This window comes from Anoplopoma fimbria, chromosome 16, assembly GCF_027596085.1.
Source record: "Anoplopoma fimbria isolate UVic2021 breed Golden Eagle Sablefish chromosome 16, Afim_UVic_2022, whole genome shotgun sequence".
Classification (NCBI taxonomy): domain Eukaryota; kingdom Metazoa; phylum Chordata; class Actinopteri; order Perciformes; family Anoplopomatidae; genus Anoplopoma; species Anoplopoma fimbria.
In genome coordinates, this window is record NC_072464.1 from 149032 (window position 1) to 221120 (window position 72089).

Below are 72089 nucleotides of genomic sequence, written 5' to 3' on the forward strand. Positions count from 1 at the left end.
GGTTTTTCATCTTCAGCTTGGCCGACCTTTGCAACCAGATGTTTGGATGTAAATAGCATGTTAAATAGTCTGTAAAATGGATCGTAAAGCTCTGGGTAGCCCTGCACTAAAATGATTAACTTCTCCATATATTTACTACAGTAAAGATATCTGCCGGCTCTGATTGGTTATTCCTCATCACATGATGCGCAGTGTTCCAAAAGTTGGAATATCCAAAAAAGAAATCTGTATATCTGGGCGCAGCCATTGCAGCATGAAAAAAATAGACTATCTGGAACACTCTGGATCCACATTGACAACAACGGATTTGAGGGCCGAAAAAAAATGTTGTATGTGAAAGACCCCTTATCCATCCACGCCTTCAGTCAAGCTTGTTTTTATCTTTGGCATTCTCTTCATTTTCCAATCACAACAGGTGACAGGACGAACAAAGACTGAAGGAAACTTTCAAATGAAATTATATTACACACTAGGCGCAGTGATGTATTAACTTATTGTTATCATGGAGGAACTTTTTTATACTGTTTGTTCACAATGGTGGTCCTGGATTGCACATGTGACTAACATCCTCTCACGACCGATTCTGAGCTTTTGTGATCACTGCCAAACAATGTGACTGCTGCAATGACCCGCATTTACAGACCAACCAATCAGAACATGACAGGAAATAACACAGCATCCATTGTTGCATTGTTGTGTACAGCTAAGGGGGAATATTCCACATGTGCACGCCAACAAGCCAAAACAATTGATGCGAAATTAAGTATGTATGAAAAAAAAGAAAGCCTTGTTGGTGGATGACCTGAGTTGATGACATCCTTCTGCTCTCAAATAGGCTTCTCTTTTCTTTAGATTTTCTTCGTATCGCTACAATTGATCGCACAGTAATGCCACCACCTGCATTGTCTGAAGTTTACATCCAACAGTTGGACACAAGTTTTGACCAAGATAGACCCATCTCACACAGTGTAAACTTCCATGATTGTCTTTGTCGCACCGTCTAAAGGCTCCTTCCTGTACAACTAGTTTGTGTCTATATATATTAAATTATTTATCAGTAAAACAAGACACTAGAACACCTACTTAATGGACCTCGGGATGAGGTTGTTTTGTTGACCGTTTCCCAGGTCAAGAATAAACTTTTGGACACCAACATGGATAAAAGGTTCTTTAAGACAAATGGAAGTTTGTACATTTCCATCACAATTGGCCAACTCGATCAAGAAGATCAACTGATAAAGTTGAAAGCTCCAGAACAGCTGCTAAATGGGCCACGCTGGTCAGGTCTCATTACTTTAGATGGTATAAATACCACATAATATTAACCAGAAGATTTAGAGCAGGAAGGCCTTTTGATGATGTTACAAAAAGCAGACAGCATTTTGAACTATCAAAGGACATCTTTCTTGCGCCTCTTTTGTCTTCGGGCCACTTTCATGTCATGAGGGTTGTAGAGTACATCTCCACAGAGGAGCTTCCGTTTACTTCCTCTGCCCTGATGTAAACAGACCTGCTCTTATAATTCACAGTGGAGACCAACTTTACAGCAGCAACAGAGCGACTGTGAGAGGGAGAGACACATGCGTTAAGGAGGTGAGTGATCTTTGTATTACTCTTCAAAGACAAGAAGCAGTTAATCCACATGATGAAAGCACAGCCGCACAATATAAAGCCCTCTGTGTGTAGTTTCAGTGTGGTATCTGGTACAGGCCCCAAGCTTTCTGTCTGCAGAAAGCTGTGTAAACTAAACATGTCTGTAGAAGGACGTTAATACGTTGATTTCATTCATTTGTCTTCTTGCTTCATCTCGCATGCACCACCCTGCAGCGGAATCACTCTGCATGCCAATTTATCATTATTATTTTAAATTGTGCCACCTGTGGCAAAGGGTTTAAAGTTTTTTTTCAGCATGTGGTGGTTGGCTACATTAACTCTAATAACATCTATAGGTTTGCCCATAATGTATGTACACTGGAAAGTGGGGGGACATTCACGCATAATTGTCACTTTAGTTTTCAGCTTAGAAATCTGCGATTTAGCTAATAAAGAAATTAAGGGATAGAATGCGAAGATGTAGAGATACATTTTACGTGTGCATGACCTAAATAGACAGGGTTGATAAGTTTTGAGCCTTCCTGTGTGGTAAAATGGGTCAGCTCTGGAGTTTTCCGATGCTTTGAAAAACGGTGAGATCTAATCTTGGGATGTCAGAATTCTCTCAAGCGTTCTTTGGATGTAAATAAATACTTTAACAGTCAGAATAAAGAACTTATTTACATGGAAAATTGTAAATTTGTATCCCCCTCTTGCTGCAGCACACAGGTTAGTGACTGCTGAGAATGATCATATAAAATAAACTGCAGTTAATGGGGTGCAGCTATTTTTAGCCTCTTCCTGATAAGGATTACCATACATCACCTTTCCAGATAACCTTAGAAATATGAAAGGGTTGAAGAAATTGCTGTAAAAACGTTAGTCGCCCAACTGTAAGAATTTAGGATGATGATTATGTGTTTCATAACATGAATGAACAAAATTAAGATAAAAAGCTAAATTATTCTAAACCAATTCTTATAAAATGTAAATGTTTCATTCATGTGGTGTTTTGCATATTTCTTTTTAATCTGTGCTATTGGTTTATTTATTTTTCTTCTGTCAGTCTTGTTTTTAATTTTTGAACAAACCAAGCAGACTTTGGGGCAGATATTTTGGACTTTTTGTATTTTTGAGCCTGCTCTGTCTCTGACCTCAACCCACTCAATGTCCTTGGTCATTAAACAATAATTGACCGTTTGGTGCACCATTGCTGCTGTCCCAATGGCTGCTGCCCTTGCAGTCATGTGTGGCTTCAGCATCTGTATCTCCTCAGGTTGCCTTTCTCCTCCATAAATAATTCACCAGGGAGAGTCCAGTCTTTAATAAGATGAGATAGCGTGGGCTGAAAAAGGTCATGGCTGACAGCAAACCCTCTTAAACAAGTTGTATTAAGTATTTTTATTATTGTAGAATCTTTCTGTAGCATGGTGTTTAGCATCACATTTTATACTTGTTGTTAACAGACATCTTGTGCTAATGAAAAGTTGCGACAGTCAGGAAATGTCAGTACCCAGAGCCATGTAGCGACAGTACAGTCAGACTGCAAATTGATTTTCAATTTGTTATTTATTAATTTTGGTTTCCAATTCTTTTTAATAAATTACCTCAATGTTTACTGCACAAGGCTAACTGAAACAGGAAAACCTGACAGACAGGCTTTTAAATGGAAGGCGGACTGTTCAAAGGATGGCAAAACATGCTACAAAGAGCATTGACTTAATAGAATTGTAATGGCAGGGATTAATATGGACAAGCTAGCAAGCTAGCCTGCCACAGTTTGTGGGCCTTATTAACCAAACATAAAGAGCAGGATTCTCCTGTTGAAACTCAAAACCGATAGCTAACCAATAAGCTTGTAAGCCGTTTTCAACAAGATATACGTTTTCTAACATAATCTTAACTAGTGCCTCCATTAAATGACAACAAAAGCTATGCTAGATGCGTAGCAAATATTATGTTAGCAGTAGTTTTACGTCTGTGGCATTCTAATGACCATTTATATTTTGTGTTCAGTTTGATTCAAGTCAGCTCTGTGCGAAGTTTGTGATTCTTTAGAACAAAAGGTTAAGGACGTGGTTGACTCCTGTCAATCTCATAATTTAACATGCTGTGTACACCGTGATATCAAAATGTGCTGTGGGACAGCTGGGGATTAAGCTAAACCATTAACATTGACGTGTCTTCACAAACAGATGCCGTATCTAGAAACGCACACTCTCAATTCTTTTACGACGTTAACACAACGTTAACGAATTACTTGAGTTGAACTTGTTGTAAATTACTTGACACTTAACTTGGAATTATTTCAAATGACTTGACACTTGACTTGCAGTTGTCTCAAATGTCTTGGGCCTTGACATGAATTTTCCCCAAAAACCCTGAAGACTCTGACTTTGAGAGGACAAGTGAGCCCTTTCATCTAATAAATATAAATTAAGAACAAGCTGTTTGCTCTAATTGACATCTGAGCTGCTTTGTGATTCATGCTGACTTGTCTTCTGAGAGCACCAATACAAATGCAACATTTAGTGCAAGACATAATGCTGTGTGACTGCACCTTCATTTATTCTTTCTCTGTTCAGGCAACACTGCTATTCCCCAATGCATTTGTGTGAAAAGGGTAAAGTGATAAGACTTAAGATAATTCTTCAGGTCACGAAGCTTGCTGAGGCATAAACAGGAGGCGCTTGTTTTCTGTACACTTAACTAAATATAGTTTTGCCTTTGTCATATTTTTCACACTTCAGCGAATGACACGGCTGCCTGAACCCAGTGCATTCATGATGATTGAATGTTGCGCACTAAGCCACGCATACATTATTGCAGGATACGTCATTCATATTTAACACATAGTTACCAAAAGCCCTTTGTACTATCCCACCCAACCCCTAAGAAACATAAGTGCCAATCCCCATTGTATCAGACACATTAATCAGACGTTTTATTCAACTTTTCTTCATGATCATAGATTTTACAATTCAGCCATTAGAAGTCACTCCAACAGAAAATTTGACGTTTCACAGCAAACATTACCCTCTGTTTTACAAGAGCTTTCTGGCACAAAGTACAAATGGTGTTGGGGAAGTGTGGGTGTGCTTTCTGGTGTGTTTTGCTGACAGGCAGGTTACAGGTCAATGAATCTATAAAGGAAAGAGAGTGTTCAAAAATATCAATGAGGAAACAGTTCACACAGCGCACTCTACCACACTGGGAGATCATAAATCAATATAAACCTAAGGTCCATGATACACAAACTGTGCTTCAGGCAACGTTCAGCAGAGATGTGCGTTGGCTAATCCATCGCTTTATGTTCTATCTGTAGTTAGATTTGTGATTCATCCACAGCGAATATCCTACTCTTTGTTCTCTTTTTTTTCCTTCTTGGAACATTTTCACATAACTGCCTCAATTGGATGCAATCAATTTGGTAATTATTGGGATAGTGCCTTTCTATACTGTGATATTCTCATTCTAATGGATAAAAGAGATGTTTGAGGGAGCAAAATCAGAAAGAATGTGAGAATTTTTGGTTAATTAACTGTCTACAGTACCCACACTTCTGTTCTCCTGTGGCCTTCAAAGTCTTTACTCAGCCTCGTCCACCTGTGTGTCCACTGGCATTTCTTGATTTTAGTTTCCTTGGTGACGGAGGATGGAAGCCAGAGAATACAACATCATCACAGTCTGTCCAAATTGGGGCCTCAACCCCTGCGTAGTGTCCGTCCTCTCTGTGCTGTGCAGCTTTTCACCTTTACTACACATCTGCCAATCTTCAGTGTGTAACATTGTTATCTCCGGAATTCTTTCAGCTGGTTCAGTTCGTATTATGCTATGGAAACACGTCTTTGTTTCCCATTCAGAGGAAATATTTTACTGCAGGTATGCCAATAGATTGAGGACATGAGGCCAGGCTGTCTGATATGAGCAGAGGAAAAGAAAAAGGAAACTATTGGCATACAGATTCCACTCCCACTATAGCTTGACAGTGTGACCATTAGCCATCTGCATGACTGAAAGTATATTTCAAATATAATGCACATCTGTTAAAAATCGTGTCTCTTTGCTTGACATGAAAACACAAAATTTGCATCTGAGAAAAAAATAATTTAGTGTACTATGATTTTAAGCTTGATTTAGTTACAAAGACATTCTGAAAGTCCATTGACAGATACTTTTCATATTGTAAATATTGTGTATATTTACAGTATATATATATATACACATCAAATCTGATATACCTGGGTTCCCCTAACAGATGTTGGGAGTTTCCTTTTGTAGCCTGGCAAATATTGTAAAGCAGGCCTTCTGGGAAAGTTCAGCACTTCCTTTTCCTGTGTTTCTGTATAAGGTCAGTTATGTTCATGGACACAACAAATATTTATGTCTGAGGTGAAGCATTTTAACCACATCCAACATTCTTTAAAGCAGTTTCTCTCAAGAAAGTCATTTTTTAAAATCTTTATATAGTTAATATATGTAGTATAATTTATATATTTTATATTAATAATTTTCCGCCAGTCACTATCCTGATCCACATCCGATTCAGGTGCGCAGTTCAGCGCTTTGTAAACCAAATCAATGATTTTAATCCATGTCAGACTATTGGTGTTACAACAGATGGGCGTTGTAAAGGCTTCATATTGGTGTATTCAGGCATCACTGAAGTAGGATCTGGTTTTAACGTTTATCTCGTACAGCTCCTCTTCCAGGTCCGTAGTAAAGTGTTTCTGGTCCAAATTGTCGCTGAGGGTTCATATGATGCAACCTAAGGGACAAAAAAGTAACTCTTGATTTTTCTCTTGAAATTTGCGACCCCGGCCACCTCCTCCCTTTCACTACACCATCCCCTCGCTGCGTTTGCTCCTCCATACCACCAGGGCCGTCATGAGGAGGGTGACCAGGATGGGAACCACAATGAAGGGACCCAGGATTCGATTGGGTGGGTCCTTGAGAAGCCGTCCAGACATCGAGCAGTCGTGGAAGTAGTGCTTGTGGACTCCAATGAAGAACTCATCCACCAGCCTGTTGGGCCAGAAGCAGTCCATCTTCAGCGCCACCTGGAACGTGCAGTTTGTCAGCTCGCCGTAGAGTCTGCATGTTGGTGACACAATAGAAGAAGATAAACAGTTACACGGTGAAGACGGTAGAGATCAACAAACCATTTGCTAACACTACCCACTTCCCCTCATGTAACTGTGGTCAGACCTCTCCATCTCTTTGTTCTCACTCGGCACATATGCAGGTACCACTCTAAACTCTTGGTAATTCTTTAAAAAGTGGGTCTTTGATCTCAGCTTCCTATTTATTGTCAGTGACCGCTGATTTTGCCAGCTTAAATTTTTATTTTCACAAGAATTGATAAATTGATAAATTGAATTAAAAAAATCTAAAGCTAATGTTACACGTACACTTGGGCTCAGAAGCAAAGTTAGTGTACTTGACTACTGTAGGGAGTAAACATTTGATGCTTACATCAGAGAAAATAAACACACAGTTCGCTCCGTATACTTTTTTTTAATTGTTCTTGGTTTATGTGGGCTGAACAAAGGCATTACCCTCCAAAGTCTTTCAGTGTTGAGTATCTCTCCCATACATGGCCATTTACACTGCTTTCGCATGCGGAGGAAGCCTTGATTTTATAAAAATAACCTTTCAGGCCCTATTGGATGTTCTTCAAAATGCATAATGATCAATGCAATGAATAAGCCTGTTTCCTTTCTAATTAAAAATGACAATGTAGAGATTTATTCGGATCACCTTGTATAAAATTATGAAAATGAATTGCCTTTTAAAAATATTTTATAGGATAAATCATGTATAGCAACAGAATTACATCTCCTTGGGATGGACAGAAGACAGGACAAACACATTACCAGATTGTCCAGGTGGCTCAAAAACAAAACACTTGTCCTTCACTGTTGGAGACACTCATGGAAAAAAAACAGTGTGAGGGAGGGGTCGTACTCATAGTCTATTGTTTAGACCTAGCGTGTGTGTGTGTGTGTTGCTTCTCCATGATGAGATGATCCCCATCATAATTGAGGTAATGACCCATGATTATGACGGTGAGCACAGAGGGTACTGTGAATGCTCAGAAAAAGGTCATAACACATATAGGTCTATAAGGGTTAGGCAGCAATTCACACTTACAGAGAACACACACATGCGCACACTTTCACTGTGACACTCCCATGCTATATATCAGTCACACTATGTTAAGTGTTTGTGCTAGAGATTTTAAGATTTTAATTCATAATCGGACATTTTACTTATTGATCTTTTGGGTAATGAGAGCAGTGAGAATGAATCAAAACAGTAAAGTTGCAGTCGATAAAACCGAAAATATGCTAAAATGCACAGTTAACCCGAAGGGGGCTACAGAGTCCATTGATATTCTCTAATGGATGTATCCCTGTGAGTGACTCCTTTCACATTACATGTAGTAATCTGACCCAGTGTTAACATAAAAGTATCAATTAGTGTGATATATAATGCACCGCAACATATTTAATATCCAAACTTCTCTAGTGTAGAATAGCTGCTTTACTCCTCCTCTCTGATCTGCACAGCTCAGATTTAATATTTTAGTTTAATATTCCAACAGTTTTTTATGATGCATCACAACATGGAGTCTTTTCTTTGTAGGAGTTTTGTAGATGTAAACTGCTCAGGGCTGGTTGGCATGGGACCAGCGCTGCAGAGCACTCAGGTTGCTTCTGGTGGCAACTTCATACTGTCTGGATGCTTCCTGCCTCTGTTTTTTCCTTTAAGATTTTACAGATCAGTGGTGGAAGAGAAAAAAAGAATTCTGGTCCTGCTGCCACTCTAATGAGCACCCAGGTACGGGGATGTTTATGAGTCAGCGACTGAAAGAAGTCGCAGCAGAGTCAGGGCAGGGACGGTTGATGTAATCGGTTACTACTTCACCCCAGCTAGCGTTAGATTAAACCTGATGGTGTGCAGTTTTGCGAGTGTGTATGTATGTGTGTGCTCAATGTAGTCTATATGTAATTTCTATTAGAAGCCATTTTATTTTTCAGAAAGTCATGGCAGTTGTTCAGTGTTAAACTAATGACATTTTTATATATGCTGAAGTTTCAGCTCGATCTACAATTGGAAACCATGTCGCCAACCAAAAAGGTTGGCATTGTACGTTTCTGCCAACCAGGAGAACGTTAAACTTTAAAGTTTTTGAATGTAGTCAGAGCATGTGAGGTGGTCCAAAAAGTGACGCGCAGAACAAGTGATAGTATATCAAGTGCACATTATTGAGCCTTTCACCCAGGAGACAGCTGTTCAAGTCCCAAGCGAAACCAAAAGTAAATGTTGGCTTGTTACTAACATTGTTACACTTGTTATGTAAGAAATTCTACTAAGGGCATTTGCTATTTATTAGTTATTAGTTACTGTTTTTATGTTACGTTGTTATTTTTAAACAGACCATTATGTTTATTTTCTAACATTTGCCAAGTTTAGTTGCCCAATCTAACCTATCTTGTTGTTAATATGTATTAATATAATACATATTATTAATATATATATATTATATTATTATATATTAACATATTCATGACCGATTTGTTGTACAAAAACATCAACATTCGACGTATCCTGTAGTTTTTCAGAAATATATGATGCCAACATTTTTTTCTGTTGACTGGCTTGAACTTGGCCTTTGTGCTGTGACTGAAACAGTGACTGTCTCACTATTCATCCACTATGACATTACCCAACATTATCTCTCTCTGATGCCACAGGGTAAGTGTGCATGCAAGTAATTTACAGGCGGGAGGGACATGCCTGCATGTTTTATGTATGTATTGACTGTGACGTATTTGTACATGTTCTTCCAGTTAATAAGAAAGAAAGACAGGGGTAAGACACAGAAACAAAAATAAGTCAGTCAGAAGGAGTGTGTTAAATTCAATTTCCATCGTATTTCTTTTTTCTTAACATTTCCATCTGAAGTGCTGGCATCCGGAGCTGATCTCCATCCTAACATTAAGCGCCATGAACTATTGTATTACCACGGATAGTCTGGCTTTAACAGTATACTAAAGGAGTGCAACCTGAGGATTAGAGGTGTCAGCAGTGTTGGTACTGAACAGAACAAAACAAATTTAAAATGAAACAGGTTTCAATCAGCTCAGTGATGGAGGCTCTATAAAAAAGTATTTTTTCTCTGTTGTGTTCTCCGTGGGAATCAATAAACAGCACCAACTGAATACATATATAAAATCCAAGACTCCAATTCAGTCTGTGCTACATGACTAACCTGCTAACAGAGCAGGTTAATTTATGAATTTCAGAACGAAACCTGCCAACCGCCTGACCAATCACTGGAAAATCTGAATCATCATTCCTATCGGATCTCGGTGTGGAAAAAGTACTCAGTTTACTATATACTGACAAGTAAGACAGAGCAAAAGACTTATTTTAAGGTCAGTAGAATCGCTCTGCTGTTGCTCTGATGCATGGGTAACCATGGTGATTGCACCGGATTAAAAATGAGCCAGCTTCATGATACTGAAATCAAGCCCTCAATCACCTACAATCTTGTGTAATGTCAATAAGCAAGCATGTCCCAAGTGTGGTAATAAGATTACTGCTGGCTGCTGGTGCAGTAACATTCCAGATGTACAGTTGCAGAAATTTATTGAAATACTCCAATTTGAAAGTCCAAAAAATGTAATTAAAATAAAAGCTGCATTTGCGACTGAGGACATCTGATTACATCACTGGGCTTAAGCATAAACTGTATAAAATAAATTGATGACACCCGTTGGTTTGTGGACTGCGGTTGTGAAGCCTTGAGTTTGGCGTTTTTGCCGTCGCCATCTTGGATACGGCCGTCAAACATCTTGGGTATTTACAACCAGTGAAAAGAACTGATAATATGTGGACTGCGGAGGAATGACATAGAGACGCCGTATACGGCTCTGGTAGTGGTAGCGGCATGTCCATCCAAAATCAAACCCAGCCCTAAAGCATACTCTGCTTTAAGGCCTATTTGGGTCTAAATGGACCATAATTTACTAAATGAACATCATGCTGTATTGAAAAATACTCTAGATCTCACTTTCAAGAGAGCGCCTATAGGCTTAATCACCATTGTGTTACCTCATTCAACAATATTGTGACTTAACAGAAATTTAGTTGAAGGAAAATCTTCTAAATTATTACTTTAACACACTGAGAGCCAGACATATTCATCTAGTTGCACTGTGAAAGCTTATGCTACTGGATGCTTATGTTAGCACTGTTTGAGATCATTTTCTAACTATTCTGTTCAGCTTGAGCTGCATGGCCTCACTTGTCTATTCCTGGTCGGATTTGCTCAGTTTAAACCTCTGGACGAAGAAGAGAAAGTTTACATAAAATGGCTCGTCTTATTTAGACAAAGACACTAGGGAGCTTCACGCAGGCTTTGCTATAGTAAACAGTAACATAGTGTCACGCTCTGGCTCCCATTTAAAATCACTTTAGATCTCCTGATAATCATATGCTGGTCCTTCACAGTACATTTCTGTTTAAAGGTTAGAGCATTCTCGAAAGTCATAAGCAGGGAGGTGAATCGGAGAGGAAATGGAGAACTTGTGAAGTTCACTGCAACAAAACGGAGAGAGAGAGAAAGTGGCCATATTTTGTTTGGTTTATTGGAGAGAAGGTATGTTTACTCTTGCGCCAAAGGCCTCAACATAGATGACATTTCTGTGGGACAACATTCAAAACACGGTTGCAAGATGACGGTCCTCAGGGGTTGGGGATCAGCAGTGAGTCAGTGTTTATCAGGGACTTTAAGTTCTCTGTGATCCCTTAAACATATGCAGCTTCCATTGCCTGCCACGAGCAGAATCCTCCAAATGTGACACTGCATCCTTTGCCAAGTGTTATGAAACTTTTATATACTTTTATTTTATACTCCTTTGTAAAAGCCTGGTGCACACTTGAGCATTCTATTGACAGGACTGCACATACTCAAGAGGGTTTACAAGAAACAGAATAAGAATATAGCCAGCCGTTCTCACTCCCAATGCATCAAAATACGGTAGTTTTGCCAGCTCCCCTCTGCCTCTGATAACGACGACCAGACCAACTCCAATGTAAATACGCCAGCGTCATTATTAGATGCTAAGACCAACGGACTAAGGATAAAGTGCAAGATAGGCCACAGAGGTTTGACGGGTGTTTGTGCCACGTGTGAAAATATAAATAAATGCAGAGTCTTCAGTCATTTGGCAAAAATGCTGATGTCAAACACACACTTTTCCTAAACCTAACTAAGTGGTTTTGTCGCCTAAACCTAACTTCCTGTGAAGACTGAAGTTAATCTCGAAAAGACACTATGCAGGTAACGAGTGGAAACTGACACGCCGTCCTTTACATTTCCAAAACTGACACTAGAGGGGTCCGTAGAGCGTCATAATATAAAATATATGAGCACTGACCAAGCGTCGGTACTAGACGCATTGGGGTGAGAATGTGTTGTTATAGCTGTCTGTTTCAGTAGTGACCTACAGTTGTGAGTGCAGATTTGTTCAGTTCATCGCTTTGCAAGCAGAGTTGTCAGATTTCATGCATGGTAAAGGCTGTGTTCGTGACTCTGCGCCCACTCTTACGTCAAGTGTTTTTTTTCTTTTTTTAAGTCCCAACAAGTGTGTGGGAGATGAAGTACGCCGTATGGGTGCTGGAAAGGGAATGTTCAAGAGTGTGAGCCTGTGAAATGATGTTCGGAAATGATTTCACGGCCTGTGCTCATGTATCACCTGAGAGCATATGGAAAAAAATAATCTTCAGATGCAATTTTCAGGTTAGTACCTTTACCTAAGGTGTAAGAAATGATATGTGTGTAAGCAGAAGTTCCATATATAGTCAGCTCATAATGTATAGGCAGGGAGAGATGGAAAACAAAGACAAAGGTATAGAAATAGATGCAGACCTGCATGATAAATGCAGAGTGAGAGACAGGCAGCCTAATTGACTATAGAGTTTATGAAAGTATCCCATGTGGAGAAGAAGAAGCGCAGGGGAGCTGAATTAGGCAGGGGCATGCTGTTTTAGTTAGTCTGATCTGTTGTCTGGAGAGCGCAGTGTGAATAAATAAAACCTGGATAATGAATAAATAAAAGCAACACGGAAACAAAGCTGCTCCAGTGACTTGAGAAATGAGTCAGCACAGCTCCTTTATTTCCACTGACGGACACTCACAGAGCCAGGTGTGTGAGGTGGACAGGTATGAAGCTAGATAGACGGGGGTTACTTATTCAGCTGTTCCTGCAAAATACATGATACAAGTAATGATTTTTATGTTGCATGAAATAAATAACATTGTGCTATCAAAATAACAATATTTACACGCACGCACGCACACACACACACACACACACACACACACACACACACACACACACACACACACACACACACACACACACACACACACACACATACACACATTACTGACAAAACCTCCTTCCAGCCTCAAAGCCTGAGCTAAAGTGGAGTGATATTTCCTGCATAAAGTTTTCACTCAGTTTGAAATAATGTTTTTTAAAATATATCCCCTGCTGGCTTTTAACATGTCATATTTGTCTGAAAAAAAGATCTGAAAGAGGAAAATGTCCTTTGGGAAACCCACTTAAAGTGTAACATTGATGTTATGTTTGCTATTGCCCTTCTGACAACCTCTGAGTCATATTATATTCAGGAGCAGTGCATATCTAGCCGCGTTAAACCTCGCTTTGAGTGGCAAACATCTCTGAGGTGATGCCGTGCTGTTCAGGTCGAGTGGCGGGGGGGCAACAGAGGGGTTACGAAAAAAAATAAAAAAAATAATACAGTTGGCAAATAGAGTTGTAACTTGCAACTTTTGCTGCAAAAGTAAAAAAATACCTGCAAGGTCACATTCCTGGTGAATTACTTACTTTATAACACCAACAGCATATTTCTACACGTCATTATACCCATAATAATAATGAGAAAATAAACACCTGTTAACCTTTCTGTCAGTTAGAAGTAAATCCAGTTCTCCATGGTATCCAGACATCTCTCCAGCTACATCTGGAATACATAACCGAGTGGAGAGATGGCCTCTTCACTCTCTTCACTCAGAGAACCAAGGTTACAATACTGACAGAAACAATAAACAGAAAACAATGTTTCTCAGGTAAAGGCCTTAGCTGAATTATTATTCCAGTCTGGCCCTGCTGGAGTCTATTTTTTTAAATTAAGCATATGATGATAATGAAGCCTGATGCTGACCAATATTTATTCAGGTTTTAATGAGAACAATTTGTTTCATTACACACTCGAGTCACCAACTTATCTCTCTTCAGTTTTATTTAGCTGTATTCATGAATTTGTTGATAGGTCATTTTCGTTTTTAATCTGGCAGTATTAGTAATTTACCTTTCCTCTTTATTTTATAACTTGTATGTAGAACAGACTGCTTGTTTACCATGGACCAATGTTGCCCAAACTTTCTTTTCCAGGGGTACCACTATTTCATATTCACAATGGGTCCTATCTATAAATTGTGAGACAAAAAGAATTTGTGCCTAAATAAACGCTCCTGACCATTTTTACCGCTATTTCCACATCACCTTATATTATCCTGGATTTCGAAGAGATATTTGAGAAATCACAACTTTGGTCTATGCCACCTCGTTGTCATCTTATTTTAAGCCCAAACCATGATGTTTTTCCTAAACCTAACTAAGTGTTTTTGTTGCCTAGATCTAAGCAAGTGTTTTTGTTTGAATTCCTAACGTTAACCCAGGGTCTGACCAAGCGCCAGCATATGAAGAGTTCGGATGGGAACGTGTTGAAAATGAACATCATGCTTTATTGAAGAAGACCTGAGACCATGAAGTCATGTTAACAATGTTTACTAAGGTTATAAATCTAGTGAGAAGTAGAGTCATTTTCTCAAAGACTTTTATACAATCAGACTTCTGTTTGCCACCAGAGGAGTCGCCCCCTGCTGGTCAGTAAAGAGAATGCAGGTTTAAGTCACTTCAGCATTGGCTTCACTATTCAGAACGGGAGGATGCTGCAACATTGAATACTGAGTCCTGAACTAAAAACTACAGTATTAAACCAGAAGAGCAGTTTTCAAAGTTCACATGAAAAAATTCTGCATCCTTTGTCATGAGGAAACTAGATGTCAGCTTGTGTCCATTTCATTAACCAATTCATCCAGTGCAGATACAACACAGAACACTGCAGATAGTCTCGATCAACAGAGATGCTGTCATTATGCTTTTGTTCACTATAACTGAGGAGAACATCTGATAAGATAATATAGAGTTCCCTGAGAAAATGGGTCATGAAGCATCAAAGAACCGCAGCCGAAATGGAGAACAGGAAAAACCCCACAGAGATAAAAATATTGAGGATCAAAGATTATTGTCATATTACACAAATATTCATATCTATTGGGATTCTGGTCCAGTTCTAAATTTCTAAACATGACCTAAAGTGTCATCTCCTGTGTCCTGTTATGTGCAACCACGCGTCATCACCTTATTCTCACTTCCTTACTTTGGGCCAGAAAAACCCTTCTATATTGCTTGCATTTACAGTTGTGAAAGTTTCTGTCATGCTGCTGGGAGAGATCACCTCAGAGCAGAGAGGGAGAGAATCCTCCCTTGAAGACAAAAAAAACATGCCAAACTGTCACTACTGAGCTCAGACAAAATGTTATTTTTCTCTCCACTTTGTTATTCTGCTAACCTCCTGCTCCTCTTTTCTACTGGGGGAGATTGAACATCTGTGTGTGTGTGTGTGTGTGTGTGTGTGTGTGTGTGTGTGTGTGTGTGTGTGTGTGTGTGTGTGTGTGTGTGTGTGTGTGTGTGTGTGTGTGTGTGTGTGTGTGCGCAACTGTTTCTCTTACATGAGAGAAAAAGTGATAAAATATTTTACAGTTTGAAAAATTTCTGGCCCCCAAAATACACACACATACACAGTGTCAATAACAGGATGAAAACAGATGGAGCTTGGCGTGTGTTTATGTTTGTCTTTGACATGTGTGTGCTTGGGTTTGTGTGAATACCTGCATGTATGTGTATATGTGTTTTGAGTGCTTTGTGTGGGCTTTTACCGGGGTATAAATTAGCTTCTGAGACTGTTTATATGTTTGTGTGTGGAATTTTGTTTCTGTCCGTCCTTAAGTATCCCTGATACACCTGGACACTTGACCTTCAGTAACTCAGATGCTCCAGCACAGCTGTTTAAAACCAAGAGAACTACTAGTCACCAGAAGTGCATCTCCTTTAAGAAAGGAGATGCACTTACACTGACTTCTGGTGACTAGTAGTTCTCTTGAATACCTATGTTGAATACACTTCCTGTAAGTCGCTTTGGATAAAAGCGTCTGCTAAATGACTGTAATGTAATGTAATGTAATGTAAGTATGTACTGACCTGCTGGGGCTGCTGTCCAAAACACAGAAAGAACAACAAGTCAAGCAGGGTGATGATAATTAACATATTCTGCAATGCAGGATCAAAAGACAGCAGAATAGTTTGCCCATTAAATCCAAAGAGATATCATGTTTCTGATTAATCCTAATTACAGTCTAATTCTCTCCCTTTGCCCTTGCCTCTGTTTTTTCATACCACAGGCTCTTAGTTTAAAAATAGCTCTGTTTCTTGGTTTTCCATTGGCTTTTTCTTTTCTTTTTTTTTCGTGTGTGATTGTTGGAGGGTATTTCGGTCAGTCAGTCATGCATGCCTGTCAGCCGTCTGTAATAATTTAAAAACCCTTTTGTGAGTGAGCTCACATCGGAGTTACAGGCGAGCCCAGGCCAGGAAAGATCCATTGAGCTCGACAGTGTGGAAAGCTAATTAAAGTCTCCTTTCTGTGGACGGCTGTGATTAAACGGCTGATTAGTCTCTGATTAGGAACGGATTGCCGTATGTTTTTACAGCTATAATGACTGGATAGCATCCAGCATCGCCGAAACTGTTATGCAATACAGCTTAAAAGAATTTAGACCATGATTTGCATATATGCCTTAGAAAGGTTTTTCATTTGTATTAAAGTTTAATAAAAAAATAAATAAAAAAAGGATCATCAAACTGGCTGGCATAAATACTTCCACATCCCTGCTCCTCTTCTGCTGCTATAGAGAGGAGAATCCTCTGCATTTGTTTTTGTTGCTTCAAGGGAATAATCTACTTCTCTCTTGCTTTGTTGCTGTAAAAAAGCCCAATCCTTTATGATCCTCCACCTCCTGTATTATTAACTTTTAGAATATTGGCGTTGGCACATTGCGTCCTCTTTGAAAATACCTCACATTTGATGTGGATGCGAGGTCTTATATTCTGGAGCCCTTAGAAGAGCACACAACAAAAGGTGTTTCCCTGCTCTAATTGAGCCATCTCCTTGTTCTGAGCCTTTGCATCAATACTGCAAACATGCACTTTGACAACTCATCGGTCCCGCTGGGTTTCACCAGAAGCAGGAGAGGAATTCAGGAGGACTTTTCTTCCCATCATTATGCACAGTTGCACCAAACAGAAGTGTTCACGGGTTTCAATTGTAGAGTTTTTTAAATTTATTTTTTATGTCTTGTAACAGTTCCCTTCCACTTCAAGATACATTCATCGTGGACTTCAACAGTTTTTGACTGCAAATTATGATCAATATGTTCTAAAGTGACAGTGTTTTTATGAATATAAATACATTCCCCCCCCAAACATTTTCTATTATATATGTTCCAAAAAGGATGGTAGAATTAAACTCAAAGCTTACTGAGTCAAAATGGATGCAGCTGTTAACACAATATTGTTCATAAATTAAAATAAGTCATAGGAAAGGAAGATCCAAATCAACATCTGCTTCTGCGCTGTGGTGACAAACTAATTTTGTTCCACATAAAATATTTACAAACCAGAATAAAAAGTATTTTAGATCGAGCTTTGATTCCATCCATGTTTACTTTCAGGCAGTCTTCTTACTGGTCAAAACTCCACAGGGAACCGTTAATATGCAGCAAACAGTCTTCTGTCATACCCTCAGCTCCATCCTAGTCAGGAGCTTCTCTCTCTGTTCGTCTGTGTGTGGGTGTGCTTGATTACAGGAAAATGGCATCAGGTGTGTCGATGTCATAAAAAGCTGCTAATCCTTTTCAATCTATTCTGTTTCAAAGGCTGAGCTTCAATTCCACCTTTGTGAGATACTTGGTCAGTTCAGTTCCAGCCTCTAAAGGCTTTTGTTTGTTTATGGCATGCCTTTGCTCATTTTTGTCTCTTGTGCCAGCAGCCTTCTTGACCCCACTCCTGCCTCCGTCCCACTCCTGTGTTCTCCCAGATAACATTCTGGGATTTTGGACTCAATCTACCTGGCTTCCCTGCTTGCTTTCCCTGCCTTCAGTGAGACTCGGGTTTGGCAATTTTTCAGTTGCCATCTTGATTTTTGGCAGTCTCAATCTTGGTTTGCAAGTGACCCGAGAGTGTGGAGCTAATACAACCAGGCTGTGAATAAGACATTTTTGGGCTACCAAAATGTTAAACTTTCATGAACTGTTAACAAACTGTGAAACGGTTAAAGCTCTAAGTCAAAAACATGGACAACTCCTAGTCCAAACAACTCCGTGGTAGCAACCTGTCACTCACAAGGTAGCCCCGCCCTAAAGCATACCCCGCTTTAAGGTCTATTTTGCTCTAAATGGGACCATTATTTTATTAAAAAACATCATGCTGTATTGAAGAAGACTTGAAACTAGAGATTGAGACCATAAACTCATGTTTACAATGTTTACTGGGGTAATAGATCAAGTGAGAAGTAGGGTCATTTTCTCATAGGCTTCTATACAATCTGACTTCTTTTTGCAATCAGAGAGTTGCCCCCTGATCCCCAGCATAAATCATGTCGTTTTTTGGTTCCTAGTGTAGGTTCCTGAGCTTCAAGATGTTCTAATGCTTGCACGCCAGGCATTCATGAGGAGATTGTGGCTCAGAAGGTAGAGCGGATGATCCTTTAATTAGAAGATCGGCGGTTAAATTTTTCAGGGGGTACACGGACGCTCTCGGAAAGCTCTGCAAACCATCTCTTAGAGGAGCCTGGATGCCATTGTTTACTCAGAACTCTGAATTAGGCATTAGTTCTCATCTGTTCATCTTCAACTTTTATGCTTTTGAGAAGCAACTTTTTCAGCTTAGGATGGATTTTTACGATCATCTTAAACTCAATGTTTTTGGGTCTCTGGACAGTGCTGCTTTTTAAAGCTGGAAACAAACCAGTTACAACATTTTACTGGCACCTCAGCTAGGTGTTGAGAAAAAGAGATGATATTGAAGAATTACTTGATTTGCAGAAATATAAAAGTAGCTCCTTTTCTTAACATGAAGACAGTATTTGAATATAGCAGAGCATTTCATGTTGTGAAAGTGAAAAAATAAATACATTTATAATTTCAGTATCTAAAACACAGGGATTAATAAAGAGAATAAAAAAGATATTTTTGGAGCAAGTGTTTATGCTAAAAATGATCTTCTTGGAGAATTTGCATATATGCTGGAGGAGGTGTGTGTGTGTGTGTGTGTGTGTGTGTGTGTTTGTGTTGGAGGCTACGCTAGTCACACCGAACACAGTAAAGTGCCACAACTACCCAACTAACCCACAGACAGAGCGGATGGATGAGTGTATATATACAGCCTACAGGGCCTTGTGCTGGTGAGGTTGGCAGATGGATTGACTAAAGCTTACTTAATAGACCCCATCCATATTTATACGCAGCGGATTATCTCAAGTTGTTGATTTTTAAGTTTTGAAAAAGAGATGAAGGGCATTTAAACTTTTTATTCCCCATTAAATTCAGATTAATGTTGTTGTGGAGCTCTACATTTCCATATTCATTTTTCCTCATATATCAAACAGAGAACACAATTTAAGGAATTATTCTATTGAGTAAGGTCATATTTATAGTATAATTTTGTTCTATTTGCTGACTGTTCCCGGAATTTTACAAAGGGGCAACATTTGTAAAACATCCATCTTAATGCTTTATAAAATTCTCAGTAGTTTCATTGTACATGACAGGGAAAATTCAGCTCAAATAATATTGTACCACATAGAAAATGTCCCTATTTGTAAACTCTTATGAATTATATAAAACATGTTTTCAGAGGCTTGTTGAAATATTCAATGTAGTCCTCTTCAGTATGACACTGACCACAACCATGTTAAATATCAGGACATTTCAATGTACAGTTTTCGAGAAAATTAGAGGGGAAGTTTTTATTGAATTAGATTTTGTATTTGCAAAAGGAAGAATGTGTTATGTCATCTTTTAAAAGTTACATAGTAGTTTATTTCTTTTAAAGAGGTTTAAAAGCATATAATAGCTTTAAAAGCTTAAGGCTAGCATATAAATGCTAAAAAGAATATGTTTGTTGAATACACAGAGTAAATCTCAAGCAAGTGGATATAGACTGCATATAAGAAGTTGACGTTGTCATCATGAAGTCACCCATTGGTTTGTGGACAGCAGTTTGAGGCCTCTAGTTCGGTGATTTGTCCGTCGCCATCTTTGCTCTCTGCAACCCGTGAACGGAGGTGACCATATTTGGACTGCAGAGGAGTGACGTAGAGACTCCGTATACAACTTTGGTAGCAGCAGCAATCTGTCAATCCAATGGTAGCCACACCCTCTAAGTAAGACCATCATTTACGAAATGAACATCATTCTGTATTGAAGAAGACCTTAAACTAGCAATTTGGTCATATTGGCCAAACTGTATTATGTCATGTAATGCCAAAAATACGTACATATGTAGTATCAGTATTTTTTTTTAAGGGGAATCAAATTCCCAATATGCACACTAAATAGCCCTTATTTAAATCATTAGGTTCTACAAGTCTTAAAATCCAGTGGAGCTGAATCCTCTGTTCTTATGAATGAGCCTGGGACCGAGGCTGGAACGCTGAAGGGCTGGGATGGGGGGGGGTCAAAGGAAACGCTCATTGCTCATTTGGCCCATTGATACAGAAGCTTTGAGGAAGATCCGAGTAATTTATACTCGGATTTGCTTCATGCTTTACTGAGCAACTTTCATAGGAATAAAAAGTGCCCCGCTTCCAAAGCTGTATCCATATCCATCTATCCTTGTAAGCTACAATTATCTGCAAACTTTTGGAACACTCTGTCCCGATGTCCCTTCCTGCTTAGCTGTCAATCAAACACATACGTCTGCCTGTTCACTCAGAGGATTATATAGAGAGGAGAATTTCAATTTGTCTCCCTTTAAAAAGGCCCTATAAAACCTGAAAATTCGACAAGGAAATAACTACTAGCGATATTGACTGGATGTTAATATCTATTTGATGTTCTGCTAATGTTCATACGAGGGTGAACAACCACGATCGAGTTGTGTATTATAATCACTGTGGTCAGTGGATTAAAACAAAGATTTTCGCCCCAGTTGTTAGCCGGAACACATTTTCTGTTATGATGGCTGCAGAAAACACAATAATCAGAGTTGTGCCCATCGGCTTCAAGCAATTAAACTGTTACATTTTCTTTGTTCAGAGATGCCGTCGGCACTGAGTAATTGGACACGATATCTGAGTATCAAATCCTTTAATCATTCTCTATTTCTCTCGCCAGTTGTTTTATAATAATTTTCTGTTATCCATTTCACTGTTTCTAAAATAAAATGCAACTTATACACTTTCTTTAGCCAAAACGGAGCCTTTACAAACCATCAGCTTTACAAACGCAGACTAAATCTCTGCAATGTAGGCAGTGACCGTGGTGGCCCGTGTATTACTGAGGAGTCTGTGGTACACTGACCTCATATAAAGCGGCTCCAAGACACCAAACGCTATGAAAACTTTAGTTAGAGATTTCATGGCAATGAATGAGAGAAATAGCATGAGGGAAGGGAAAGATGGAAAGTGAAATAAAGATTTGGGGAAACTAATTATGGTTAAGGCTGTGATGAAGGCTGTTGGCTGGTTGACACTTGTGTAGTTGGGCACTGTGTGTCAAAGCTAAATAAATGGCAAAACAACAGTTAACTGAGCAAACGGTTCAAACGGTTTCATAGCTGCCTCTTCGCCACAACTCAGCTTCTTCTGTCAATTTATCTGATAGGAAAGGTTTGTGCTTAAGGTGATTAATTAATCATCTAACCTCATGTTAGGTAGAATAAGTAAGTGCGTGGTTTGAAAATCATAGTTGGAATAAAAGGAAATATATCTATTTGTTTCTGTGATCTGGAGACAAGTGGCAAATGAGAATTCTAAAATGTAGACCCTGATAGCCTCAATTCTTACAGCGTGCTGGAAAAAGTGGAAATTGAACCTAGATGGTGACATGTTATCATTCCTGTCTCCAGCTGGACGTCTACGTCCTTCCATCTGCCTTCCTTCTGCATTAGCCGACTCGTCGTTTTTTCCATCTGTTAAGTGTCTCGTACATAGTTACAGAGTGTTTGCAGACACTGTTCTCCTTCAAATGATCATATGACTAAACTCACCATCGAATGCATCCACCCAGCGGGATTATTAGCAAAGCCCCCCTTTTTTTTGTCGGCAGATCAGTATCAAAATAATTAGATTAGTCTCAATTAAAGATCATCTTGTCAACAGATTGATTGAGCCCCAGACATTTCCTGTACCCAAATATTGTTGTGAAATTCTTAAATATGCACTATTGTGTCTTTTCCGGCTGCCATGATGCATGTCAGGATACATGTCACATATGGTGTCAATAAGGAACCATTTTCTTTTTTTCCCAATTATTGCTAATTCATCCCTCTGATAGTACGCACTTACATTAATCACCTAGAGTCCCTGGCCGAATAGAGACTAACACTGCAAGGTACAGTAGATAAAGATTATAATGTGCAGTAAAATTCCATATTCAAGTTCCAAAATTGTGATATTATTGTACAACACTAAAAAAGAGAAAACTTCACTGCACTCTTTGATGTCCCAGCTGTGAATGATCTTCTAATACGCCAAGTAACGCTATATTTCAGTGTACGGTTCATCTTCTTCATATGCGCTTTGAGTTACAAGTTTTGGCCGTCATTTGTAGTGGTTGGGACTCTGGATATTTGCTGGGATCTGGGATGGTTAGTTCAGACAGAGCACAGAAGTCAGGCTTGTATTAGCTGATTGGGATCAGTTGTTTAATTCATGCCTCAAAATCATGGACAGCAAGTAACGTCCAATCATATTCATGCAGGTGTGCCAATTATAACCTGACACTTCTCCTTTACTCTGCGAACACCAGCTCCCTCAACCGCCCCACCTCCATATGTGCTATATTTTTGTATATCTGATGTAACTGAAATGTAATGTTTGATTATGTTTTAAATATAGCTATAAAACCATTTGCTATAAATGGTCAATGGCTTGCTAAATTAGTGTAGTGATATTGCTGAGATGCGAGATCTCAGGAATCAATTTATTGTTGTCATTTATCAGAATTAGGATTAAAATAAGTAGAACACTGTAAAAGCATGTTTTATCTTTATAATTTTGTCCAATCACAAAAATATTTGGACAGACCTTTTGTTTATGTTCAATAATAACCTGTCACTTATGTGTTTATGACTGTGTCATCTGCATACATTAGGATTATGACATAGATGGAAGATGTACACATTGAATAACAGAGACCCAAAATACAGCATTGTGGCACTCTTAATTCAATATATATGGAAACACAAAGGATTCAGTGTGTCAGGTAAGATTTGATACTACGATTTCTTAAAATTGAGACTAATTAGTGCAAAGTGAAGGCTGAATGACGACCAAAGGCCTTAAATAGATCAAGAAACACTGCTCCTTTACCAAAATTAACCTTGCACCTTTTTATTTTTCTTCCCAAACCTACTGTGACATAGTTGGCTCTGGCCCGAGGCTGTATGAAAGGACTTTACTAGCATCAGTTCTCATGAGAACAGAAACAATGCTGCGCATGAGATGAGGTCAATGGTCAGGCTGATTGGAGACTTCCTTAATTGGGTTCCCCTTCCAAGGTTGCTGATGGTTGGCAGGAGCTATGATCTGACAGAGGGCCCTCAGGGAGGCAGCATGATATCATACCAAGGTAATTCAGAATAGGGTTTTTAGTGTTTGAATACAAACAGTGTGACGCACATTTTGCAAATTGACAGTCAAGTGGGCGGCATGTTATTGTTTAATTGTACCAAATGACTCCAATAACTGGCACTCAAAACCTGAAAGCAACTGTGAAAACATGTGGCGCCAGACGTCTCGTACAGTGAGTGCAAAGATAATATTTGTACATGAACAAAAGGTCTCTTTACATGCCACTATCTTACAGCTTTGGTTCCCTGCACTGACAGTCTCAGCATATCCCTCTCGCCCCCCTCCAGTTTTTCCCACTCTCTTTCTCTGTTGTCTCTCACCCAGTATCTAATCAGCTGTTGGAAGGTGATCAAAACCCTCGACAATTGCAAAGATCTCCATCCAGGAACGTACACACTTTTCTCCTTTTTTCTTTGTATTGAAAATAACGCGTCCTAGTGTAGAGTCTTCCGTTTCATCGACTTAGAGCAGATTAGGGACAATGAATAAAGATAATATTTGAGATGTGCAAAGATCATTGTGCCTTTTCAGGGAACACATGCTACAATCGCATTAAGGCGTTTTAATGCTCTTACTGCATTTATAAATAACAAATACAATGAAACTGCTGATTCAATGCCTTATGTAAATTTAAAATTGAAAGCTCATTATGTTGTTTGCATCAGTGTGGAAAGTTAATCTGTTTGCATTTGTGTTTGGACATGTCGCTCTCTGTCTCTCTCTTTGTGTGTGTGTGTGTGTGTGTGTGTGTGTGTGTGTGTGTGTGTTTATTCTACTCACTCGACTGTGTCCTCCCAGCTACACCAGTGTCCCTGGTCCAGCTCTTGCATGTCCAGTCTGAACTTGGCCAAGCAGAACTCCTCAATGGCGAATTCATAGTGGGGTCTACACCCCAGTGCAGACACACACTGAGACACTGTTGAGAGAAGGGGGGGAGATGGAGAAATGTGAATGAGTGAAGAGAAATGTGAAAACTGAAAGATATTCTGATCGTCTCAAAAATGTAAACAAGCGGGATGTGAGTAGTTTAGTACTTGCACATTTTATTTGTTCCATTGTTAATCTGTGTACAGTAAGTGTTTTTGTGTGTGTGTTTCAATGCATGCAGCCTTTATACGGCTTGGTTAAAGGCCGTAGCGGGGTGAAAGCACACGACTGTACTGATTACTGAAAGCAGCTAGGACCTTAAATGTTGTTGTCTCTTTTTGGGTCAGTGCAAACTGTTTCCACATCTGTTGGACATGACACTGAAACACCATCTGCTGTCACAGTGATAGGTACCATTGCCAAGACCCCCAAAACAGCACACACACAGACACACTAAAAATGAAGTGCTGAACAATACGGTAGAGTGAATTCTTGCTGGAATTTTTCCACGTTTTGTCAATGAGCAGGATAATGCTTTAGATGTTGAAAAGGAACGCTTTGGACTGATAACTCTGGGACTGTGTGTGCTGGTTAAGAGAAGAGAAGAGAGACCAGGTGAAAAAATCTACATGCAGCTTAGACCGACTGTGATGCCTCATGGATGTTCAAACACAATGATAAACTAATCAACTAATCCCTGATTAACCACTGATATCTGATGGAAAGTTCTTATTAAAAATGTTGTATCAGATAATGGCTGTTTGTTATTTAGTGAGCTAAAATGTGCTTCTTACTGAGAGTTAGATAATAATATACACCAATTGAATGCCTTTGAGCAATTTATGAAGTTAAAACAAGTAGCCAATTAGCTTAGCTTAGCATAAAGACTCCTCCAAGTTTAAAGAATCCACATACCAGCTTCTTTATAGCTTTTATTTTTCAAAATGCTAATTACACAATATTAATAAATCATAACCCTGAAAGGCCTCGCTTGTTTGGTCAGAAAGGAGTTTTTGCGTTCAGGATACTTTATTGCTTTTAATGGAAGTTAGTTTCTAATTACAGCCTGCTCGAAAACATTCATTTTGACGATACACATTTACAAAACAAAAACATAACATCATGATGTGATATGATTTTGCTGGAAGTACAAAAACAACGTTGAAATATTTTTTGACACAGCTGTCACATTAATATACTTCACTAGCCTGTCACATCTTAACCTCCCTCGTCATCATTCTTTTATGGCTTCTTCCTAATTCTCCACCTCCTGTTTCCCTGCAGCCTCCACCCATCTTCAATGCCTCGCCTTGTTTTTCTCCCTTACTCCCACAACACTCCTCTCTTGCTCACTCTCTCTCGTTTCCTTTATAACCTGCTGTGTCTCGTGTGTCTCAGTGAATCTGCATACGTTTATTTACATCTCCATTCATCCCTCCTTTGGCAGCTTCCTTCTTGATCTCTTGCAACTTTTCTGTCTCTCTCTCTTTCTCTTTCTTTCTTTATCTCTTTCTCTCTCTCTCTCTCTTTGTTTCATGCTAGTGCCCTGAGAGTTTTGCAGAGAAGTGGATGGATCAGTTTGTGTCTTTGAGCATCTCTTGCTCGTTCGGAATCATAAAGTCAATAGTCCCGGTGCAAATTGGTTAATGCATGCATGTTATGGCGCAGAGCAGAAAAGAGATGGAAACAGATATATGACGGAAGTTCCAGGCGGTGACTTTTTGAAGATAAGAAAATAATTGTATAAAATGGAGGTTAAAAAATATAAATAAATAACTTGTTTACATTCCTACAGAGAACTAGACTCATGCTGCGAGGAGTGCGGATGAAAAGGTTCATCTACACAACTCCGATCAAACACTGCGATCAGAGATCGCGATCCGGTGTTTATGTTTGTGAAAAACACTGACATAAGGGAAGAGCAGAAGTTTCCTGCAGATCAGATTTATCTCTCTTTCTTATAAATTGCCCAAACTAAATGACAAAATGTTTGATTTCTTTTGAAGTTCTCTGATTTAGTGCCACTATCTTAAAGATGAAGTCTTATAAAACTTTTCATAAACTGATCACGGTCATAGTTAGGAAAAACAGGGAACAAGGTGTGAACAGCGGTCTCCTGTGTCAAAGTTGGCCACTGTGTACACCCAGAAACCGCCTCCCCACAAGACTTTGCAGCGGTGTAACAAGTTCAAGCCAAGTCTGCCTTTGCTTCTCAGACTGTTTTAAAATTCAGCTCATGACTGTTGCTCTGATTTGATGTCATCAAACTCATGCATACATAAACTGCTTGCTGTAGCAGTATGCTGCCCACACAAGAGAGAGAGAGAGAGAGAGAGAGAGAGAGAGAAAGAGACTTTCTGCAAAATGTATCACTTCTACTAAAATTAAAACAAAAAATGTAACAAACATCTACAGCATGTAGTAGATCCATAAGGAACTATAATATGCATGTTATCTGATATCTGAGACCTTTGATAAGTAAATTAACAACGATGACCAATCAATTATTCCTGACAATGCAAACGTTTTTGAAAAGCAAAGATGGAACGACGCATTTTATCTTGAGTCTGCAGACTTAAAGATGACGACATGCTAGGTGTTGCTTAACCACATACATGATTTACTCTTGTACAGTTTAACAATACAAATAGAGTGAATGTGCAGAAGAACGATTATTATAAACAATCAATGAAAGAAAAAAATGCAGTTACCATTCTGCACCAAAACAAAAAGTTGTGTTGTGTTCAGGGATAATGTAATCCTAAGAGTTAAACATATTTTACTTGATGGGAAAACGCCTGACTAAAACCACAATATAAATCAATTTATAGTTTGGAATTAAATCAGAAAATGATGAGATATTCGTGTCACATATTACTGATAAGTTGTATTCCTTGTTTAATATTCTAGACAAGCCAAAGATAACGTTTCCATTAAAATGCAAACAGTTGACATATTGGAAAATTGACATATTAGACATGTTTATAGATCAACAATCTGCAGGATAGACACAAAGAAAAACCTGCCTTTTAAGCTGAACATTTTCTTACAAAATATGGAGCAGTGGTGCCAAAAATCTAAACAGTTTAACTTTACTTTGCCAGTTATCTTGTCACACGTGTAAATAAAGGCATCGCTACACGACATGCAGGCAGCAGCGCCAAAACCCAAAACTTTCCATTAGGGTGTCTTCAAATAATCAAAGTGGTTCATTAAGTGATGATGTCTGTGGCTCCCGGTTGTGTGGAAACTGCACATCCATCAGTTGTTCAATGGAAAAACACAATTTGTGTTACGAAGAAAAACACCTGTCCAACTAATCTCTTTTCCCATAACTTGACAAAAAAGGTTAAAATGAAATATGGCAGCCTGTAACAAAATGTTTTTTTTTTTCCTCCTCACCTTTTCCCATCTGTTCAACACGTGTCATTGCTTGTCAAATCGATGTCATGTACCAGACTCCCCTTCACACTCACGATGAGGCAGTACATGATGAATCCGGGAGAAAAGGTCATGATTGACAGAAGATTTTCTCATTTCCTCCTGCAATATATCGATTTGGAGCTGGAACTAAAAATAATACAGTGAGGCCGCCTTTCAACTTGACATTAACTCAGGGAGCAAGTGCCGTCTGGGCTGTACTCCCATTTAACCTTGTCTCTGTAAAACATTATTATTTGTCACACAGGTGGTAGGTTTAGGCAATAAAAGCTGATTTTTTTTATTTCGGTTTTGGTAAATTGTTAATCAAGGGAAGTTATCTTGTGTGTGTGTCGTGAGTCACCTCAAGAGCATTGTCCTGATATTGTCAAAGCCAAAATTACTGAACATTCCTTCTTATTTATAGACTAATCGTCACTTTAATTTTCAGTTTGTAGCTACAGTTAGTGAACATGAATAAGGCTAGTTTAATGTTTATGTTAATCAATTTAGTAGCTCCCACTGTAAACTGCAGTATTTCAAGGTTTCTCAGCCGACAATAGGTGATCACAGATCCAAACTGAATGTTTGAGTTTTACTTATTTATAATTTCTAAAAAGAATGAAAACTTTATATCAATAAAAAAAATGACGTAATTTTGTTGATATAAAATGTAATTTGGGTGGCATTATATGTCACCAGAATTACTGCCCTAACCCAATTGGGCTCAACATGACATGCGTTCCTTTTTTTGGCACAAACTCGGTCAAGGTTCCAAGCGATCTGAGCGATACTGGAAGGCGGAGTTAAAACACTGTAGACCCCTGATTGATCAGACAGAATTGACACTATGCTGCTGTAAATCCTTTTAAATTTCCCCGCTGCGGGACTAATAAAGGATTATCTTATTCTATCTTACCCTGCACAGTTGCAGTCGAGTTTTGGAGGGAATCCCACACTGTATGTAATACTTTGCTACATAAACTTGACTTAACCCCGACCCATGTATGAAGTCCGCTCCTGTAAATGCAAAAATGCTCTTACTCAACTTGTCTGGTTAAATATTCTTTAAGATCAAGAAAATGTACTTGACGTCCCCGGCATGCTTGTTCTTGTCAGTAGACAGTGGATGACCTTTGACCTCTCGCATGCTGCCTCCTCTCTCCTCTCTGTGGGGTGTCTCCCAGAATCCACTGCTCTCTGTGTACAAGCCCATCCAGCAGCTAGCTTCAGGGGGCTCTGTGTACTTTATCTGTGTTTATGTGTTGTATACATATGTGTGATAATGTGTTTGTGAGATGGAACTGGACAATCTATCTATTTATAGTATGTTTTGTTCTCTCATCATCGTCATCATCCAGGAAACTAAACTCAGAGAGAAACCAAACTAAGAGCCTCACAGCAAGATAAACAGAGCTGCATAACACACACTTAAATCCTCTCTCACGTCGCCCTGTTGAACGCCTGATAGCTCATATTTGCATATTCAACATATTGGCGCAACCACGCCCATACACGCACTCCTATCTGAGCGTCTAGTTTGACAGCTTCTGATCTGCTGCTGTTCCATCACACTGCGAGCAGTTACTCTCGATCATATCTGGAGCTTTTCCAAGCAACAGCGCCCGAGGTTATGCGTGACTTAAAACATGTTGAGATGCTCTGAAATAAACAGAAACAAGCACAAGATGTTAAAGACTCCAGTTGCTGCTGCAGGGAATTAGTATGAAATGAAAGCAAACAGGGTAAGATTGAACACAGATGAAAGATTCAGCTACTACGTATTAAAAGTGAGTACAGAGAGAGCGATGCAGCAGATGACGAGAAATGAAGATGTAAATATGGATGAGGCGGCTGAAACAGATGACACTTGCGGAGCACGTTTCCACTCTGTAGAATTGGTATCCCTTTTTTTGTGTGTTCTTGAACGCTGACTTACAATGACTAAATGCAAATGTCGTCACGTGAGTGTTTTGAGTGCTCTTTTCAAAATGTTTTAGTTTTTTTCATGACAGCTGGGAAGTATTTCAACGGGACAGGATAACTTTCTATGGAGCTCAATCTGTTTGAGGAACTTTAAGACTTCAAGTGTAAACGTGACACATAGCACAAGATGGCAGACCACTTTAATGTAATGTAATGGAAGGCGTCTCTTTCTGTCTTTCTTTCAATTTTCCTGACAGCCATTCATCTGATCCACTTCACACTTTGAGTCCAAGATCTTGAGATCTACTTTACATTTTTATTAGTAGTGTGTTATGTACTAACTGTGAAGTGTATTGAGAAACAGGAAGACCCACGACCGGCCAATGTGTGTGTGTGTGTGTTGGGGAATGTGTGTGTAAGAGAGAGAGAATTAAAACGGATAGCCGTAAGTGAATAAATAAAAAATAGTATGTTTTCCAAAGCCAGACACACACACAAAATGTTAGTTGGACACAAAACAACACTGCTACAATATAAACTGTTATGCTGCCAATTGGCATGCTGGGTACAGATCGCTCTCCGTTGAAGGAATATAACTATATCATGACAGATATTCTGCTCAGGACCCAATGAAGTGAGAAACTTGCAAGCAGCAATACCGGAAGCAAAGCAATTGGCACTTTTTTTTTTATATAGTTATTGTCAAAATATGGAAGTTACAGACACAGCTGGGAATAGGCTACTCACCAACTGTTTTTAATCTCCCACAAATCACAAATTAGGACAGAGAGAATGATTTGATTGTAGTTGCAGCCTGTATTTGCAAAGGAAATGGTTTAATTACCAACCAGAGTTGAACCCTGAACGGAAATCAACAGCAATGACAAATATGCATGAATAAAAACGTATCCTTTTTCAGCGAGGTCAGAAGTTGTTTTTCTCATGAATCTCTAACATGTTTCTCTGCAGCGTCCCACAGTAATACGCACAGCCAGCAAGCTCCTAAGAGAAAAAAATGCTAATTTCAGTGCACTGCTTGATGATACCTTGATGAAGCAGATTGTCATCGACAAGCCTTTCACTTTCACCCCAAATCCCATTCCAATCTTGAGTAATTATTTCCCCTGCCAACTATTACTCAGATTCTACGCAAAGAGCTTAAGAGATAGGCCTCAATTTCAATATTTTGAAGCTTCCTAACTGAACCTCACCCACTTGAGATACTTTAGCTCCACTTTGTAAAACATATGTCAATTAATAACAGCATATATAATAACAATCAGATGATAAATGACATCTAATCCCCTCTTACTGATTTCCATGCAACAGAGCTTGTTCATCTGTACTGGGAATACCTTATGTTATCACGTGAATAAATTATTAAAGAAATATGTCCATGTGTTTTCTCTTCTTGAGTTTCATTCTGGTGTTTTCACCAGTTAAGAAATCAGGATCTGAATATGTGTATCAGCTCAGACTGTAATTTCATGTTTAGACATTCCAACCACCAGCTATATATCAACATCAGTTTTCATCTAACAAATTCATCTAATATATTCTGTTTTAAGGTGGTGTTATCCCTGGCCCCATGCCAATCTGTCCTTGGGAAAGACACTAAACTCCATTTTTCTCCTGAAGGTGTGGTGTGAATGGCGGCGTTAGTCCTTATGGACATGTGGCACCTTGCATAGTAGCGACTTCTAGCGGTGTATGAATGGGTGTGAATGGGTTAATGAAATGTATTGTGAAAGCACTTTGAGTGGTTGCAAGAATAGAAAGGTGCCATAAAAGTCCATTTACCATTCCATTTCCAACTTGAACTCATTACATGTAATTGTCATATTTATTACAACCGTTTACTACCAAACTTTTGATCGATCATGTTAACATTCTAATCAGCAATATAATGGCTGAAATCTAGGAAGCATTGCTAACACTGCACTGATAAACAGACAAACCCGGGGTTAGCCAAACTAATTTGAAGAGCAAAGGTGAATAGTACCATTTTTATCCAAACTGTGTCCAATGTAAAAAGACTCTTGATGTAAAGCTACCACCAGCAGCATTGCTAGCTTTACAGACATAATTCACGCAAACCCATTTAGTAACTCCTTCAGTATCAATTAAGCAGTGAATGCTTTGCAAATCAACTGAACTGCCTCATGAATGATGAACTCTCCCTGTGTACTGGCAGCAGCAGCTGTTCTGGCATCAGATTCAGACATTCGACTCAATCTCAAAGTCGTTGCAGACTGTTGAGTCATGGATGATCCAGCCTTCTTAAATTGTTCACACGTTTTCATCCTGCGACTTCGTCCAATTTGAAAGTGACAAACAGACGGCGGAGGCTAGCAGATGCTTTTCTGTCAAAGGCTAAGGCTAATTAGTCCGCCAGATCAGATGCTCACCAATGATCCATCATCCCACTCCGCCGGCGGTCTCTCTCGCTGTCGTCATCTTTTCACAGATGATTCATAGAGAAGGAAGTCTTCATCTTTTGGCTTTTGATCTGAGTTATTTTTGACCAGCGCTGCCCCATCGCCCAATATCACATCAAAACGCCCACTTCCTTGACTTTTAAACGCGTTTTAGTCATGAATCATCTCATTTCATGGAGTAATAGAGGAGAAAGAGAGATCTGCTTCCCTTCCTACCCAATCTGACAGCTCGATTTAGATTCTGCAAAGTTACACAGGTTTTATGCATATTTATAAAAACCCACACATTTCAGCTCTTCCTGTGCAAACTTTGTCTATTTGATGTTCACACATCCGAAAGTTTGTGTGAGTCTTTCCGAGTGGTACACAAGAAAATCAGGGCATGTTTGCTTTTTATGCATTGTTAATTCTGTGTGGTGGAACCACCGGCAACTTAAGTCCAGAGTTTCTCTTTTTTCTCTCAGACTAAAAATTTCATCTAGAAAGTTGAGCTTCCCTCCTGTATCAAGTGTACTTCATGTTAAGCAGAAGAATGCTACTTGTGTTTTGTATTTGTCGAGAACAGCAGCGTTCTCCTTGCAGATAAAACTGGAAGCAGTCAAACTCCATGAAAATAAAACTTGACATAGGGGTATTCGGGGCACCACAGTAAATCAGATTGCTGTTGGTCTTATAGCTAAAGCATCTCTGTTAACAAGTTGCCTATTTAAGCACTGCTTGCCAAATGTTAAATGTTCTGATTTTGCAGCCTAACTAGAAAATTAAAGTTGGTATATGTAGCAATTGATTTGCTTTGATTGCCAAAGTATGAACGGATAAGTCAAAACCAAAGGATGGGACGTTTATGCTGGGGGTCTGATTCCAGATTGCTCTGACGTTGGGTGTTACACGGGTTACTTGAAAACACACCACAGCAGTGTTGAACTGTGGCCTGCAGCGAGCTGACATGCAATGGCAAAGCAGCAAAGTGCAGCCAAACTAAAACTTTGGGCTGGTTTAAGTTTAAGAGGTGAAGTGCAGCCAGAGTTTACCATACTAATTTTTTTTAAATTGTGTGTAATCCTAATATCTATCTCCGAGCTGGTAGATTAAGACGCCCTGTTGTAATATAATATAAACGTAAATGGTTCAAAGGCTAAATCTACGTCAAAACATTTTAATACCAAGTCAAGTTGCTGACCATAGAGTCTCTGATTGCAGTTCTAATTGAACAGATATCATACCTAAAGTATGCTAATCTTTAATTAATAAGCCAATTGCTGCAGAACTCTTACTGCTGTAGAATAAGTCAGGTCACAAATATCAATAAACCCTGACCCCGTTTGATCCCTTGTATCTCCTGTTTGGTCTCTAGAAACACATTTTCTCTCTGCTACTATCTCATGTCTTTTTATTCTCTCATGGTTTCCATCTCTCCTCCCAAAATGAGCTTAATAAATCAGCAGAATGTAATGTTCTGATGAATGTCATCATTGTGCACTTAGAGACCACTAAAAATACCACTAAGTGCAAGCAATCAAAAGAGAATGACTTCATAAACACACATGCTTTGATGCCTTTTTGTGTCAGAGTCTGCGCAGTAGTGATCGGGGGTTGCACCTACGGTATCAAGGTCCCTCCCACACACCTGTCAATCACGAGGCGGAGCACAGCCACATCTGGTTAGCGTCAGCCACCTAGCTGCTACGTGGCTGTTTGGCAAGTAAGACACAACAAATAACGATAATATATCTAGAAATACATGGCTGATCAAATTGACACATTTTCAAATGCACAGATTCTTAACGGTTATGGAGTCAAAGTCACATCAGCTCTCTCGTTCAATTCCTGAGCCTCAGGGTCTGCAGCTGTCTATCACAGCTGTAAATTATGATGTCACATCCCCTTTTAATAGCATCGAAATTCCAAACTAAAACCAAAATGAACACTTGAACATACATCAGCATAATAAGACCGACCTAAGATGAGGGCGGGTTTTATGACCTATACTGCTGCAAGCCGTCAGGGGGAGATCAGGATGTTTTGGCTTCACTTTTGGGAGGTATGTTGTCATCCATCCTTACCTATTGTCTATGATTCATATTAAAGTATTTTGCCTTTGGATAAATGTCTTAATAGTTTCATCGGGTTGATGGCCATGCAACTGCATCTAATACAGAATGATGTATTGCAAGCAAATAAAATTATTTTTTGGTCTCAATGCTCACTCAACAGGTACGATGATCGATAAACCAATTTCCTGAGAACGTGCTGTGCTGTATTTCCTTAATATTAATAAATTATGGGTCAATGCAAGCAACAAAAAAATGTAAAAGTCATTTTTCAATCCAATCGGCCACAGTAATGTGGAAATTCAAAATGTCAACAACTGAAGGCATTAATTTAACCTACCAATTCTTACCAACCAATTGATTACCAAGAGATAAAAGAAAGGACAACAATCCTAGCAAACTATACTGATATGTACAGTGTATTTATCACAGTTGGTTTGAAATGAGCTGGACAAAAATGAGTCACTCTTACGCTTCCTCGGTCTGGCTAGCTGTCCATGTCTGATGAATTAGCGGAGAGGAGCGCCGGCGGTAGCGGTGCATCAGCTGCCGTCATTATATCGTATTACAGTTTTACCTCTAGCGCTGTCACTCACATACACACAAATGAATGCTTTCCTCCACCTCTGCTGTCTGTCCTAATCAGACAGCTGGAGACCCAGGGGGTGAACTTCACTTAGAGCTATAAAAACATCCCTGAAAGTATTCACATAATTAAATAGACAGACTGAGAGAGCAATAGAGGAAAGATTTTCCCCAAAGAAACCTTAAAATGAGCAATTTATCCCCTTAATCTCTCTGACGTTATTGCAACCCTCCACAGCACACACACACACACACACACACACTCGATCCTCTCTCCATGTCCCAGCGACTTGTGATGGCCGTGAAGCTTAACAAGCCACTCTCTCCCTCCCAGGTGCTGTTAGTGTTGTTATTAAAGCCCAGAGCGTGCTTCACCCCAATGTGTCATTGGCCCTTGAATGGCAGCATAAATAAGCCACTGAATTTAAATATAGCTTGGAGCTATACCTGGTTGGGCTCAAGATCGCTATGGAGACAAAAAAACACCAAGAGAGGGGCTACAAAAAATGGATGCATTAGTCGGTGCACTGACAGCGTTTTTGGCTAAATGTGACACCAGACAATTGGTCTAATCACCGATACATCAATATGTCTGTGCTGAATTGTGTCTGTCTGCTGTCAGCTGTCTGTCTTGATTTGCCCGTCGACACTCCTCTACCTGCATGCGTCTTTTGTTGTTGTTTAGCCCTGTCAGACTGAAATTACACTATTTTACATACTCTGCATGCTTTATGATGTATTCTGCTTCTGATATATATGTTTTTAGTGTCTAACAATGCAAGATAATCTTTTTAGTCCATGTTCTATTAAACATCATTTTGTAATGTTATATTCTGTTTTTAGGGTGACTTTGAAACTGTCTGTCTAGGGACTACAGATGTAAAATAGCCTCTTGGCTAACTCTGTCGCATTTACAGAAATGTTTTATTAATGTGCACTGTCCCTACCAAATAAACCAATAAAATAAAATAAATACATCAGACCCCTCTGACATCATTTTCAATCAGCGTCATAGACTGTATATAAGAAGTGGACGTCGTTTTTGAAACTAATTTAAACCATAGATGCTGAACTTTGAGTATTTATTTCCAAATGGATTTCCAAGTGAAATAACATGACTGTCAAGATAAATGTAGTTGTAGGTTACTTTAAGCAAATCAACAAAGAGACGAGGAAGGAGTCTTTCTGCTAAGATAATATAAACGGCTGCTGGTTTCATGTCTGTATCAATCTTCTCATCCAAATCTCTGAAGGGAGCCAGTAAGAGTGTTTCCCTACAGCGTTCGGTGTTGTGAGACGGATGTAGAATTTTCGTAAATGCTTCACTCAAATAGTAGTCTTTAACAAGAAGCCACATCATGTATCACATCACTGCCTGAGGCACTCAAAGAAGAGAAACGCTTAGGTTAAGCTTCTCACTAAAACTCACTACCAGCCATTTAGGCACATTAACATCATGAGAATGTTGAGTTACATTCTGAATCACAACCATGGAGCTTTAAGCAGGGACAATGAAGAGAATTGGAGAGACAGAGAAAAATAGGGAGAAGCCTTTACACTATACAAAATTCTATATGAGAGGAGATTACAATTATATCATCCATAAAACACGTAAAGGGCAGCTTGAACTGTGCGAGATATAGCGAGGCAATTAAGATAATAGGGGTTGACTCTGAGGAAGAGATACTGCATGTAGAAATGTCACTTTATTTGTATCTCCACAGATTATCTTTTTGTAGTCGGAAGTTTGTGCAAGCTGCCGAAACGCTTGTTTTTATTACTTATTCAATATCATGTATATTTGCATATACATATTGTAAACTCACTTAAAATAAAGTTGGTGTCAGGGGAAATGATGCGAACAAGATGAGCAGTGACAAGATTGTCTTCTTCTGTATAGTTATTCTGATGCTTGTCATCGGTGCCAATGGGAGAGATTCCACACAATATCAGATAAAATCATGCAGGTTCACCATAAAGTCCTTCAACTCAGACTCCAGCGGGGCCTCCAGCAGCGACCAGACCACCACAGACAGACCCAGATGCCCATGGACACCCAGGCCGGTTTGCTGGGCCCGCTGGAGGGAAGGGAGGCGTGGGAGAACCTGACCCAAGACTGTGCATAGCACAGAGCCCTGCTGCAGTAAAATTAGATGTTTTCTAAAAGGGACTCTGGAGCTCTTAAACATCAGCGCTTTTGTCCACAGGGACCGCCAAAATCAACAAAAAAATGAAATATTGCAGTTAAATGTTATTGCACTGTACAAAAATACTCTGAGCCCTAAGTCCCAGTATGACCTTATTTGTCTCTGTGACTATTGTGTGGAGTCTGGCTGGGATTTCTTGGTGGACTAAAAAAATAAAGAGTGCAAATATGGTAATGCATAGCCTGAATTAATTTACTCTTATCCGTGTCTGTAAATGTTTTTCAAAGGCTGAGCTAAGTTGAAACACATGCACACACAGGGGGGAAAACTGTAGAAATAAATGGACCTTGCATGCCCAAAATAGTCACAAAACTGTGTTGATGTTGATGGTACTTGATGTGATTAGATAATCCCTCCCCTGAAGACTGTAGTGGCGGTACGAGTGGCATGATAACCATAAGAGGTTTCAGTCCGTAGGCTGAGAGCTTTGCATTTCTGTTTTTGTGTGTATTCATTCTAATTCATATCTGGCTATATTCGTTACTGTATATCAGACCATACTAAATGCCCTGCATTAGACCAAGCAACAAGGCACTATAATAAATAACTGCAGGGTTTTCTTAATATCAATAAGATCTGAGAGTAGATGAGATTTTTATCACAGGGATTAGGCTGTCGGGATTGTTTTCTTATCCGATGTAAGCACACTTTAATTGCATATATAATTGATTTGGTTTTAAGTGAAGACTGAAAAGAGAGAGACAGATAGAGAGAGAGTGATGCAGTGTAGGCTAATTGGTCTGGCAAATATCTCTGTAGAGCGACGCGTCTCTCTAGAACAGTGTATGTCTCAGAAAAATTCAAAATGAAAAAAAAGAAGTTGTCCGTTTTCCTAAATAGCACCGAAAAGAATTCAGACTCACAAAGATAACAGTGACAAAGCTTCAAACAGTCATTACCACTGGGGACGTTGGAGACCCCCACTCACATGTCAAAGTCCTATTTTTGCCCTCGTTACTTTTATGACTTCATATGGATTTTCTCGTTAAAGTCTCTCTGAACATTGTCGCTTTACTGTTCTGCCACTGTTTTCCAACACAAGTATAAGAATCAGAGTGGATAATAAGGTTGATACATATAATAAGCTGTTTCCAGTTACTAACGTGCGATCAAAGAAGTTGAAGCTGTAGCAAGCAAACAGTGCCTTGAATATATTTCTGCCAGGCTACATACTGGCTGCCCTGCCCATAGACTGTACCAGATGCAGTCACCTTGATGTCACCTTTTGTTTTTTTGGCCTTGAGTTTGGCTTTTTGGTGACCATCATCTTGGTTTTTAGCCATTACCATATCGATATTTTGGAACCAGTAGTGGGACATGAGCAACCTGACAGACCTGTAGCCACGCCCCAAAGCATACTCTGCTTTATGATCTATTTTACTGTAAATGGGACGGTCATTTTACAAATGAACATCATGCTGTCTTGGAAAAGACTTGAAACTAGAGATTGAGAATATAAACTCAGGTTTACAATGTTTACTGAGTTAATAAATCAAGTGAGAAGTAGGGTAATCTTCTCATAGACTTCTATACAATCAGATTTTTTTTTTTTTTAAACCAAAGGAGTCGCCCCCTACCGGCCATTGAAAAATAATGCAAGTTTGCAAGCACATCCACAAAGGGTTCCCTTTTCAGACATTGAAGTTGCGTCCTGGCCCAGCCTAAAATAAATACCTAGAGACAGTACTATGGACTCTAATATACGGCAAATATAACTTACTTCTTTGCAGCTGACGCTCATTTGTAATTCTTTCAACACACCAGTTTGACACACACACACAAACACACACACTGTGATAAAGGTGTTTATATACACTCTGCATGGGTTCGGTGTCCATTCCCTCCCTTTGACAGGAACCTCATGCACACACACACAGGTTTGAAAACGTTTCCCACACATTGTTTAATGATATAATGACGAGTGAAGACAGTGTGTGTTTCCTCTTTGTAAGACATCTCACATTTATTTCACAATGCAAATAGACACACCTATGCAAACCCACACCCACCCAAACAGACACATATACTGCATATGTCTTTCCACCCACATACACTCCATGCATTGTGACAAACACTGAAAAGGCGGTGCGTTTGTGTGCCTGCAATATCTATCTCTGCTGAGTCCCATCCACACCACTTCCAGCACAGATAGAGGTCTGCCCTGACCTGGTCTCTCTGTTATCTCCAGAGACCAGAGGGAAGATAACTGTGATACGCAAGTTCATTTCATCAAGAAAGGAAAATACATTTTCCTTCTTTGCAGCTGTCAATTGTACTCTATTTATACTACACTTAAGCAACTTTACTTTACAGAGCAGGTAAACAGAGTGTTGCAACTGTACAGGCATATGCAACTGATGAGATATAAAATTAGATGAAAAATAAGAACTAAGGGGAAACAAGGAAATCAAGACAGACTTTTAAATTCATCATGAGACACTAAAATCTAATAAGAAAGATTTTTTTTTGTCTGAGACTTGTGAAACAAACAAAACATATGCTGTTGTTTTTTTAAAGAAATTATGAGAAATGATGGAGAAACACATCAGCCCCCAGCTGATAGACACCTCCTTAAGCTGTTCATTATGTTAATGATAGTAGAAGTTTCCTGGAATCTGGCACAAAAGCATCATAACACCAAAACACCACTTGAACTCTGGGGTCTTGTAGCTTTCTAGGAAAAGTGTTTAGTTGCATCCTAATTATCAGAAAAACATATCTTTCTAAATAACTGTTGGTAGTGATAGGGAGATCAGATTTCTCCTCAAAGACACAACAGATAGGACAAATAAAAGGAAAAAACACCATGACCTCAACCCAACTGAACACCTATACAGTGGAAAATGTTTGACCGACATGTTCTCTCCATCACCATCATCAAAACACCAACGGAGGGAATATATTTTTTGTGAGTGGTGTCCAGCTCTCCAGTAGAGCTTGAGAGACGTTACGGTAATTATTCTGAGGCTTGTGGTAACAGACTTGATCCTGTTTTTGTATAGCCACACTAACGTAGCGGGACTCGACGGATGGAAACACTGGTCTGTCTGTTGATGGACTATTGATGGATTGCCATAACATTTTGTACCGACATGATGACAGGATGAGCAAAGGTAAGATTTATGGATTTGGTCACTTCTTGTCATTTTTTTTCTTACTTCCATATGGAGGATAATCATCAAGTTTTAAAACCACACTTCCCATGATGCTTTTTGGAACGTTAACAGGAAATGAGATGTTGCCATGGATTCAGTTAGCTATGTTGTGAGCTGCCTTCTTTGAGAAAAAAAGGCAATGCTTAAGGTATGCTTAATCATATTTAATCTTAAAAACATTTTTACTCAAACTGGTAGCCTTATCTGTATTATTTGCGAACCTGGCTGGCTTTATACTATTTCACATGTATTGTATGAATTTTCATTGTTTAATGCTCTTGCCTATGAGATGTAATCATTGGAAACCTACAAACCCACTAGAAACAGATGAGACTGAGACATGTTTTGAATGTTATTGAATTTATTTTCTATTTTATTACATTTTTTTTTTTCTTTAATTTGATTTTTTTCTGTTTCATTGAGACTTAATCAACGTCAATCCTCGAACTATTATTTTTTTACTCCTAATTCCTGTTATGTCTATTTTTTCCTTCTTCTGGAAAATATGAAACATGTAGTTATTCGTTACTTTTTGATACTGTATTTGTACATACATCTCTATTTAATAAACATGCTTAGTATGCCGAATTAGCTACTAGCTGTTCTTGTATGCAAAGGATGAATACTCATAAGGTCACACTAAATCTGAAAAAGATATGTGTATCATGTCTGTGTGTACAGATTTGAGTTATATGAGAAGAACACACTGCACATGTTCAGGAAGCACAGAAGCTTCCCTCTTCTTTAAGTCAAAGTGAAGGAAATCTTAAGCACGTACAGACTTAGCAGACACAGTTTTGGTCATGGTGATTGGCTGCTTTGGGAAAAACAAAGCTGCCCAAAGATCAGACTATGCAAAAAATTGTAAACCAGGCCACATAGGACAAGCAGCTGTGACATATTGAAGGTCATTAAAGTCAAAACATTTGAGCGAGCACATAAGAGGCCCAGGGGGGCTGATTTATAACCACCAAACAGGGTCTGAGAGCGAGCGAGGGACGGAATCATGAGTGTCGATCGATGTTCTGAGCCTCAAGAGGAATCGTGTCACTGGATTTGAGTGAGCAGCACGGCTTCCTTCGAGTGCTCGCAATCTGAGAAAACAGCTGGAGGAAACAGGGGGAGCAGATTCTGAGCTCGGTGCGCACAAACTCAGGGATTTTGCTCTCAAAACTGTTTTTCTTATTTCTTTTTTTTTTGTTGCTTACAAGTCTGTCTCTGCATGTGCACGAAGACATATTGAGTGACAGATTGGAAGACAGCTTGTTGTGTTCTCACTCAGTGGTTTTGGTTTAAAGATTTTTAATTGTAAAATGCCTGTGTGTAGTTTATACAGTAGAGGTGTGTGTGTGTGTGTGTGTGTGTGTGTGTGTGTGTGTGTGTGTGTGTGTGTGTGTGTGTGTGTGTGTGTGTGTGTGTGTGTGTGTGTGTGTGTGTGTGTGTGTGTGTGTGCATATGTGTGCATGTCCGTGGTAGCGAGTGTGTAACAGCCAAAAAAAACGTGTGGAGAGTGGGCTTGAGGTGGACGAGTTCAATTACACGAGGCATCAGCGTGGCTGTAGAGAGCGGAAAGGCCGTGCACCACATCAACAGACATATTGAAAAAATGCAATCACCGGCACACGTGCATCTCGTTTGATTGGCTTTGAAACACAGGCCCACAGATAGTGTGTGTGTATGTCTGTGTGTGTGTGTGTGTGTGTGTGTGTGTGTGTGTGTGTGTGTGTGTGTGTGTGTGTGTGTGTGTGTGTGTGTGTGTGTGTGTGTGTCAGAGCAGGTTTGATTAGAGATGAGCAGGGGGCTGGTGGGGCCACTGAGGGGGAGAGAAAGGCTATAGCCCTGTCAGGATAATTTAGAGAGAGAGAGAGAATTAACAGTGGAACCAGAGAAACATAAATCTATATGCACTTCTTTTTTTATTGTTTTATTTATTCATCTATTTATGGATATTTCAATCAACATGGTTAGTAGGCTTATAATTTATCGGGTTTGTTAAAACCTGACTGACATATTTGTTATTTGATCTGTAAATAATTCTGTTATTACACTTTGCTATTATAACATGGTTGTTATACATGATTTTATTATAATTCTATAAAGACTTTAATCATTTTTATTTGATCTTTTTGAATTACTCTTTGCTCTTAGGAAACTGATACTGATAACACACACATACACAACATGAAAACACACACAGTCCACACTCTCTCACAAACACACACACACACAGAGCAAGGGTTAACATGAGAGTGGTATTTAACAATTGAATTTCTCCAAGGGGATTAATAAATCAGTTCTTCCTCTTCTTAAAGACATTAGGCTCAGGTCAAGATGCTTTAATTTAACATTGCGAATCATAAATTCTACAATTAGCTTCTCTGATTTTTTTGCTACTTGGGTTTTACTTTTATCAGCATCAGCATCGGTGGCCATGATAAAAGTGTTGACTTTAAAATGGACAAAAACAAGAGAAACATCAATAAAACATAATTATTCTGCGAGTTGAAGGGCCTCTTATCCTGCTACAAGTGGATAGCAGGTTCAACCATTTATAATTAGCCGCCTCAGTTATTATGGTTTTGCAACAAAAAACACACACACACAGTGGCATTATGACGCTGTTGAAGGTGTGAGGACACTGTAAATTATCCTCAGCATGACAGCTACATGTGTAAACAGATTCTATTTATTCTACTGTTAGAGGTCTTCAGGGCTCCATAACATGATTATGTAAAACAGGACATGCGGTGAGGAGTGGTTGACAACATCTGGTTTACTTTATTTTTCCCTACTGTTAACAGTATTAATGATAACAACTACTGATGCACCGTATCCACATTTCTGGTCACAAACGTTCATCCTTCGGGGCAATATGGTTTGCTTTTGGCAACACTCTGAAGCAGCCTTTTGTTTTCGGGGATTAGAGAGCTAAACTTTCGGATGGAAAACTGGCAGGTTCAGTTCATGGGCTGATTAGAAATGTTGTGGGTGAGAGTGAGTTTGGGGGGGGATGCTTGTCTCGCCCCGTGTCGTAACACCGCCTGCAGCTGCCAAAACCAAACCACTCATCCACTCCAATGCTGCAGTGGAGGACTTAAGTGGCCAATGGTGTGAGTGAAATTACAGAGCTGCTGCTGGGTGTGTGTTTTAGCGTTTCATTATTTTCATCTTGTTTTCCCTATGACTAATATTTTTGAATTAACTTCCCACATCAAATAAATGACTTTTAACACTTTGAAAAAACACAGAGATTGATTCTAACGGCCATTGCACGCTGCAAAATAATAATAATTAAATTTTCTTTTATGAGGTTTTTATATCATTCTGCAGCTTCCCAGTGGTGTAGCTTATATATTCAAATTCGAACATTCACACATTCACATTTTGGTGGAAGTACTTCTGCTACTTCATGCTATGCCATCTACCATTAGGCCCTCCTAAAAACTTTTCCCACGTGACTTTGCAAAGGTTTCTGCATGATGGCACATCAGCGTGTTGCATAAAGTAACTAAGATGGCGGTCTGCACGCTCCCATTTACCAGCACGGACATGGAAGCTGAGCACTGTGCTGCTGTGGACGCCACATTACTGCAGATCCGAAAGTCACAAAATAAAGCAAACTAACTGATCGATGCAGCGGTTCAACTCATGTGAGGTTAAACTACTGCTTTCGTCAATGGAGTCGGGTGGCTTTGAAGAGTGCATAGATAACAGCTGAAGTCATAAAGGGCAGTCTGACGGCAAGGTGGAGTGGTGAAATACCAAATACAGTGTATACTTTAACTGATAAATATATTTTTTTAAGTGGGGCTTCTTTTAGGTGGCTAAGATGTGTTTTTCTGCTGCCATGACCAAGTCGCCTTCAGACAGGCCTTTATTGACAGCAGACTGACTGATGCCGTTGTATTGGTCTCTTCAAAGTCACCCAATTCCATTGACAGAAGCAGTAATTTTACAATGCAGAACACAAAGTGTACATACAACCCCACCTCAAATAAAATCTGAACTAACTCTTTCAGTAGTTTCCAAACTTAGCTACAGTTGACTGGGCTCGTGCTTTTGTTTATTCATGACCTTATTGATTAGCTTAACCTACGTCACTGATCTGTTCTAAGGACTGAGTGGGCGTTTAGAACCCAGATTGACCATACATTTAATCTATAGTTTTCTGCTAATGGGGTTAAATATTACTTTTTAGTTTAAGAAGCATTGGTTTCAACAAGAAACTTTGAGATTCACTGTTGTGTAGCCTCCCTGCTGCTCCCTGCTTAAGTGCCAACAGAGGCAGTGAAACGTACAGCTATAGATTATGTTGAAGTGAGAGGGACTCTGAAACCTCTCAACAGAATTCTCTCTTCTCCTGTTCTGCCCTAAAACCAAAGTGGGGCATAAATCCTCTGCCTTTTGTTGTTTTGTCCAAGTATCTGGTTCAATACACCCAGAAGAGAGTAAAGAGGTTCTTTGGGGTCACATTCCTGCCGAAGGGGCCTCAACTTCAGTCTCTGCTTTTCTCAGTCTGTTGTATCAAGCTTTGAATCATCCTTACCTTTACATTTACGTTAAAGAAGTCCATGGCAAATATGATAACACTTATTACATGACAGCTCAGTTCTGATTTATTTTAATACCAGTGCAGACATCGGGTTTTACTCTTTAAATCTTTGTTTTCCTCTTTACATGTTGTGTTTTCGCTGAGGAATTCAAACACTGCCAAGTCGCTCTTGCTGTAATCCCATCAGAGAATAAAAAATTAAGCCGGTACTGCTGCCACGCCAGCAGCACTTCTGGGCCACCAAAGGGCACAGTCGTTGCCACAAACAGATGAGATCCCTTGTCTTTTTCAGTGGACATTATGTGTAGCCGGACTTTCAGCCAAAAAAAGAACAAAAAGGATGAGAGCAGGAGACAAAGGGTTGTGTGTTTGTACGGCATTACCAATGTCTAATTTAGGCTCAGCAATAACTCTGGCGGGCTTGCAAAAGCAGCATGAGAGACGGGAGGGGAGATAGTAAAAAAGTCTGTGAAAGAGTTTAGTAGTAAATTACAAGAGTGTAATTTCATTGAACATCGCTGTGAGTGGTGAGCATGAAAGAAGAAAGATTACACAAAGAGGTACACTATAACTGAACATGTTGCTGCTGTGGACAGGATTCATCTGCATAATGCATAATAGCTCAAGCGAGGTGCTGTCATGTATAACCAACCTGCAATAACTCTATCCCGCTGGCTCATGCTACTGCTCTCTCACCCTGTGACTAAACTGGAAACTTTACAACCGATGCCAAATATTGCTGTCCTATTCTTAGTCCGTCTTTGGCCCTCCACCCGGCGCTCTGCACACAGTCAGCTGAATCTTTCCTTGTCTCTTCCTCGCTTCACCGCGCACCTGCAAAGGTCGAGTTTAAAATTTTCATCAGACGTCCGGATTACGCCTGTGATTGGTTCACAGTGCTGACAGGCCTCCAGTGACGTGCTTGTGTAACGGTTGATACATTTTTTAGAAGTTCCACGTTGACTGGCGCCAAATGGCAAGGACTAAGTTAACAGATCAAGAGATAAATATGGAAGGAATTTAGTCACCCCGGAGTGGTTCAGCCTGGTAAATCGTTTGGCTTTTTCCGTAAGCTTATCAAATGCCAGAAATGAGATGACAAACACTATCACCTGTAACATCATCAGATGTAATAACTGGGCAATTTTCTCATCTGAAGATGCCGGTACACAGAAGGTTTGAATTATATCTTATGAATCATTAATTATGCTTCATGGAAGGGTTGTCAAAATAAGAGAAGTAGAAAATAGGTGCTTTTATTACCCGAACAATCAAGTGCAATCACGGGACAAGCAAGTAAAGGCTAAAGTCTTAAACTAAATCTGTCATGCAAAGGTATATTACTCGAGAGCACTACACATATGATTTGAGCAGGTGGTATGTTTTTCGGAGTAATTAAAAGAAGACTGCATAGGACTTGTAAAACACCACAGGCCACCGATTGGTTGGAGAGAATTGTCACTGGGATCGACATCCTGCACAAATCTTCCATTTTTAATCAGCCAAGCTAGCGTCAATAGCTACTTCAATTTTGTAATCTGCTGATGGTCACCAATGAAAGGCCTCAGTGAGTGTCCTGCTGAAGCTGAAGGTGAGAAAAACCTGCTATCAATTGTGAGTTGGGTCGAGTCGTGTCGAGTCTCGGGCGGGGCTAAGCACAGGATGCTGACGCCCTTGTAAAAAAGATGGCGAAGCCAAATGTAAATGCACTTTCTAAGTTTAGAAACATTTATATGAAAAAACGTTCAGTATAAGCAAGAAAGTTAGAAGGCCGCTTAATTCTGCCTCTTCCTGCAATGTCAAGCTGCCCATCAAAAATGCTACAGATGTCTCCTTCCTCCACGAAAGAACAAACTAAGTAGAGCCAACAGAGCAGTGCTGCCTCGTCGATCTTAGTGTCAGGGGACTCACTTACTCGCAGTGGAAGACATTTCTGGCAAAAGCCATTACCTGCAACATGAGCACAAATCTGTTGCTGTAAAGTGTGTGCATTAGTGTTTCCTAAATTTGTATAATGCCCTTTGGATGTGCACAACAGTGCTGTTTATAGCTGCACTTGGTTGACTAGACATTCATCATGCATAGCCAATCAATTATGCACTTATGAATATATTAATGCACATGTGGACACACCGTGTAACAGCTGAAGGGGGTTTCTGAACGTTGCCACTGAATGCATTCGGCAAGTGCGTCAGTTTAAGTTGACATTTTATCAGTTTAAACATTAATTAGAACAACTCACATATGTTCCATGCGGGTCCGTCCCTATGTTTACCGGTTAATGGGCAGAGCAAGCCGGTAACATCACCAAGACTGTAGACGCTTGAGTCCAACCGGGATCCAACATGCTTAATTATGTATGAAGTTAAATGGTACAACAATGCACTGGAGTGAAAGCGTCCATCACTTGGCACATGGTAATACAGCTTTGGTCAACATGCTGCAGCCTGAGGTAGAGGGTAAATAACAATGGAAGTTGTATTGTCTCCTTATATATTTTCTAGTTATATAAATGTAATTATTACCACTCAGGTCGCTGCTTAAAATAGATCTGTTATGTGTAGATACACAACCGCCGCTGCTCTTGTTGACACTCGACATCAAGCGCTGGGTGTCTCGCTCAAGGGCATCGCTATGTGATGTCTGATTCACTTCGTGCTTCACAGGAATGTGTTCACACATATAGGGGTCTGTGAGGGACTGCTGCCCCATAGTCCTTTGTGTTTACTGTTTGAGAGGCTGTCTCAAGTATGCCCACATAGGATAATTGCTAATCCATGGATAATTGCTAATGTCTATTCCACTATGGACAGGTCAAACACGCACACAGAACAATGCACATGCACATGCTCACATAACTCACTAACTCGCGGTGCCTCGGCGCTGAGCGTTAGCTGCTGAGGCGTGACAGTGAAATCTGGGTTACTGCTTTGCAAGTTCACACACATGTATGCAAAACAAATACACATATACACACACCAGTTGTGACCAGCAACATAACTGGTGAATGTAGAGAGCAAGGGAGGCAGAGACGGTGATAAAGGAGAGCTGGGGGCTACTCACCTTTTTATTGCTAATTAGAAACATGAGAGAGTGTGTGATAAAGAGAGAGAGCGAGAAAGAGGCATTTGCAGTGGGTGAAAAAAAATCAGTTTGAGGACATTAAGTGATGTTAATTTAGTTACAGCTCCTATTTCTGCAAGATCAATTTGCCAAAGAGAGGTAGAAGGAGAGGATGAGCGCTTTTTTTTGTTCATCTCTTAATTTCCATATGAGGTTAATATTGTTCCGGATGTGTTGCAGTAAAATAAAGCATGTGCGCCCCTGTTACCTGATGTCAAAGTGATATATGAGGCGGGGCCGTCACAGACACATGAACCGTGAAATCAGGTGGGAAGCGTGGTGCGGTGGGCTCCTTGCATTAAACTCTTCTAATGTCATCTAGAGGGACGCAGTGCTTTATTGAAACTACTGCTCAAATCTGTCTTGGTTTGAGCAACTGAACAGTATAACTGTGGATCGTTTTGTACTAGTTGGTTGGTGTAGTAATACAAACACACTGCTACCCAACATACATCTTAACACCATATGATCTGAACAGCGGCATATTGAGAGTGAGTCTGCTTCTTGACACAATTTTCTGTTCAACTCCATGAAATTAACAGCAATTACACATTCTAATTGAAATGTCAATGTACAAAAACCAGTCTTTCTCATTTGGTCCAATTTGGGGATTTTCCGCGGCCTTGCTCAATTCGATACTAATTCCCCTCCAGTAAATTGGTAAGTTACGCATCACAAGCAGCAGAGAGAGGAATAATAGACAAAAATGCTGATGGAAGCCAATTCATCAGCGCTTCAGAGTGTAACCTAAGCTGCAACAGACCTTTTTCATTTGAGACCTATATATAGTAAATCCTGCATAAATTTATGAAATGTTTTTTCCTCAGACAAATAGGCTGTGGAAAGAGGAATTAAAGGTCACTGGTTCAAATCCCTGACCTCAAACAATCTGTTTCATTAACCTCATTACGGCGATAGAGAAAAAGTCAGAGGATCAAGTGTTTTATGTTGAGATACTTCAGTCCGGACCAAAGTGGTGGACCCATAGAGTCTTCAAAGTTCTTGTCTGGCAATATGGTTGGCTTTAAAAGTCTGCTGTGGGAATAAGATCGAATCTCTGACTGATTTAAGATACTTTTGTGTTCCCAGCAGATCATAAGAGTCAAACTGCTGGCGGTACAATCACATGCACCCCAGCGTAAGAAGTTAGTGAGCCTCCTGCTGTCCTGTAGCCCTGAAGCCACAAACTGCTCCAGCAGTGCAGCTCATTGGTCAAAAGCGCTCAACTGTGGTGGTGAGAAACAGCTCCCGACTGCAAGCAGAATGTACATGTTTCCACGTCTCAGCCAACCCCTCCCTCAGATCATCGCTATAAATACCAATATACATTTGACCGATCTGGTTAGGTAAATGTTAGGAGAAACCCCTCCCAGGCTCTTTGGTAGCCCAACATGACTGCGTGTCACGAGCTCTCGATGTTGCGGGGCCACTTTGACGTGCCCATCATGTGCTGTCTACGAAGCAGAAATGCCACCAAGAAATTCTTCAAAAGAAAAATTCCAGCCTGGTGCACTGGTTGAGGGAACCACAGCGACAGGCTCTCTATGCCGCTGTTATGTAAGGTTAACTGTAATGTATGAGAGCAGTGGCCCAGATAAATGGGCTGTAAAATCTCCTCTGTGGTTTTCTGTGTTAGCTGATCTCTCGGGATGAGGAGGAGTTATGTTCATAGTTTATATTCTTATGATAGAAAGGTGTGACAAAAGACATGCACACACATTGCTACATGGGAAGATATGCAGTATTAAAGCTGGTTAGTGGGTACTAAATAGTTATCAATTATTCAGTTTTATCAAGTGAAATTGTTTTATTTCGAAGAGATTATGAAGGGAAATGTATATATGATTATATAAATATATATATATATATATATATATATACGTATATATATATTATTTTATATTTTTTAAAGCTACACAATACCAAGAGGTGAATTATCAGCAATCTCTGCAGTCACTTCCTGCACAGCAATTAGAGAGCAAAAAAAACGGAGAATAAATATTGGACTTATACAGACACTCAACACCAAATGAATGCTAATGTTGCTCAATGTCTGCTGAATGTGTAAATAGACAATTGCCATATCCATTAAAAAAATTCAATTGGACAATGACGATATTTAACATTTTCAAATATCCATCTTTGAATGCAATCCAGGGTTAGGCAAACATTTTCAGCATCAACATTCTGTTTGGCAAGTCAGTTGCTATAATTGACCTAAGTGGATCGTAAACACACACACGCTGACACTGACACAAGAATGGGCGGTGGATTCATTAATTATTTTCAATTCAATGTTATTTGTACAGCCCAATATCACAAGTTTTTTTCAGAGGGCTTAACAATCTGTACAACATTCAACGTCCTCTGTCCTTGGACCCTTGCATCAGATCAGGAAAAACTTGAATTAAGGAATCAACATTGGCCAGACAGACAGTAGATGTCCTCCGGCATTACCAACGGTCTACGACTGAATAGAGTTCCTCACAGTCTATTTTAGCGAGGGTGATGCCAGCCAGACACTCTCATCACCCCTTAAACCTCTTCTTTTTTCACAACTGTAGACGGACTCAAGACGGTTTCTACTGCACACCAATTACGGCCGGCTGGCCTTTGGGCTCACCAATCCTCTCAAAAGAGCATGAAAACGGATCTGTGAAGCAAAGTTACAAAGGATACTTCCACTGGTGAGAACGTATTGATTGGAGTGCAGCATACTGCTTCTGCTGCAGCTGACTGCACTATAGGCACATTTTGAAATACTGAATATGAAAACCCTTAGAGTAGTACATGAGCCCGACAACATTGATTGAATGTCTCTTAGAGAGCTTTGCTTGGAGAAAACATCAATTAAAGCTAAAATTGGAAACTTTTGGACATATTTGCTCAAAGTGTCACTATATAATTAATATAATTACTGCTTGTGAACTACAATTAAACTCTCAAACTAGGCAGCCCTGATCAAATATAATTATATTACTGCATTGGCTTTGTCTTGCCTCAAATGTTTAAAGAACATATTTTAGTGCACTGTTTAGATGTAAAATGAAAAAGTTATGTTGAGAAAGTTCATATTTTATTCGGTTGGATTGTTTTTTGTTGGAATCTAGAAAATGCCATTGGGAGGCAGGGGAACCTGAGTTTTTCACAGATTATGTTTCATGTACTTACTAACCTAACTGTAATTCTGCACATGAGACAGTGTTACTTTGCCACTTGCTAGATATTACCTCCCCCATGAGAGACACTCAGTGGGAAAGGAGAGAGAGAACTGTCGAAAGAGACACCAGGTAGAGGAAGTGTATGAAGCAAGTTATCTAATATTACACATGACAAACGGCTCCATGAAAAGGGGGCACAGCTGCCTTTCATCCTCTCATCCATCGTTCACCGTCTATCTAATTAGCCAAAGTCCGGTGGGCGGGATCTGTCATGCAGGAAGGACGCAAACACACTCATGGAAACACACGCCGCCATACAAAACAGACACAGACATATATCAGCACTATTAAAACTTTCACTATCCAGCCCCACCCACCTCGTTTATCTCTATGTGTCTTGTCTGTTATTGCCCCCCCACTGATTTATGGAGATCCGTCCCCTTGAGTCTTTGCCACTAGATATACATGCTACTCTGCCCAAGAGACCCCATGCATTCTTTAGATGAGGGCGTAACCTGGCGACTTGGTCGAAAAACCCAACGCATATAATCATTACCCAACTCCCTATGTGTGTCTTTAACAGTGGAGGGTCAACTAACCCCCTCCGTCTCTCTCCCCCTTCTCCCCTCCTGCTCTCATTTGTTCATATTGTTGAAAAAAAATACTAAAATATGCCTTTTGGTGCTGCAGGATGTCAGCCAATCAACTGCAACATCTCCCTGTAGTCTTCTGATAAACAGTCAAAACCATTTTACACTGATGAACGCTTATCTGTTCAAGAAATAAGTAGCGTCACATCATGGAGAGGGCTGCATCTTGTCTCCTGTCTTTGACTTTTCAATGTGGAGAAAAACATTGGAAATACAAAAACTTAGTTAAAGAGTAGGCTACCATCTTAACACAATACTTTATTGTCTTGTAGGCCATGAAGGGAGTCCTTCAATGTCACTGACATGGGGGGGCGAAAGCGAAGGCGGTTGTGAAAAAGCTCTTACAACACCTCTACACTTCCTGCATGGTAACAAACAGCTTACAGACAAAGTTAGCGGTTAGTTTGTAAACATTCTGCAGCATTTAATAAGAAAAAAGACATTATAAAGAAGAGATATTTTCCTCAGGAGGTGGTGGAGACCAAATAAGAGCTAAAAACAAGAGTGATATATTCATCAGGTGGTTACAAACACAACTCCAAACGAACGCTGTTCTGAGTCTGCTCTATGTATAATTTACTTAATTAGCTTTACACGGTGATAATATGTCATTGTTGTCTTTTAGCTTACTGACCCCAAGTGGCCCAAAAGGTTAAGGTATAAATTTGGCTTCAGCAGCCAGAGTTCGCCAAATGAAGTTGGTGTCTTCCAAAGTTAATGCCTTTTTGCATCAGAATTCTTTTTGTTGCCTGGGCTGGTGTTTTGTTAAGTAGCTAATGGCTACCATTACAAAGATACCAGTGTACATAAGGATGTGAGTATTTCATTAAGACAGACTCAGGGGTGAAAGTAGATTGATGTTCCTACCAGTACTACGACCCCAACCCTCATCGCTTATTGTTCTCCTCCCTCCCACAGCTTCATGCATCCCTGAATACACACACATTTCATTTTACACTGTATGGTGTAGAAAGAAATGAGAAACACTTGATATCATTAGCCTATTTGTAAGTTGTTCCAACTTGAGGGATGTTCACATCCATTTCCCCAGTCAGTAGCTCATTTTTCAGATTATTCCGACACCAAATGAATGCTGAAAAAATGCCATATCTCGCCACATTAATGAAAGTGAAAGAAAATGTGTGTACAAATGAACAAAAAGACACACCAAGCCGAAAATACATAACCTCCTCGGCTTAGGTAACTAAAAATTGTTGACCTAAACATTAGCAGTTTTCTTGTTGAGATGCAATCGTGAGTGACAGTTGTTGTATGTGTGTTTTGTCAGGAAGCTGCTGTCCCTATCATCAGGGTACTGCGTACCTGCACTGAATCTACCAGAGTACCGGACCGGCCCACTTTAACCCCTGGACAGACTTGAAAGACTCTGAAACCATACTTAAAGTCGGATGGATTTGTAAAAGCTTAGTTGATTCTGAATGAAGCCACCCAACCAAAATTAATTAACTTGAGCTTTTCTTTTCATAACTTTCTTTTTTTCATTTTGGAGGAGGAATTATTTAAAAGCTTGCCCAAGATTTATTGAAACTGCTATGTAGGGACGTACCAGGCATTGTCCCTTGACCCACTCTGAGCCTCATGTTCTGAGTATACTGCGTAAACCGTTTTGATTGTTAACAGGATATTCCGTCACTCCAGTCAGAATTGCCAGATGTTTCCCCCGGAGTCCATCCTCAAAGTATTTCCCTGTTGTCATTTTACTACCGTCCGGCGGGTTGCTTGTGTGTGTGAATCATTTCAGACAAATCCAAATTGACTCCCGAGCAGTCAGATGAAAGACGATCATGTCAGGGGAAGAGGATTAAAGGGTCTCTCCGTGTCATTCCCTCCATATATATGGGAGAGAGTGAAGATCCCTTTAACCTTTATCCACTCTGTATTAGTTGGCCCGGAACATTACCGCAGAAAATTAAAAATCGCTTCCGTCATCGCACAACTGACTTCAACGACAGAGGTTATTTTGATGAATATCAGCCCTGTGCTTCATTGATTAAAGTACACTGTCAGTCTTTTAAAGTGCCAGTAAGCTCGATGGAATAAAAGTACCGTTGACAGTTAAATGAACCGCCTGAATGGGCATAATTATTAAGGGATCTTGGGACATCAAACATTTTCTAAGCAAAACTTTGCTCTTTCAGGTGGGAATGTGGTAGAAAAGTAATGAGGCATCCTGGATGCTGCGGTGATGAGTCATAACTACTCTGTGTGTAAATATAGAACACCTACATTGAGCCTTTGTAACGGGACACAAAGGGCAAAGAGTAGAGGAAGCTTGACTGAACACCTTTGTCAAAGGTACTAGGGATTTAAAAATGACTACGTCCACTTCTTATATACTGTCTATGGATCTGTGTAATCAGGGCCTAAGTAGTTAGAACAATGCTGCTAGGCAACACCAATACCAATGTTAGCCTCAGTGTTTGGAAGCCACCAAGGCTTCTACAATTTAACAAGCTAGCGAGTGGGTAACGTAATGCAGGAAAAACAAAGGCTTAATGACAGAGAAAAAAAGATGAGGCTTTGGGAATATCAACATTGGCCACATTTGACATATTATAAAGCTACAAAGAAAAACTCAAGATGACTAAAATTACAATACACCTTCATGGCGTCTGACATCTCTGACAACATCAGCAAACACGTCTTTGAGCTTTCAGAACATTTCCAGTTACGAGGTTGTGATACCACACGAGGAGGGCATTCATTTGGACTTGTGAGCATTAAAAAAATAAGGAAAAATATTAAGTAGTTTTACTAATAATATAAAATCTTGGAACAATTGAAGGACCTCGTCAAGCAAATGCATTATTTCTATTGTGTTTTTTTCCTTGTAGAAATAAACTATGGTTTGACTATGCTTTTTAAAAAGCACAGAGGGATCTTTTTTTTACGATTATTTTGGAACATTGCATGCCTTTATGAGACACTTGACAGTAGGGAGACGACAGGAAATAAGGGCAGCGACAGATGGGAAACGACATGCATCAGAGGAAGAGGCATCAGGGCAACTCTTAATTGTATCTTGTTTAGTTCCAGTCATAGAGAACTTGAAATATATTTTCTCCTCAAATCGTTCTGTAGTAGAATATAAGAAGGAGCTGCCCTTTGATAACAGATCACCAACCAGCTCTGTGTTTCTCCCTGCCAACACATAGTTACATTCATTTTTACTATTTATTACTTTTGTCTGTTGTTTTTCTGGATTGAATAACAGAAGCTGCCGCCACACCAGTTTATGTAACTTTTGTCATAACCCTTCTCAGCTAGAATAAATGCATTCATTGAATTGCATGTCTTAATAGTGAGCATAATTGCAATGACCTGACAATAACCTGATGATATCACATGATTGCACAAATGTTGCAAAAGGTTAAGAGACATTACTGCCACTCCAGTGGGAGAATCTAATTGCCTCCACCCACCTATCAAACTGATTTACTTAAACACTGCAGGATCTGATTAACTATGGGCCGGAGCAATAACATGGAGATGCTGTAATGTTTTCTTCATTTCACTTCTTCTGTACACTAAAGAGACATAATACTTTTATGGTGAGCGTGACGTGACTTCTTAAGCAGATTTCCAGTGTTGTTGTATTTGTCAAATAAAGTGTTTTTTCATTGTATCCCACAAACTATTTGAAGGAAAGAGAAAATGATAAATCTGAGCTTATTTCCAGGTTTCTAAAGTAAATGAACAAAAACAACTGAACAGGTTAGTTTGGGCACATTTCTCACCTGTGAAAAAATCATTATAATAAAAGAGTTGACTTGTAAGGTTAGATTCAGTGAGTGGGTGTAGTGTTTTTCTCATGGATTTTTGAGAATAATAAATTCAGTCCTTTTGCAAATTAGATGGTTTACCTTCATATTCCGATACAGAGAAAATAAAAAGCAAAACATTTTTTGCTTAAATATAATCACATTTATTCTAAACAATAAATACACCTATTTATACACATTTGTGCAAATCCTTGGTTCTTGATGTCACTTTATAGATGCATAGACTTTGTAGAAAAGTTAAGGATGGGTCTCCCTGACATGGAGCCACTTCCACTTGCCAGCTGCACTGCTATGCTCCAGTTTATACAAAGATTATGTAGTTTACACTTCACCACGCACGGTGGCTGGTACCATTATTAATCCATAAAATAAATATGATATGGTATCATAACAAACCCGCAGGTTGGGTAACTTGTTGAGAGATAATAAAGTATTTTATTGTACACTATACTGGCTATGGTAGCCTTCTGCACAATCTGCATTTTGTATTTGTTCATTTATTTATCTTCAACTTGTATTTGATAATATCCAAAGTAATCACTGTTTTTACAATTGAATTACTTTTGAATCAACTTACACTCTACTCAAAGCTGTCATACCGACAGCTTTGAGTAGAGGTTCTGCTGGCTATCATTTCACAGCTGCGTTATTATCTATCTATCTATCTATCTATCTATCTATCTATCTATCTATCTATCTATCTATCTATCTATCTATCTATCCATCTATCTATCTATCTCATAAAAGTAATTTTGATATGATTATTAAGTGTAACATACACAGAGCCCCTGTGACAATAAAGCATTTTTGTTCCTGTATTGAAAATCAAACTTGCCATTCCTCTAAACGTATAAAGGTTGTAGGGAAGTTACAGAGTATCTGAAGTCGTTTACACATCTTATTAAGGGTCCACAAACACAATAAGTGCATCCCAACTCATATATATATATATATATATACATATATATATATACATATATATATATATATATATATATATCTCTTCATTCATCATTACACACGACGGATGCAGCCTGTGACAGACTCACCTACAATGAACCAGAGGAGCGTCTGTCTCTCCAGCAGAGCTGCTCCGGTCTGTGGTCGCATCCTGTCGGTGTGTCTGACCTGAAGTCTGGGGAGTGAGGGGGGGGGGGGGTCAGCCGTGGAGGAGCTCAGAGGGTAACATCACACCTCAGGCAGGAGAAGAAATCCAATGGAATGCGTCCGTCCGGTCGAGGGATCCTCTGCTGGATCAGATGCAGCAAACTGCCTCCGGGGTGGTGGAGGTGGAGGTGTTGGGTGGAGGGTGTTGGGTGGAGTGTGGGTGGTGGAGGTGGAGGTAAGAGTGGTCCTCGCTCCTGCTGCACCTGGAACTCCCCCGACACGTCCTGTCACCGGTCCTCTGTCTTCACACGTAAAACATATCGACTCGTAAAGTTGGAGCTCTCTTCCCCAGCAGCCGTCCCCGTGTGTGTGTGTGTGTGTGTGTGTGTGTGTGTGTGTGTGTGTGTGTGTGTGTGTGTGTGTGTGTGTGTGTGTGTGTGTGTGTGTGTGTGTGAGTGTGTGTGTGTGTGTGTGTGTGTGACCCACACACAGCAATTACTCCGGAGTCCTAATGGTGTGTTTTCATTGGTTAATCCAAATGACAAACCGCTTAATGAATCAACAAAGTAACTCCTCACATAAACAAGCAGTGATCCGGTACAGCCTCATCATCTGACACAGACACAACTATCACAGAGGAAGGTGTTAGATTGTTGTTTCTCTTTAGAAATGTTGGTGTTAGCGTTGAATATCCCAAAAAGAAAAAGAAAAGGAAAACTGTCCTGCAACTCCCCAAAAACCTTTGCAGAAAACGTGACTGGCTGGTGGCTGTGAGACAGGTGCACTGTGGCTCAGAGTTGTGTAACGCCGCCATCTGGTGGCCATGTGGAGCGTTACAACGCGGTCTCCACAGTTCATTGGACAGATATTGTTGATGTCTTGTATAGAGTTTTAGTTTTTTATTTCTTTGTATTCTTATGGATGATGATGGATGAATGCACATATCTGTAGCAGTCTATTAGGACCAAATAACTTTTTCCAGCTCAGTTATTTTGATCTTTGGACAACTTCTCAGTCAGTTTTTTCATATTTTTAATGTAATAAAGCAGGTGAACTAGAAAATGTGTGGTTTTAATCATAACGCACTCTATTTCTAAAAAGAATAGCGATTTGGAAGTCAGGCTCAACACTGCAAATCTTAAACAGTTCAAAGTGGTTTAAAGGTGCTAAATTCGAAATTCAGCAGACGCGTCTGATTCATAGACAATGTATTAGAAGGTGACGTTGTTGTCATGAAGTCACCCATTGGTTTGTGGACTGCTGTTTAGAAGCATTTGGGCTGTCACCGTCTTGGATTACAGCCGTTGCCTTCTTCATTATTTGTAACCAGTGGCCATATTGGGTTTTTTTGCTTTCTGCGCAACTTTTATAGGAATGAACTGGATCCAGCCTTCCAGTTCTCTCTATACATCGATGGTTTGGAATGGACAGGAATGCCAAGTAACTGCTGTCTTTTCCTCAGTATAGCGCTTACTTTTCATGCTCACTGCAGCGGCCCCGGTTTGAGTCCAGCCCGGGGCTCTTTGCTGTATGTCATATGCTCTTCCTCCCCTGCCTTTCCTGTCTATCTCCTTTACTGTCAAATAAAGCAGAAATACCAAGAAGAAAATCTTCTAAATTTCCTTATAAATTGACTCAACTCAACTTGTTACAACTCCACTTTAAAATGTACTCTGTATTAAACATGAAGATGGAACATGGGCTAACCACTTGATTTTAAATAAAGTTGTCTGAGTTTTAACATTTTTGGCTGCACAGCACTTTGTTATGACTTTGGCTGAGAAGGTGCACAAACTCAATAGCATGTGGCGAGAGCTTTAGTTTGCCTCAGTTTATGTGGATCATTACAGGAAACATCTAAACTGGTCCAATAAGCAGATAATTATTGCTGTTTTCAAACACAAAAACATGTCATAAATGTACATTAGAATGAATAAAGTATGCAGAAATGTACTATGATATATTGTTTTATTTTTCACCTTGCATTTCAAAGACCAGTCTAGCTGGAAATACAAAAGTTTTCAGAGCCATTTGAAGTGTATAAAAATGCTGTCTGTTTTGCTGCATTTCAGTTTGAACCCAGAGAAAAGGCCTAAACATGACTCATCCATGTGGGTTGGTAAGGACTAAACCTTTGTTGTTTTGTTATTGTCGCTTCGTGGTGTTACATCAGAGCAGCGGCAGAAGTTCCCAGACAACAAAAACTCTGAAAAATGAAATGGCTGAATGGAAAAGTCAGCCTGTCAAATCATCTCCCACTGACAGAGAGTAAGAGGAAGGTCCATCTGGAGGGTCTTATTACTGGAGAGAAGAACTGAAGAGTAAGACACAGAGGCAGATCAAGTCGATACAAGTGGTTGGCTTCCGAAATAAGGCAACTGGGAGTGTTTTTAAAACTGAGGGCAACTAAAATAAGTTTGGGCCACTATAAATATATTCGCCTAAGGTCCAGAAAAATGATATCACTGTACAAATATCTGTCCAGACCAAGAACAAGCACAATGTCCTCTGACAGTATAAAGAAAGAAATTGAAGAAAGAAATTAAATGTTTTATTATCTCTGCTGGACAGCGGGTGGAAGGGATACAGTAGGAAATGTAGACCACAACGAATTCTCGGCTGAAAATCTCACCGTCATCTCAAACCGAAACATGTTCGAGGCCGAGTGCAGAACGATTTAAGAGGACATGAGGCAGAGAGATGAGTAAACAACTTCTTAAAAGAGAGGGAGAGAGTCTTGACAGGGAAAAAATGATAGGAAGATGTACAGTAGAAAGTATTGAAGTAGGCGTGAAGCAAAGTGAAAGCTGATGGGGAAAGCTCTGCATGCAGAAGAACTGGGACTATAGGCAAAATTGAGGAGAACTCATAAACAGTGAAAATTGGAAACTACTTGAAGGTTGTCGTAGTGGTAAAGAACCAGATCAGAATCTACTGTCAGGTTGGAGCTTTAGCATAATGATTTCTTGAAAATGTATTAACGCCTGAAAATGTCCTAAAATTTGCTCTTGGAAATGAAATAAAACTCACTTTTGATGGATGATATATGTTCATTTGCAGCAGAGTCTTCATTTTGTGGTGTAAGAATTTCAGAATGTTGTATGGCCGACAGTGGAATTGAAATGATGAGACAACATCCTTGCTTTCCCCCCCATCACAATCAGTGGGGGTCAATTGAGGAAAAAGTCCTAAAACGTTCTACTTTTAAATAAACTTACAGCTACTGTGAATAACTTTTATCTGGTAATGAAGCAGTGTGTGAGATTTAGTGGCATCTAGTGGTAAGGATTAGGACAAGGAGTTACTCCTATCGATACTCAGTTCATTTTCCTGACTAAATAATTGCTTTTTAAAACACATATAGAATTTTAAAATCAAAATGAATTCAGAAAGGTGTAGAAGTTATTTATGATTTAGATATAACTAAATAATGTTTCTAGAGCATCAAGAGTCATGTTTAAAACAGCATAATATATATAAAGTCATTATATAAAGTAATTAATATCTCACTACAAATACAATTCTAAAATGTCAATAAAAGTAAAGCTTGTACATGATAATAATCAATAATTAAAACACAGACATAAGTCAGTATCAGTCATTCCTTGTATATAAGTATTGTTTATTATTATTGCATATTGTGTGCACCAAACACCAAGGCAAATTCACAGGGCAACAAACCCTGTTCTGATTCTGAATTATGATTCCTCACACATTATATCGGTCATGTAGTTCCAGTAGGAATACACTGGGCATATTTGTTTGTTCTTTCAGAAATCAGTAATGTTTTCAAGTGCAGAGATTAGTGCAAGCAAACAAGTTATATGCAGTTTAGCTCCATCAAGTTCACGCCACTCTTGAATCAATTATCCTTACAAAAAATGTTGGCATGATAGTTATAATTCATGTCCAACTCAGGTCTAAATGTGTCAGGCAGCAAACAGCCTGCTGGCATTCAAACCCATTACAAGCTGGCCTGTCTGCCTCACCGTCTCCAAGGCAACCAAGTGTAAACGTACAGCAGGAGGCGTGCGGGGGAAAGAAAAAAATAAAGGAAGAAAGGAGAGGAAAGAATAGAGTGGAGAGTCTGCTGAAACAAATCAAAGGTTTGCACTTGAAATGACCACAGAAGGACGTGAAGGACATACGGCTGGATTAAACGGATGAAAGGATGTGTAAGTAAAGCAGTTTATTTTAACTTTGCATGGCAATTCTTCCTGCTGACAATCACTGACAAATATTAGATTAAAGTTCCTTCATATATTCTAAAAAGTCACTTTTCTAAGGTATCTAAAGAGTATATGGTTTAAACTTGATTATATAATAGACACTTCAGCCATCTTGACTGTTGCTTTGGTACTGTTGTCAAACATTGTTAGGAGTTGTCATGTCTATAATTATGCACACACACACACACACACACACACACACACACACACACACACACACACACACACACACACACACACACACACACACACACACACACACACACACACACACACACACACACACACACACACATAACGGCTACCAACCAACCTTACCCTTACCTTAAACCAAGTCTTTACTCTAACATGTAATGATTTAAGGGGCTGGGCAATTGTCTGCATTACATGGGTACATGGGTACATGGGTACATGGGTACATGGGTACATGGGTACATGGGTACATGGGTACATGGGTACATGGGTACATGGGTACATGGGTACATGGGTACATGGGTACATGGGTAAAACTCACTTGAACACACAGCCGATATAGACAGGACATAGCTCATTTAAAAAAAAAAAACTACACTGAAAGTTGTTTTCAATCATTCAAAATACAGCAAAACCAACAGTAAAGGAGGCATGGCACAACTATTGCTTCTGAATGAATGACTAATTTCCATCAATGTAGAGCACAATACAACGATATGTTGACTATTGTGCGTGGTTGTCTGAGAAGCCAAACCATCCAGATGTTTGCACAGCAGTCACGTTAGTAAGCACTGATGGACAAGCATAGTGACATAATGATGTGAAGGAATAGTTCCTATTACGCCCTCTGTCTGTGTTGTCTGTCTGCTGGGACTTACGGATCTTTAGAGACTTACCTCACTTGGATGATCACACAAACACACAGACTAGCAAAGACTCCGAGCTGAATGGACCGCATCCCACCCATCGGCGCAGTGTTTAAAGGTATTCATCTCTTCTCATTTGTCTTTTTTTGATAACAGAAAAGAAAAGACAAAAACAGGGTCAAGTTGTGTCTGACCTTTGGCTAAGACACTGCACATTAACCATGGAGAGAAGCGAGGAGAGTAAAGAGAAAAGGAGTGTGGATGAGATGGTGAAGAGAGAGCAGGTGGAGGGAAACGAAGAAATACCGGTTGTAAGATGTGGCCAAGAGGTGGAGGTCTCCGACACTGAAAATGAAGAGAAGGAGGAAGGATCCAGTCCCCTTATCACAGCCTGTCGGACAGGCTCGACTGAGGTATGGGGATGGGTATATTTATTGTTGAGTAATTATGGGTTTTTACCTTTGGTCACCTATAGCTGATACATTACTTAGCAGATATGACACATATTGTTCACTGGAACACTCATACAGGTGAGAGATGTTTGTCAGACAGGTTGTATTCTTCCTATCAATAACAATAACATGTGGTCATGCACAAGGGAGACCCACATGACTTGAATCTTGCTGCTGACGTAACTCCTCCTTGGGGGTTGGGGGCATGATCAAAACAAACATTTGACTTACCGGTAACAGAGTGGAGATGAGTCACACTATATTACAGCTGATTCTATTGAGAATTTAATTAATTTTAACCAAGCCTCATTTTATATCAATGGTTCTACTTACTATCTGTTTGTGTCATGCGTTACCTGCTTGTGTTGTCATCAGGTGGTGCAGCGGCTGCTGAAGGCCGGGGCTGATGTGACTCTGTGTAACTGCAGCCAGCAGACGGCGCTCCACGTGAGCCCTCCTGAGCTCCAGAGGGAAGTGTTGGGTTGGATGTTGAGGCCTCACCTGCCTCCTCAGGCTCAACTGCTGCAGGCCGCCTGGCAAGGGGACCTGCACTCCTTACAGCTCCTCCTGGTAAGACTTCCATGCAGACTTCCCCTGAGGAGCAAAAACAACAAAGGGCAACAACTACGTTTATCATGTTTCAAAAACACACTCAGGGTTTATGTTGATATTTATGTGTGCAGTCCAACTTGGATCAGATGTGTTGGTCATATTTCTTTTAGGATCCGTGACTAAAAAATATGTATAAACCCCTGTTTCAGAAAAGGTAGAGAATAAAAATAACCATTTACAGACTATGGGAAGCTTGTTTGGCACATTTTAAAATGAAAAATGCATTCCTGAGTTTTATTCAGCTCAGGACAACTAACGTCTCACGATGTCCTTATGTAACTGGAAATGCGGGACATATGATCAGGTGCTTTTCATTTGGACAATGAGTGTAATCCAAACAGCAGGCAGTATGTGAATAATACCTGACTCTGAGTTTTCTATCTGTTCTCCGCCAAACTGTATACACTGTTGCATGTTTGTTTCTCCTAAATTTAAACTTTGATGATACTACGGAAGCCTTGATAGGCAAATGAGAAAAAAAAAATCTTGTTACCTATTTTCTGAGTCAGATGTTACTGTTGTAATCTATCCTGCCTGATGAAAAGTTGAATTTGTTTTTTGTAAGCTATTGTTCGTTGTTGCAATATTCACTACCTCTTCAGCCCCTTGTGGCCAAAGTGAGTATTACAATATTAACAACTACACAGAAAAGATAAGTTTTATCTCTCTCTCCCTCTCTGTGTGTGTATGTATATATATAGATATATATTTAAATAAAAATATATATATATATTTAAATCTTTTATTAATTTAAATTATTTAACACAGGCTTACAAAATGGTTCATCTTTTTCTTCTCACTTGTCACTCAAGCTTCCGTATTGTTCTACACAAAGTCATGAATATTTAAGGTTGTAGATAAATACTTAAGATATTAAATCAAGCTTTCAAGGCCTATAAGAATTACTAAAACATGTGCTTGGAGTGTATGTGTGAACACAAATAAAAAAACAAGTTAAACCTTTTAACTTCAAAATTTTAAGAGAACACAGACCCGAGCTATGCAAAAGGCTGCAAGGGGCCATGTTCCCCATTTTGTGACCTTTCTATTACTCTGAACTGAATTCTATAGGGCTCCATGTATTATTCATCTTAGTAATATGTTTTGTCTGTCTGCATCAGGCTCAGGCAGACAGGGTGGATGTGAATGTTCCTAACAGCGACGGTGTAACGGCTGTGATGCTTGCTGTTAGGGATGTTGACCTGTTCGAGGGCCTGGTCTCAACGTTGCCCTGGGAACACAGACCTGTGGAAGTGGTCAAGGAACTGCTGGGACTCTCGGCGTAAGAAAACACATTCATGCATGCTGTGATATACTGTATGGAAATCTAAATACAATCACACAGACTTTTCTTTAAATTAACACCACCAGCAGTCAAAGGAGGTTGAAATCCTGCAAAATCCCATTAAAATACTCCGCACCACACTAACACACCAAATGGAAACACATTTTTAAATGCCTGAAACTGTCTTCTTAGACTTGCTGCGTTTGTCTTTAAACTTCTCCATCAGTGATCCGCAGATACGAGACCACAGCGGCTGTTGTGCTCCCCACTACGCTGCTAACATCAACAGCCCTCTGAAGGAGGAGATCATTCATATGATGGTTGATGCCCTCAGTCACACAGGTACACACATATACACAGAAAAAAAGAATAGAACACTTTGATCACACCCAGAGAGAAGTAGCATGAGTTAGTGGACATAGACGATAGTTTTTGTCCTTTCCCAATTTCAAGCTACTCAAATTATAATTTCTTTGATTAACATTAGATAACTAAATATAATGTGAAAGGGGTAATTTGTGCTGTAGATAATTATCAGTGCCCCTCAGCTCTACAGAGCGTTTTAGCATCTATCAGCTAATTGTTTCGGTTTTACGGGCACAGCAACTTTACCATTTTGGTTTACTCTAAAGGCTGTCATCCCTGTAACAGGCATCTTATTCTTACTGTACTCTATACCTGGTCAGCACCAAACCACAGACAGAAAAACTTGGCGACTAGCTAGTGAACATAATGGAGCATTAAACAGCTAAAGATCCAAACATTTCCCTCAGGAGTTGGTGGAGACCAAAACAAAGCTAAAAATGGAGAGAATACATTTGTCGGGTGGTCAAAAACACAACCTCAAATGAATGCTAATGTTGCTCTGTGTCTGTAAAATGTGTGTCAGTAGCCAACTGCTATCAAGTTTAACCCCAAAGGCTGATAAAATGTCAGTGATGTGGTTACAGCTTTTTACACTGCCTCAAGTGGCCAAAATATTAAATCACTTCTGCTTTAAAGTTGTGATCTGCTTTGGGAAAGTAGGGATTATCCAGTTATTTGTACATTCTCATATATCTGATTAGAACTATCGAATTAACAAAAAGTTTTTTGCTAAAATGAAAAAGCATCCCCGCACTTGCACTCTATAACACTGTTACTCAACACTACAGTGCTCTCTTTTATGTTCTTTTTTTTTTTTTAAGTCAACATGGAAACTGATGAAAAGGGAATGTATACTTTTGCATTGTATAAATTAATGAACAGGTGGATAATGGAAACCTTGAGCAACAAATACATTTATTTCTTTGTTACAATCATTGCCTTCTCTTTTCACTAAATGAACAAATGTTGCCCATGCCTGGTCACTTCACCTCATGTTATCAGCTTCACTTTGGTTACTGATTCATTGATCAGTTACTTATTAAACTGGGAATTTAATTCATAGCAAACACACACACCTCTAAATATGTCTTCCTATTCATGACTAAATTGTAAGTACACACTCTTTTTCTCTCTCTTTCACAAACATACACACAAACAGCATACCAGGTTCATTCATGATCCTGTTTTTTCAGAGTTAAACCTCTGCAGTGGCACTCAAAGCCTGCTCTTATGTGGGAGGGTATAAGAGAGGCTTGTTTGTGTACGTTTTAAGCGAGCATGCTGCTGAGAGCCTTGAGTGTGTGAGTCAGAGCTTGTATCGAGGATGGTGATACAGAAACAAGGTATCAGAGAGGATGGGGAAAGAGAGATGAGAAACAAACAGAAAAGGTCAAAGTTGTCGTTTTCCGACTTTTCAATCCCACTTCTACTTCCTCACCTTGTGTAAACAGCACAGGGTCCCTGTGTGGGTGTGGACCCTGTGCGCTCAAACGTGGATCTAGAGCTTTCTCAAATTCTTGACCTACTCTGGTTGTGACTTTGGAGAAACTGTTTTCAACACAGGCCACAAAGGGTTAGAATTGTTTCTGATTTTGCGCAGATGCTGCCTCCATGTCACTCCTAGCCCTTGACCAATACACAGGCCAGGATTTGGACTCAGAGTTTGGGGATTCAGACGTGGAATTGGACCTTGAGAGCCTTTATCCCAATCAGTCAACCGCTGCCTCCCCCACGCAGACACCATCCCATCAGAGCGGCTTTCTACTATACAGCCACACAGGGGTAAGTGCTTTGGGGGAAGAGGTTGCTTGTATTCAGTCATTTTAGGAAACAGCATTCTTAAATGACAGCGACAAAACCCTTATGATCTGCCTTGATAATGATTTGTTATATTTAAGAATGTGTATGTGTGCAGAAGTCTGCGTGGTTCACAATGTGGCTTGTTGCTCTCATGTAGCCACAATTAACATACACACAGGCAGACTGGCAGTGTGTGGTCACCTAGAAGACAAACATGTGGAAGCAGTAATTGGCTCTTTAGATCAGTGTGTGTATAGGTGTGTTTATGTGTGTGTGTGTGTGTGTGTGTGTGTGTGTGTGTGTGTGTGTGTGTGTGTGTGTGTGTGTGTGTGTGTGTGTGTGTGTGTGTGAGGTGTGAGGGGCGCTCTGGGTAGCTGACACTTAGTTGCCATACTACTGTATTATGGGTGTCCTTATAGATGCAGCGGACAAGCAGGGCAGCTGGTTAGCTGGAAAGAGGAGCAGGTGGTAGACCTTTATGTGTTTCAGAGGCCCACTGGTACACTCAACTGTAATGTATATGTACATGTACAGTGTTAAATCTACTAAAAATATATATATTTATACCAAGGGCTAACTTAGAATAAGTCAAACAATCCGTCTAATTGTCATGTTTAAGTTGACTTCAAAATTTAGCCTTCACTTCTGAAAAAAGCTCCATCACACTAACAAAGAAACTATTAAATGTGTGCCTGATTGGGTTGCTGTTTATTTTGTAATCTCTTCCTGCTCTGCATTCCAGACAAGCTTTGAGAAAGTATTCACATCCTAAATGAGAACACAGGAAATTAAAGCATTTAATACAAAATGAAATAAGGGCAGTGTTTACTTCAACTTGGATATGTAAAAAATAGTTTTGTTAATTTATTATTTTAAATAATCACACAGAGGTCCCTCTGTGCTGCCATGTTGTACCTCTACAAGCCATTTTTAAAGATTGGGACATATAATAAATTGCTAACTTTTGTTCTCTGCAGGAAGTGCTGGAGTCTCCGGAGTGTCCTCCTCTAGCTGACCATCGTAAAGCCCTCAGCCACGGTAAGGACTCTTTCTAAGACTCCTGGAGTTTTAGTGGGCTAAGATGCTGACTATTGATGTATGACATAGAAGTGAAATCTTTATTTTTTCTTTTTGGGCTTGTTGGAGAAGAACCAAATTTGTATTCTTAGTCCTTAGAAGGAAAAAAAAAGGGGCTGGATAGAAAACAAATAAGTTGATATGGGTGCCTTTGATACAAACGTACTATTTCAAACATATCAAACTATTGACTTTTTATAGTGACAAAGAAATACACCGGTCAGCTCCCAAATAGGCCATCAGATCAGGTCACCTTCTACAGGGGGGGAGTGACTGGGTGGGAGGGGACTCGCACACAATACGACCTCTCAGCTGAGAAACCTGCCTGCCGGTCTTGTGCCTCAGCCACAACAGCGTGGTTGAGACCCAGAGAGGACTGAGCAGACCTCTAAAAGAGGAAATGACATTGCAAGAACACAGAGAGCCAAAACAGAATAAAGGTGTAACCATCAGGTTGAAATAAGCAGAGAGAGGAACTATCTGATTCAGTTCTTTAGTCTGGATATGGGAGCAGAGTGGACCAGCAGGCTCAGAAACAGGTAATGTTGTTTTTTCTATGATGGGTATCAATATGTTGTATATGAATATTTATATTGTATGTGTCCTATATGAGCAGCAGCAACAGGTGTACTCGGAAACAATTGATGCAAGTTTGCACTCACTCACCCAGTGACTCATCAAGGCACTTTCTGGTTTTATTCTGCGGCTTTGACATCTCGAACATTCATGAACTTCAGAAACCTCACAGTGACATTGTTCTTTAGCACTTATGAACCCCTAGCCTTAAAAAAACACTTTACAGTTAAGGAATTGCTGTTTGTATTAATGTTTCTTTTGTTGCTATTTAAAAAAAAATCTGTGATGTGTGTTATTATATTTCAGTGATGTTTTTTTTACTTTTCCAAACACATTGTTTGGATGTAAACAACAATAGTTTGCTTCTATCAGGCCAGAAATGTGGGAACTGAGTGTTTAATGTGTGTGTTGGTGTGAATATGATGGATTCAGGTGGGTGTAACTGTTTGTGTGTGTGTGTGTGTGTGTGTGTGTGTGTGTGTGTGTGTGTGTGTGTGTGTGTGTGTGTGTGTGTGTGTGTGTGTGTGTGTGTGTGTGTGTGTGTGTGTGTGTTTCTGGAGCAGATAAGGGAATCCCCCTCTGTTTCCAAAACGCCATGGAAACACTGAGAGACATCAGGCAAGCCTACCAGGACACAGGGAGGGGAAGCAGGTGGGCAGGGTCTCACACCCACAAACACACAAACACACAAGCACACATTCCCATGAGTGTGTATTGGCTGAAAAGATGTGATAATCCCCAAGCTGGTGGCATTTAGCGGATAGTGTTGACAGTGCAGACATCAACATCTGTTCATACGTGTAAACACAAAAAATTGCGTGTACAGTTAACACTCCATCCCCCTCACACACACAGTGACTTGTAAACACAGCACACCCTCCCTGGGCTAGTCAACAACGGCCTCTTACTTTACACCAACCAGTAGAATGGTGTCCTATCCGGTTACACTCACTGTCCTGTATGCAGGCACCTGTCACTGTGTCCAGAGGACAAGCTGTTCTGCCCAAACAGGTTAGAAACACAGGCAACGGGGGAGAGAGAGAGGCCTGTTGGTGAATCAGCTCATTGTCTGCTATGTGGGGCTCTCACCACTGAATCAAGTCCAAGCTTTCCAAGGAGAATAAAGGTCTTTGAGCAGGTCTCTAATTTCATAGCATAAGCTTCCAGTAATGTAGAGAGAGAGATGGGAGGGGGAAAATGAGGCTTTTGGCATTATGTTCAGTTCAGCACAAGGCAATGCAAGTCATCAGCATTAGGGATTTTCTCAGTTGAGCCCCAACAAACATCCCCTGAGTACATACATTCTCTTCTTGTCGCATGCAGAGTTAACCACATACCTCTCTGTGTTCTTTCCTCTTCGGCTCAGCAGAGGAGGTTTGTCCCTGCCGAGCCTAGGCGATAGCAGCAGACGCTGGAGCCATCTGGATCCTACTCCCTCACCTGGTTTGCTGAGTACCAGAACCTCCTGCCTGCCGGTTCCCCCTCAAAACAGGTACATGCTGCAACTTGACTCATTATTAAAGCATTTGCCATTGCTTTAGAAACACCAGTCGATAGCAGAATGCGTAAATTTGCTTGTCAACATCACATATAAAGAGAGTGATAAAAACTGACAGTTGGAGATTTAACATTGCATGAAATAGACTGAAAATACTGCCTTTCCATCTTCTGATAATTGCATTTCTTTGTACTATACAAATCTATGGCACTCACACAAAAAAAGAAACACACCTCGAAAAGTGATTTTAATTTGTCCGTCACAGGCACAGGACAAGAAGTGTGGTTGCTGCATCTCCGTCCTCCCCCGCAGTGCTGTCTGTGGCTGAGCCCACCCAACTCAGCCAATCAGCCCCCAGCATCATGGAACCCCTACTGTGCTCAAACACTGTGCTGCAGGCCCGAGCACACATTCAGACCCGTACGTAAATGTAGTTATTAAAGCGGTGACTCGTTTAAGAATTAAAAATAAATATTATTTTTTAGATCAGAAGACTTTTCATGCCCTAGTATGTTAAAGATATTCTAAAGGAAACAGCGAGTAAAGTAAAGTAAAAATATGTTTTGTTCCATTTGTTGTCATGTATGAAATAAAACTAAAATGAACACTGTTAGTAGATACTTGATTATTATAAGCAAATTATATTAAGCATTGTAGCATAACATATAAGCGGTTGATAACTGAAACCGGGATCAATATGCTTTCCAAGTATAAATAAATATATTCAGACATAAATTGTGAAAGTGATTTAACATATTTATATAGGTATTTTTGTTTGCTGAAGATACCTGTGTGCATGTTGTTTTAAATGTTTAAACTGTTTCTGTCTGCAGGACTGGGCTCCCATGACACTGTAAATGAACATAAGGTGAATTTCAACCAACCCCATATCACCTTCACCTTTTGTCTTGTCATACTGACATTCATTTTTCTTTACATCCATATAACAATTTGTCTACCTCACAAGTCCTAACCATTGAATTATTGTCAATGTCATTATTGTCTGCTGATTCTCGCAGGCACCAATGCTGGCTCTGCATCCCAGAACGCCCAAGCTGCTGGCGCCACTAGACGGCCGGCCCAGGGACAATGTTGCTCTGCCAGCGCTAAAGCACCGTGTTCCCCTGAAGCCCATCAGCCGGAGCCCCCTTTGCTCCAGGTCCCGGCTGAGGAGAGAAAGGCTGTCCTGGGGCAGCCAACGCAGTGTCCTTCTGACCACTAAGGGTGGTAGTGAAGAGAGCGGGTCCAGCAGCCAGAGTTCCTTCGATCTGGAGGATGAGGGTGAGGAACATGAGAGGGATGTGTGTGAGAGAGCTTCAGGGGAAAGACATTTAAAGTTAGTTGGAGAGAGACTGCCGCGGCATTCGAGCCCCACTGAGGCTGATTTGGTTGGGGAGACAAGGCAGCCTTTTAAAGTTCTGTCAAGGATCAGTCACATTCCACCGATCCATAGGTCGCCACATGACCTAGAAGTAGAGCCCATCAATCGTACAAACTCTCACTGTGAAAGCATAGCCACTAATGACTCATTTATTAAATATCAGTATGCCAAGCAAGGAAACACTGTGAACAATGAATTATCTATCACACCGAAGTCTAAGGAGGAAAACCATGCCGGCTGCACCCCAGAGCCTGACACTGAGATTAGCCATGGGATGACGTTCCATCCGAATAATGACCAAGGTGATGCTACTGCATCCTCTGAAGGGATTTACAGAAACGACCTGCTGCATATAAAACAGAAAAGAGGAACAATGAGGAATTCCTGTTGTGAAGAAACCCAGGTAGATGATCCTATCCCTTGTAGGGAGGATGTAATTACAACTACTGGCACTACAGAAGAGACAATTCAATTATTTACTCCAGCTGGAAACCTTCCACGGTCAGACATGGATCCCAAATCAGATGAGAGGATGTTGAAGGCCTTAAAACCTGTTCTGAACAAGGACAGAAGAACCACAATGAACTGTGAACTAAGAGCCGACATTCAAACGACCCAGCAGTCCTTTAACGTGGTCGCGCACAAAGACAGAAGTGTCCTGAATCGGAACAAGCCAAAAAGCAATCTGAAGCACCCCACACAAGTTAAAGATAAAACGAGTAATGGCCCGGAGCTAACAATTGGAGTGGAGAAGACCGTCACAAAAGTTAAGCCGAAGCTCAAATCTGTTAAAGGTGCTCATTGTCTCACTGGCACCCCCTCACCACGAAAGAAGCTTAGTGATCAGGGCAAAAAAGCAAATCCTGACAAGATGAACAGAGCTCTACAGCATGCACCAGTCAGGGAACTGAAGAGCATCCGGCAGCTGAAGAGACCCGGTCTAGCGGGGACACCGAGGTCTAAATCTACCGTGGACTTCATCACCTACAAAGACATGTTTCGGCAGATACAGAGCGGGGATGAAGGACCGGCCATCTACGAGATGTTTGCCGGTCCTATCTATGATAACCTGCGAGTTCCCAGCTCCTGCGAGAAAGTGAAGGGCAGACAAGTGCAGTCTGCTCCGCCTAGGAAGACACAACCGTGTCATAAAGTCAAACACAGACCACTGAAACAAGCACAGAGGAGAATACCGGGGGAGAGTGTGGTGATTTACGCTAAAACCAAACCAAAACGTGTGCCCTCTAGGGTAAAAGCTGCAG

General features: G+C 39.9%; 1 protein-coding gene across 1 annotated transcript; it reads right to left on the reverse strand.

Moving 5' to 3' along the window:
- Positions 1 to 6431: 6431 nt before the first annotated feature.
- On the reverse strand, positions 6432 to 59365 carry LOC129104862 (receptor activity-modifying protein 1-like). The gene is made up of 5 exons (XM_054615721.1): positions 59345 to 59365; positions 56800 to 56996; positions 56655 to 56740; positions 24448 to 24583; positions 6432 to 6687 (listed from the first exon to the last, which is right to left on the reverse strand). The coding sequence occupies exons 1-5, from the start codon at positions 59363 to 59365 to the stop codon at positions 6432 to 6434; spliced, it is 696 nt and encodes a 231-aa protein (XP_054471696.1).
- Positions 59366 to 72089: the final 12724 nt, after the last annotated feature.

Bases quoted from the DNA above. Each gene is read 5' to 3' on its own strand.
- LOC129104862 (XM_054615721.1), bottom strand. From the start codon at position 59,365: ATGTTTCGGTTTGAGATGACG. The intron at 56,741-56,799 runs GTGTGATGTTAC...CTCACTCCCCAG, and splicing joins GATTTCTTCTCCTGCCTGAG to ACTTCAGGTCAGACACACCG. The intron at 24,584-56,654 runs GTGAGTCTGTCA...TTCTCTCAACAG, and splicing joins GCTCCTCTGGTTCATTGTAG to TGTCTCAGTGTGTGTCTGCA.